We start from the raw sequence: 72,089 nt of genomic DNA on the forward strand, positions 1-72,089 counted from the left end.
TTTTTATTTTATTTTTTTCTCTAGTTTAGCTTCTAATTTGCTTAGTCTTTCTTTCGAGGCTGCTTTGTTATTTTATATGCTTTTTGCCTCTTTATCCAATCGTTGTTCTTGACTCAAGTTGTCAAGGCTAGAAAAATAGTTTTATTGTACGAGAGACAAATCAGTTTAAAAGGAACAAATTCTTAACTCCATTGTTAAGGCTTATTTAATGTTTAGGTAACTTAGAAACAACCTTCTGTATGATTTGGATAGCAGAGAATTAACCAAAAAAAGTGAAAGAAGAAGTTGTGCACGACCAAGATAGTTGGTCAATCGCGATTAGAAATCCCATCGGAATGATAGATAAGTGGGAAATCAACAGCAGGAAGGTGCCACCACCATAGCCCACTGGTTTGCAGACGAAATTTGGATGATTTATGATCGATCGGAAGATGCATGTTTGTCCCATAACAGAGGCCGTCAAGGGAGCACAGCAAAACAAGGGTGTCAAAAAGGGTGGTGGTTAACAAGTCAAGCACAATTGAACGGTAAAGCCGATCACCGTGGCAGTCAATAAAAGAAGAACCATAGCTGGAAAGAAGCGAAAGGCAGTTCACAAATCATGACATAACAAGGAGACTGGAAAGAAGCAACTCAAGTTGAAGGTTAACAAAGTATGGACCATTTGGACCATCTCTTAAGAGTCACTTGCAGATACAACATATGAAGTCATATATGCTTCTACTACTAGACATGCTCCCCTAAGCAGTCAACAAGAATGGAAGGGGTGTTCAACTTAGAAACACACACACACACACACACCCCTTGTGAACTCAAACTCATCTATCATTCACAGAATGATGATATGATCAGAGAACCATCTTGCAGGGTAACAACTAACAAAGCAACTTACTGTACAGGTGACTGTACAAAAAGGTTCTTGGATGCCGACGTCAAACCCGGAACAACTGGGCCTTCGAGACTTCCAAACCCAACTATTCCATGCAGTCCTAGACATACACAATAATAATTCATGGATAATGAGGCTTGACATTAAAACCTATCTACTCATCATCATCATCCAGCTCAACAAGCTGTGCTCGCCTCTCAGCAGCTTTCTTCCTAATAAAGAACCCCCACCTCATTGCTGCCTTGATCTTCAACCATCCCACAACAGCTTTACCTGGACGTGAGCGGTCCTCGTCATAATTTGGCATAGGAGATGCCATGTAAGGTGGGTAAGAAAAGCCATCTTCAGGTACATTGGCATGGCCCCCCATACTGAAGAGTCGGAGCAAGTGTTGCATATCTTCATTCTCAAGCATCTCATGACTTCGTATGCGAATCTCTTCCTCTGAAAAGAATTCGTCAGCGCTCTTGTCTCGGTTGCTGGTCCAGTCATCAAAAGGATTAAGATTAGTTGGCTGCATGGAAGAACCAATTGTTTGAAAACCTGAGGTAGATGACTGTGGAGGACCAAGGGCCAGGCCAACAGCACTGTTATCATTTCTAGTGCTTAGGAGTTGTTGAGGATTGCTGATCAGTTGTTGATGTGGTGCGAATGAGTTACTGCCAAGCTGTGTGCGGGAATCAGGATTTACAAGCTGTGACTGCATTGAGTATCCCGATACCAAATTATCATTGTACCCTGTTGCCAGAAAATCAGAACCCAATGATGAGAAAACAGTAAACAATTGAGTTAACAATTAAAACATGATTTTCTGATTTGACATCTGCAGTTGATAGCACTTACCTCCTGCTTGTAGGGCTGAATGAACAGAAGACTGCTCGGTTGGAATTGAAGCTGGCAAGCGTGGTAATTGCACTTGGTGGCCTGAAGGATTAGAGTAACCTATTTGATTGATCTGATGTTCATTTTGGGATACACTTACCCTCCTATTTTGATTGAAGTTCAGAAGTGACTTGCCATCATACTCAACGACCATATCCCAATTGTCATATGCTTTCTTCACCAATGTATCCACATAGATCTGGAATTAATTTTCAATGAGCGAAATTATTTTAAGTGAGATAATCAAAACAGCAGTAAAGAGCAGCCCTTGCCAGAAAGAACAAAAAATGCGAAGAAGTTTATAGCTGCAAGCTCAAATCAAATTTGAAGCAGGCCCAAGGAAAAATTGCCTTGCCATTACATTAACCTCAAACTTGCCTACAAGAAAAACCAGTTTATGAACACATAGACTTGAGATTGATTAAACAACATAATAGTTGGAAGTAAAAATGGAACATTTAGAGAACTATGTGCTTATATGAAGTGCTTGGGATCAATCATGCAGGAAAAAAAAAAGGAAAAAGAAAATTTGAGAAATTGTTTAAATAATCCTTAACATGGAAAGTCATCTACTATGTTTACACTTTCTAACATAACCAGAAGTGATTTCTTCAAAAGTACAACCAGGTAATGTTTACACAAAACAAGTAATGTCCATTGAATCACACTAATTACTGATTACTCTTCTTCATATCTAATAAATCTGATTTTACACAATATTTTGGAGTCTAATGATAGGCTTGTAGATAGATTGGAGAGAACCTTAAATTTATGACATGCAAAGTACTCGCTTTTCTTTCTTTTCTTTTCTTTTCAACAAAAAACGTACTTAGCATGTACAGAAAATGCTAGCTAATGATTTTGGAAATGTATGTTACTCACAAGAACAGAATCATGAGCTATCAAGGAAACACTACTTCAGGAGGGACAAAAAAAATCAGACAAGGCATTAGCAAATTGTTATCTGGGACAAGAAAGAAGAATATGATAATGAGAGAAGAAGTTTGGGGGCATTTGATATATGAGAATAATTTCATTATACTGCCATTCACAGTGATTCCTACCTGTTTTTGGAAAAGGTTAAGTTGTATAAATCCAAAAAATGTACAAGATGCGAGGAACCGGTTGACTGGTTCTGGGTTTTCCAGAATCCATAAACAAAGTCATAAGGCACACATTTGAACTGAATGTTTAATTTGGAAAACCATGCAAGATAGAAAACATAAGATAGAGGTGTTAAATGATATCAAGTACTATAACAAGATATTCCAAGCTCAAAAATTGAGTCGTTCTCAACTAGCAGTTTTTACATATATTTGCCATGGTAAAGCAAGAGGACAAATAAGTAAATGGAATTTAAAAGGGGGAACTATGATTGAAACTACTGGGTTGATAGTACTATATGAAGGCTGTTAAGCAATGTGTTCATATACTGCTCCTAACAAATATGGAAACATGAAACAATACATTCTATTTTTTTATTTAAAAAAATAAAAAAGGAGAATGCATGATGAGGCCAACCTTTTGCTCATCAGAAAGGGAATTGGCTGCATAATACTGTTCCTCTGAAATAAGGCCATTCAGCTCAAAGATGTTGTTGAAGACAGCACCAACATTTCTTGAATTGTCAGGATAATAAACATATAGTTTTCCGCTAAGAACGCAAGTCTTTGCATGCTCCAAGAGAGCATCCCACATCTTATTTGACATGCCACCTCCCAGAATCTACATCCAACAACTTTCTATATTAGAAGGTAGGTACAAAGTGTAAAATTCATAATTCAATAACCGAGTCTCAGTCTCACTTACATTCCGTAATTTCTGAGAATCTTTGACTGCAAGACGAAGGAAGTCTTCAACTTTAAATATTCCTTGATTATTTAGCCTCTTGTGGAATGAACCATCCTTGCCAATTTTCTCCAATCTCCATACATCATCATCCAGTGCAGGTGGATAGTGTTTCTTGTATACTGTCAATTGGGAAAAAAAAATGCATATTCAAGAAGAGTTAGAACAGGAAAAATAATGAAGAGCAAAGCCATGAACTAACATTCCCCTCTATGGTCTTTAACAGTAAAAGCTTCTGTCTTGGCCTCACGAATGTGTATGCCCTCAGAATACCCAGAAGCAACCTTCAAGCCAAGCCTGAACTTCCTGCTCCTTATCCAACTTGAGTTATCCGTAAATGTGAGATCTCCCAAAGATCCTACCCCTTCTTTAAGTGTTACTTGCAAGTCTCCAGTCAACAATGGTCTCTTTCCTTCACGCTCTTTTACAACATGGCTTTCAAATTCTTCTTGTGTCCAGCCTTCATCAGCTTCATTGTTGAAATCACCTTCAAGAACTACAACATCTAGTTTTACAGAGGCTTCTGTGCCAGAAGTTACAACATGTCCAGTGCTCGCATCAACCAAAACAACATGGATTGCGGCACCCTGCTCCCCCTCTACTTTTCCTCCTGTGAAAAGGGGAAGAGACAACCTAGACCTAAAGTGCAACTGCAAGTTCCTTCCATCTGGGCCTTCAATTCGCTTCGGGGAAGACCTGTCACACATAAGAATAATAAACCACCCCTAAGGATGAAACCATACATTCTTAATTCTTACAGAAAATGAAAAGGACACAGTGGTCGTTGCTTATATATCAGAGTTACTAAAACTATAAAGTTGTATCTACCAAATTTTACAAACAAGATAAATTTGCTGCATTCATGACATCATCAAAATTTTGCAATCAATTCAATAGCAACAATTCTGCTAATATACTAAATAGTGTACACGCTTTGTTAGTCAACAAACAAGACTTGAAAACATAAAACCACCAGAGATTTCAGTGCATCACCTTTTTAACAAGAACTCACATGTAAGTCACATACACAAGACATGATTCCATTTCCAACACCAATACTTGATTTTCCTATTACTAAGTACAAGTTTAGTCAAAAATGAAAAATGAAGAAGAAAATCATAAAATTTTGGCTCGAAATTCAAAAAATATAACTCATATATCACAAAATGAACTACAACCAAAGAATGGTCAAAGATATAGTTTACCTTCCAATCTGTCTAGCAGGACCTATCTTTGCTAAAGCACGCTCCACTTCCTCACTTACCTGTTTGGCATAAATAGCAACACTGCAGTAAGAAGCCAATAATAGCTGAGCAATCAAAGTTGTCCTAGAGGTGCCCATTGACTTGGCTCTATAGCTGGAAGGAAACTCCCTGGCTATTAGGGTCAATGATGGTAACTCTAATTCATTATTCTGTTGCTACAAGACCTTCAAAAGTTCAAAAGGAAAAAAAGAAAAGAAAAACAGTACTCAAGCAGAATGACTAATGCAGAGAATTTAGGAGCTTGACTGATCAAGAATCAAATTTTTGCAGGATGAGGGTTTGCTTTCTTATTTGTAAGAGGTAATGTTCTGATGCTGTTGGGGGGGGGGGGGGGGGGGGGGGGGGGGTTCAATACTTAAGAGCTCCTTTAATGAATGAAACAGCTGGGCCTTGACAGTTCTTCACTCTCAAGCACCTCAGCTGCATCTTATCTCTTTCAGGGAACCAGCCTTGATGCATTGTGAGTGAGACAAGATAGCACATGATCAAAGTGATGCATCTTATCTCCAATGTGATTCCTGTGATCCTGGTAGTGATTTTAGAAACTCTAGTGTAGACTGGGGACTTTATCAAATTCTCCTTATCAAAATCCAAACCCTAAACTCGGATTTGATTTCTCTGCCTCTGCATTTTGAATCATATTTATCTGGGGTAAGTACAAAAAATAAAGGATATAAATCTTACAACTCTACGAAGAATTGGTTCCAACGATGAGCAGAGCTTCTGTAGACTATCCACCTTGAGAGCTTCTACAATTACACTGCAGAAAGCATATAAATTTACGTTAAAATCCAACTCAAAGGGAATGTCATGCAATGAGATACTTTAGATTTATCGTGTTTCCCAGTAATCACATATAGAAACCAATGAAAATAAATAATAGGAAGCTGCTCTCAACAAATGTACTTCAATTTCAAAACAAAAAAGTTCAATTTATTCGGGAAAGATTTTGGTTTGATGAGGTAAAAAGCATTTAGAGATGACGCTCCTTTGTGGCAAGCCTCCATTTAAGTATCATTGGTATTTACCAATGTGCAATTCCAACATCAGTCATCCTAGAAACCACGATGCATGTGCATCCGAAAATCTGTTCATTGTCAAATACACAAGATAATGTACTTAGTGTGTGGTTTTACTCATGATTCTCTTTATTTAATTCTAGTTCTGTTAGTCCGAGGAAATAAAGGTTTTACTAGTTCTGTTACTACCCATGAGATTAGCATGCAACAAGATCTATATATGGTTAAGTATATATGAAAACTAGGGTAGAAATCAGTCTATAAGGTTAGTGTTGACAGCTCATGAATGTCTCAGTAAGCTCCAGGAAAATTCTAAATTTGCTGAAAATGCATGCCCAAAGGAGAAAAGATCAGATACTTTCAGTAACTATTTATTGCAGGGAACAGTGCATAAGAGGATACTGTGTCCGGAATCTTCCAATGAACATAAAAGTGAAGGTAATTGGTTTTGGTTTCCCTTTCAATCCACTCCATGTCAATCAAAGAAAAGGCTAAACAGAAATCATATTTCAAGCTTCGTTGAACTTTAGTAGAAGAGAAAGATTAACCCACTCATACCCTAGATTTTGTTAATCCAGCTTAGAAGATTTACTAACCAATTCTCAGAAAAAATAAATAAATAAATAAATAAAACCAGGTCAATAGGCGTTCGTATCTTTCAATCTTGACCATCATTTCAAGCATCCAAATATACAGCTATGCTGACAACTTTGAGAGATAATCAGGTCAAAAAATGATCCAGCAGAACAGAACCCAAAGTAGCAGGACAGAACCCATGTTTACAGTTTTAATGTAATCAAACGAACAGCTAAAATGAGAGTCAACGCAATTCAACAATTAATACAATTTTCCAATTACACCAACATTAGATTAAAACCACAAATTTCAAAATTTAAACTGAAAAATTACTTAAATTAACATTTAAAATCAACTAATATTCAAAAGAAAAAAAACACACAATTTATAGTCATTTATTTTAAAATTTACCTAGCTAAAGCAGGTCTTTTACGCTCTGGCTGCTGCTGCTGCTGCTGCTCCCCCTCCTCTGCTCCACCACCTTCTAAGCCCCTTTTCCTTCTAGCCATGCTATTAGTTCTCTCCATATACCTAGTGTGCATGTCTCAAAACCCTAACCCCTTCTTCCTTCTTCTACTTAAATCTGCAAAACACCACTTACAATTTCACGCTATCAATCAATCAAAAATCCTAACTAATCAGACAGATCCACACTACCACAGTAATCTAGCTCAATTTCCACCAGAAAAACACACACAAATCCAAATTTAGAAACCAACGATAACGACTGCAAAAGACAAAGTAGAAAAGACAGTGATTTTTCCTCTAATTTTCACGCAAACCAAACAGATTTTGCAACTGAAAAAGTAATTATAGCGGCAAGGAGAACCTGACAGATAATTTTGGACTGCGAAAATAAAATGATGCGTGTTTGGTGAGAGCAAAAAAAAAAAAAGGTTATATCGAGAAAAACGAAATCATAGAGTACTGTTGATTAATTTAAATAAGTAAATACACATAAATAAAGTACTTCAGATTGAAATGGACTTTTTTCTTTCTGTGCATTTTTCTTTTTTTTTTTATATAGTAATTTGAATGGTATTTCTTTTTCACCCCTATAGATTCATTGATTCCACCTATTATCCCTGGAGTTTAAGATTTTCCAATATTATTCTTCCAGTTTGGAAGATTCAATGCTACCTTAGTCTTTGAATATTCTACTTATTCAATTTTTTTTTTATTTTTTCTATATTTATAACATTTTATGGGGATTTGAAAGGAAGAAACGAGATATAATTTAAAAAAAATTAAAAAAAATAAACAAGTGTGAGTTTTTTCAGTAGTTATTAGTAACAAAGAGTGAAATTGAAAAACATTTTAAGGCTACAGGACTAGTGTTGAGAAATTATAAATTAAAAGTTAAAAGTGGTAATTAATGAATCTATAAGGATAGAAATGTAGTTTACCCCAATTCTGGGGGTATTGTTTTGTTAGCATGTTGGTCTTCTTTGGAGACTCGTACTTAAGCCACAGAAGAGAGAATGATCACGTACTCTATGCACTGCTGTAATCCTTATTATTCTAATCCAATTACGTCACTGGGATGACTTTTCGTATGAGTGGTCTATTTTTGTTAAAGTATATGTAGCCCTTATTATTTTATGATTTTCCACTTTTATCTTTTTCTTAGTATTTCCACCTCATTTATTAAAACCTAATGGAAGAAAAAATCCACTTTCTTCGTCTTTTTTTATTTCATTTTATTAATTTCCTCTATTTATTTCATACCAAACCATGCCTGCAATATTTAAGAATACATATTTTTTTTATAAAATAAAGCTCACTTGTACAAAATAAAAAGAATTATTCAAAAATTAAATACAAAAAATATAAAACAACTAAAGTTATATAACAAATTATAATTTAATGACTAAATTGAAAACAACTAAAGTTTTGTAATATAACAAAGGATGGCAATAAAAAATAAAAAACAAAATGGCTGAAGATGACAAATCTAAAGAAAAAAGGACAAAGATGCATTTTCTCTTGAAGAAAGAGAAAAGAAAGAAGAGAAAAAAAAAAGGACCTCCAACAAGAAACCGATTATAAAATGTTGATATGCGCCATCTTATAAGAAAGAGGACATAGTGGCGCATCAAATGACATGGCGGAAGGGCATGTTTGGCCACCTGATGGGTCTGCAAATATCACCTAAACACCGCGAATGGCACCCACTCGCTATTGAGTGAATGTGACGCTTCAACACCTTTTTCAAATAAAATAATTGTTTCCCAACATAAAAATACCAAAATGCCCTTCATGAACCTGAGAATCACAAAAAAAAATCATAGTGAAAGTACAAAGAAGTCTCTAGACGCATGCCTTGATTTTTATCTTTTGTAAGGGTATAATAGTATTTTTATTATATTTCAAAATACCAAAAACCAAAAAAAGCCTCGGTTAACAACTCAATGTAAATAAGTATTTAAATTGTTTCAATGTTTTTGAAAAGACTAAAAAATCCTTAAACAACAACTCAAGAAATTGTTAAATCTAGGGACAAAATCGTATTTTTACGAAGCAAAAATATAAAATACTAACATATCCTTAAACAACCTTTTTAATTACTAATGGACTAATTGTGAAAATCAAAATACCGTTTATATCATTACATTTTTTTTAACTCAAGATAGAAAGATAATTTTATTGTAGTAATTCATAGTAAATCGTGTCTACTGCTATAATTAAAAAAACCCACATGGGTTAAAGTTTTTTTTAATTTAAGTATAGAAGCTAGTTGCATAATCACATGACACTTTTGTATATTTATATTATTTAAAACAACCATGTGACGTATCAATGAGTTAATATAAAATTATTCTAGGTTAAACTTTTAAACTAATATTATATCAATAATTTAATAATTAAAATTCTAAATCACATGACTCTCGCTCTTCCCAAGATAGTGGTGGATTATGCAACTTTCTAAACTAGAGAGTTTTATTAAAGATGTGTGCCGGTGGATTTATGTAAAACCACTGTCGTAGTTTCACCCAATAACTTGATATTTTAGGGTTGACATGGTTATTGATTATATCAGAATTATGGAAAGAAATAATTAATAATATATTAATCATATAATGACGTGGACAGATTTAATTATGTGTATAAATTTTATTAATTTGTTTCGTGAATTAAGTTTATCTAATAATTTTTCATACAATGATGATTGAAAATCCTCTTTTATTAATTTGTTAGAAGTGCTGAATATTTTTGTCTCCTATAACTTAATTTTATTTTTGTTATGTTATTTATCTCATTTTCCTTCTGCTTTTGGAACATTTGAGTAATATTGTTAATCATATCTTTTCCTTTTCTTTTAAAATATTATTCTTATTTTTTTAGGTTTAATTGGATATTATATTTGCAAGATTGTGTGTGTGTGTGTGTGTGTATATATATATATCTTTTAAGAAAAATCATATTTAATTGCATTACCTATATTATATTACCCTCTATATATTACACCTCTCATTATAGTTTTCAGAATGTCACATTTTTCTCAATTGTAAAGTAGTTTGTATTTTTAATCCATTTTCCCTTTATTTTATAAATTTAGATTATTTTCAAATTAATTTATGATTGAAAAAATAGAAAATATAATTCTTTATATTTTTAAATATTGCTTCAAAGAATAAAGAATTTAAATGCATAATAGCTTAACGAGGCGCTCTAAAACTTTTCTAAGAATTATAACAATTAACTACATAATAAAGATTTTTCTAAAAAAAAAGAAGAAAGAAAACAACAAATTTTCAAATGTATTGTTATAATTCTATAGAAAAATTAAAGTTATTTCTCAAACAAAAAACATCACAAAACTAGCTGAAGATATTATCTTTAAATTGAATCTACCAACTTCTTCATGTTTGAATTTCTCAATCATCCTATTTATTTAATAGCCATAAAACTCTAGGATTTTGATGATGCTTTGATTATCTCTTATATAAAGAAAGGAATTCTAGGGATTTCATTTAATTTAAACTGTAATTTTTTAAAGTATAGCAAGCAAGTAAAAAAAAACTAAATTATAGGATGATTAAGGTAATTTTCTTTTTATTTTGTAAGCTACATAAATAATAATTAACAAAATATAGGGATCTAGGTGAAAGATTGAGGAATATACAGGGGCTGAAATATAATTTGCCGGTTGATATTTTTAAGCTTCTAGAGTGTACTGTGTGTATCGTTGGATTGTTGCTTCAGTTTTGTTGTTGTCGTCCGAGAGAGGCATCTATCGTGCGATTTTAAAAGGTTCAAGTGATACCTGCCACGTCACATCAACGTGTATTTTATCGCTCGAGTGACGTCAATTCTACAGACGTCATTTGCTTCTTTTATACTTTTTATATATTGCATGTGTTGCTTCGGAGATAAAATGGGATAAGTTTCCCTGGACAACATTAATCAATAAATAATGTGGGCCCCATTACTTTTTTCATTTTTCTTCATTTTTTATTAATAGAAAATTGGAGACTTTTTTTTTAAGCAAATTAGTGGTGTTTGAAAATTGCAACCATAGTTTTGCTTTCTTTCGATAAAAACAAATTAAAATTAATTTTTTTCATTATACCGACCCAGAAAAAATACAGAATAAATCACAAGTTCAAGAGAGTTTAATCTCAAGATAAAAACAACATATTCCTAACAAAATATATATATATATATATATATATATATATATATATATATATATATATATATATATATAAAGAGCTAAGAACCAAGTTTTATATAGCTCAAAAAAAGGATACTTGTGAATTAAAATAGCTTTTATTCATCACAGATGAGCATCTCAGACCAAAGCATTTCCTACCATGGCTGCTGGAGGAAGCCTGTACAAGGTGATGGCGCTTGTGCTTCCATTGCACCCAAAGTGTCACCATGGTAAGATCCTTTAAGAGCAAGTACCTGAAATAAAACCAAACCCAAGTTACAGCAACTGACTGGTAGAAACCTCATCCCGAAAGTCAAAAGTACGTAAAGAATTATGCTTATAAAAGACGAGTAGGCTATACTATGACAATCCGGCCTATCTCATCAAAGGCTCTTGTAGGATTTCTTCTAATATACAAACAGATACTGCAGAAAGAAAGGGAAGAAAAAGAAGAAGAAATGGCATATAATGCACTAACACATGTTTCATCTACTGAGCCTCAACCATACGCCAAAATCATGTGCGCTAATTGTAGATATAGGATTTCTTCAAGGGTGTATGGGGGTGGGGTAAATGGCACTATATGGATGACGCCACTCACCCATGCTCCTCAAAAAAATGGCACTCCAAGGAGCCCAACAATGATGAGCATTTGGTGCAAGCTCTGAAGTAGGAATGCATCTTTGGTCATTGTTGGCCAATAATAACCAGCCCTTTGCATTCAACAATAAATAAAGACACCTCGGAACATCTGTAGTATAAAGCATCATCAATGAGCAAGTAGTGCTGCAAAGTAGGGATAAGAAGACCAATATCTCAGGATGCCTCTCAGGTCCTAAACTCAGACATAACCCCTTCTCTTTGGGACCCTCAAATTCAAACGCTCTACTTTTTTCTCTCTAACTTTGCTCCATCTCTCTCTAAAATTCCTACTTTTATTTGTGAATGAATGGCGAGGAAAACAAAAATCAACCCTATGTCTCCCTTACATATTGGAGCAAAGTCTAATATGTGTCCTCATCCCACTTGCTTTGCAACTATAACTTGTAAATTTCTTTTCCCCACATGTAAGATGTTTTCCTATTCTTCCTTCCCTAAGAAATGTCTTGTTAAAGATAGAAACTCCTTCTGAACAACTACATTTCCCTAACCTTATTAATTTTATTTTGTGCATGACAAGAAATTTAATCTAAAAAAATTCTCTAGAGTCCCGTTTGTTTGCTGGAAAGTAGTTATTTTTTAAAAGTGAATTCCAGGAAAGTGAATTATTTTCTAATGTTTGGCAGTGTAATGAAAAATAAGTTGGAAAACATTTTCCAGTATTTGGTTATATCATGAAAAATGAGCTGGAAAATAACTTATTAATGTTTTATTTTTCTCAAGTTTATTAAAATAACGAGGAACAAATCTTACAAATTAAAAAGTTGAATGAGAATGAAATTGAAAAAAAATATAATTTCATAAATTATCTCAAATAAAATAAATAATAATTAAAATAATAGAAATCAAATAAAAAAAATAAAAAAAATGAAAGATGAAGAAATTAAAATAATAATAATTAACATTTCATAAATTATTTCAAATAAAATAAGTAACAATCAAAAGAATGAGAACCAAATTTGATACATAAAAAATTTCAATAAAAAAATGATAAGGAAAAAGCAAATAACAATTATAAAAATGAGGATCAAAGTTAATATAAAAATTAAATTTTAAGAGATGAAATTGAAAAATAAATATTCAAAATATATATATATATATATATATATATATATATATATATATATATATATATCAAAAGTTTGAGGACCAAATTTGATATAATCAGCAAATAATATGATATTTTTTAATTTTTTACAACTTCCGGAAAGTGTTTTCCATCTAAATTTTACAAGAAAACACTTTCTTGGAAATCAAGCCAAATTTTTCTTTGACTGGAAAGTGTTTTTCATTGACCAACTTTTCTAATGGCAAACAAATAAATGAAAGTTTAGAAAATAGTTTCCCGGAAAGTGAATTCCGGAAACAAACATAGCCTATGGGATAATATAAATATTTAGGCTTTGTCCATTAACCCTTTAATTCAAGTTTTCTTGCAGATAGAGCTACACAAGTGACCTGCACATTCGTTATTGAATTGTTTAGGGTTGAATAAAATAAATAGCGTTTTACTTTCAAGATTGAGGGTGTCTCTTTTATATTGCTTCAAAATCAAGCGAGTCTCTCTTGGTTTGATCCCTTCAAGATCGAGTGTCTCTCTTGTTGGTGATTTTCATTTCTATTCTCTCGGTTTGATTTAGAAATTTGTTCATCTTGTCCTACATCAATAAGCCTATTCAGTTGCACACTCACTTGGATTAACTGATAGGGCGCTCAGGGTACACAAGGCTAATTAAAGGCAAGGTAGCAGGGACTAGCCATTAGGCCGAATGGGATGGGGATGCTTCGAGATTTGGCTTGGTAGATTTGCAGTAGGGCTCATGAGGGTGGTCCAGGATCACCCTTAACATTTATTAACAAGATCTGATAATATTAAACGCATATCCCTTCTAAACACATGGCACCTATCTGGCCTTTCAATATGCTATGCACTTGTCACAATCATGACAATCAAGTAGCCCATCCATTACCTCATTTGAAAACTTTTTACCATTCATTTCTCTTAGTAGCTTCTCTTTCTAATCTCACACTCTCTCACTTCATCACCTTAGTTTGCTGTGCTCTCCCCACACACACCCTTAAGACATATCCTTTTTGGATAATAGCACATAACCATCACCTTTTCCAAGTATTTCTATGTCATTTTCCTCCGCAACATCCTCGCTTATTAAAATTGTTTTTTATATCTCAGATTCAAGCCCTGTGATTGCTCATAAGATAGTCATTGGAGATTTACATGATCATTAATTTCAGGGCCCGTAGGATTAGTCGAGATGCGCACAAGCTGGCCCGGACACCCACGTTAAACTGATAAAAAAAAATTGTCTTTTATACAACTTGTTAGGATTTGATTTTGCTTTCCAATAATCATGAGTTCGAGTCCTCTCAGGGTTATTGAAGGCTTACATGATCATTAACTTCAGGACCCATGAGATTAATCGAGATGCGCGTAAACTTACCCGAACACCTACATTAATAAAAAAAATTAAAAAAATAAATAAATAAAAATTGTCTACTCTTTCCTATCGAGCCTCTCTAAAGTTCTTGTTTTCTATTTAAGCATTGTTAATACACAACTCTATCTTGGCCCCTTGCACCTTTGAAAGACTCTTGTATCCCACTAATAATTAATAATATCAAGTAGAATACAAAAGCATCTTACATGGAATGATTGTCACACTCGTATTATCTTAGCTATGAAAAGTGTCCTAATGTAAAGCTACATTTAAGCAAATACTCTATTATAGCAAATACATTTGGACAACTAAATTTAAAATTGAAACACACCTAGATGGGACAAGTGGTCAGATTTTAACGTCACTTGCAAAACTACCTTGTAACTATACTGTTTTCATTATACAAAAAATATGCTTGCAGGACTCCTACAACTGCTAGGTCCAAGGCAAATTGTGCTGCAAGTATGATCATTGTCTAAACCACCCCTACTAGCAACTAACCATCTGAAAGAAAAGAAAATCAACATACTTGGGAAAAAAGTCCAGCACATCAGAATTACCATTTTTTTCTGAAACCAAAATTTCTACTATTTGTTAAGGAACGATTTCAATTGCTGTTGATCCATTATCTGAATAGTATGTCCTTGAAGCCCACCCTGCAAAATTACAATCCTAAATAATAAGTTGGGTCTATCTAGCATATATTAAGAAAAGGATAATTATGAAGCAGTTCAAAATGGATAACTTTAATGCGGTTAAGAAGTTATAACATAAGCGATAGATGTAAAAGGACATGCTATCACATCTGAGTCACCAGGCACATATGAGTTTTTATTGTTGATTAAGCATGAGTTAATCAACAGGAAGAAACTAATCATATTATATCACATAAAATGCTTGAAAAATCAACAAACTGCAGAATACAAATACTGACCTTTACCTACACCCTCAAGCAAAAGCTCCGCATGTTCCAACGCTGGCTCGTAACCATTCTCTGGAAACAGTACATGACCATATCTTGCAGCAGTATAACCCATATCTCTTGCAAGATCAGTCTGAAACCACCTAAACAAGTAACCACATTAAAGAACTTCAGAAAAGTGACCAAATGGTGCGGATAAATTGTGCTGTACAGTTATACTATTTAACTCTTTTTTAGATTTTTAGATGTGTTTAGGGACAGGTTCAAAAAACTGATATGCAGCAAACAGTTGTTAAATCTTTTTTCTGGTTATTTTTTGTCATAAATCTAGATTCCCCATTTCGATAGGTGATAGAGTTTGTAAGGAGGACCTTATGAATGGAATAGCTTATTTACTAGTAGGTGAGTCAATAACTAACACAAAATGCAATCTTAACACAAGGCTGTAGCCACCACACATTTTATGAATGCAGTTGTATATTTCTCAGGTACTTGCACTAATTTCTGAAAGAGAGGAGGGTCAGAACCATAAGAAAACTTCCTAATACTCAAAATAAACAATTAAAAGAATCCTGCTTACTGAATGATCTTCAGAAGTCCCCGAAAAGGAACTTCCACTAGTTTTATAAAAATAATTTTTCTGCTCTTTCCAAAAAACCATCTACTTCCAGCAACAGAAAGGAAATGGACAGCACTAATTCAAATGATTGAGATATATTTGATAAAAATGTAAACCTAAGAAACCATTTCCTGAATAGTCACATCTATAGGCACCAATAACTTCACTTGGTGCATTTTAGAAAGCTGACATAATTCCAAATGACAACAAACTCTCTCACTCCATTCTCTATCACTCGCAACAATATCCCTTCAACTAAACAGAGCCAAATTAACAGAATCTCTTTTTACTTCTACATAAAATTGCTTCTTTTTTAATGTTAATTTTTATTTACAAATAGTTAGTTTGTACTATCTTGTTAATTACAGCTAAATTTGCTAATATTTTAATTTCATAGAAGATGCCACTCCACATCAAGCTTACCAATTAGAATACAAAATTATATTCAGACGTCAAGAAGGTGCATGTTCATCAGTAGATCTAACTAAATCATTATGTAAAAATAAAAATAAAATACATCTTTTGAACAGAATTAGTATAACGTAGATGAAACTTGTATTTACAATAGAAAAGACAAGTCAGCAGCAAAGATTCAAAAATAGTTTCTAAATGCAGATTATAGTTGTCCTTGGACCCTATGAAAAAATCTAGTTCACAAGAAAAACAGCACGAATAGATTACTAGAGAATTGCATACCAGTGGATCATAAGAAAAATGTGAGACCCATTGGTGGATTCCATTAATCAACCGGCTCATGATTTTTGACGAGGGGCATTTTCTTCATTATTATTGACATAATAATGTTTATTGTATTATTTGTCAGTTAATATCACAATAGGTTAACCTTTTTTATATGCAAGAGTGGAGGCCATCTAGGTGTTTGGGCGTTGTATTGGCTCAAAAGCATAAACTAGATCATTGGGAACAAAAGTTTGATAGCTTGGATCGAGCCATAATAGATCTAATTTGGCTAATGAAGCACGCAAACAGGAATCGCAAAAGAAGATGAACATGCTTAGAGACATATCTCATGGCTGACCTTACCTAAGACCTATTCTTGAAATTCCACCTAGACAACCACTTGTCTGTGGAGAGGAGTTTGGTGAAAGCAAAATTTTAAAGTTATCTAATTATATTGAAGATAACATAACCAAAGTGGGTGCTGACAAACAATTTCAATCTTTGGACCTTAGGTTGGAAAACATGGTGGCAAATGATGATCTTTTAGTCATGAATAAAGATCTTACAAACAAGGAGACATGGTAATTTCTAATAATTCTCCTAAAGATATTATGAAAGATTATGTTGAAGTTTCTTTGTATATAAAGGTTGAAGTATTGGAAGTCATAATGATGAGAATGTCAAGTTTGAAGTAAATGAACGTGCAAAGAACCTGCAAGTGGACTTCGTAGGAACAAAAAATTATAACATAAAATATGGATTTGTCTTTAGCATGCACACATCATAAATTAAATTTTGAAGTTCGCAAGTCAAAAACAAGCTACTTCATGAATATGGTAGCTACAATGCTATATTCAAAGTATTTAATTCTTTGAGATGGAAGCGTTCAATTTTTTGCAGACAACTTAAGAGCAAGTTTTTTGGAAGTAGAGTGGTAGGGCACTTTCTTCATTATTATTGATATAATAATATTTATTGTATTATTTTCTTAATTGTTTAAGATTTTCTAGGTTTTAAGGGGTTAGAAAAGAAGTTCACAAAGAAACCTGAAAGCATTTCATATGAAGCTTGAAGTTGTTGTTTTTCTATTTTAATTATTTTCTAGTTAATTTTGAATTTTAATTATTTGTTTCTTACATAGATTAGGACTTTTAATTTAATTAGTATTTTGTGATTTTTGATATCTTAATACTAGATGGATTCTATTAGTTAAATAAGTTTTAAATAGAAATCCTTTTTTATAAAGGATTTTTGGTCTATGACTAATATAAATAAAGATGTCAATTTTATTTTGAGAGCATTCCGATTATATTCAGGTTTTTAATAAAATATCAAAGATTTTTTCTATTCCTCCTCTATAGTGTTTAGGGTTGTAAATTTTAGACTTGAGAATCCAAGCTTTTATCCATGCCATGACAATTTTCTTGTAACTTATTCTTGTTTTTTTTTTTTTTTCAAAATAGAATTTCTCACCTTAAAATAATTGATTTTTTTTTCTAAAGAAGCATGCATTGCTGAAAAGATGAGGAAGTATAACATAATAAAATAGGAATCCTTAACGATAGAAAACCAGTCATGTGCCATAAAGATGACCTGTAGAGCAGCATCAGGTCCTTGAGTCCACCAGCTAGCGCATGCATCAAATTGTTGTGTAACGAACCAATTGTCCTGGATCTGAAATTGGGCCCCAAAAAAATAGAGATATAAGCTTTATAAGCTTAGAGAAATAGCTGATTTACATCACAAAATAATTATCACGGAACAAGAAAGGTGAAAACATTTTCTATATAGCAAACAATTGCAGCATTTGTTGGCACACTGCATATTTGATCACTTAATTAAAACCAATTGTGACTATTTCTCTGAGACAAAGAGATAAAATAGAAAGCCCAATCAAATATTATTTTCATGGGGCTGGGGATCGTAAGAAGACAAAAAAGGATTCCATATATATTAAGTTGAAAGTACATTGGTGAGCCACACATTTTTGGCAAAACTAACCTTGTACACAGCAAAGTTCTCGCCACATCTTGAATCAATAACAGTAACAGTCTCTTCCGGTACAAGTTTGTGCTGAGTAAATGGCCTTCACAAAATATCTCCTGCCTTTTTTAGCATGTAATTCAATCCCCGAATTCTTTCTGAAAAAGCTGATAGCATTATTTGCTTTAGAGAATTAAATGTTTCATCAGAATCACCAAACCATTCCACCAAGTCATTTGACAAATCTTGTGGCAAAGGTGGCAGCACAATTACAGGAACCCTAGAAAAATACAAGAGGAAACGGGAACAAAAACAACTTAAATAGACAGAGTGATATCTCAATTATGCATAGCAAGATTGCAGTTAAGAAATAACTGGTTCAAAATTATCTAGTTTAGAAAAAGAAGAATGATTAAAATTACCTATTTCGCAAATATGACAATAATGGCACCTCATTAACAAGGCCATGATCTTCTAAAACAACAGCAACAATATCAAAACCTCGAAGTTTTAAACTCTCGTAAGCTGAAATGGTTCCAGAAACACCACCTAACCTCCCATCTCCCATAAGAACACCAGGTAAGCGAAAATGCCTAGTAACATATATGGAAAAGAAATGAATTGACGAAGGAGAATAGTAATATTTTTTATATATCTTTGTAAACCACTGTCAACATTTTTAGTGCTGTTGAGTGACTGTTGGACTTGGAATATATTTAAGGCTTTCCTTTTGCAAGATAACTGAAATATGCAATTCTGCATCCAGGTTATCACAGTGATACCATAAGTGCTAAATTCATTGCCACAAAATGCACTGATCTTACTAAACCTGGTCCATTTCTTCCATGTAACAAGAAACTCATAAAGAACAGACAGAAAGAAGGGGGAAAAAAAGCTTCCTTTAATCATGTCCTATCTAGTTCACATTATCTGTGGGACAAAAAAGGAGCACAATCAACTCGACTAAGTTTTAGTCCCAAATTAGTTTGGTTGACTTAAAAAATTCAGTTCCTACATGCTGTTCTTCCATGTATCCTGTAAGATTAAAAAGATGCACAATTCAACTGCCAAAATGGAATGGTTAATTATATAAATTCTTTTCATTCCTTCCATCCTATCACGTATTCTCTGTGATACACCAAATGCACATACCACATACCAAAAACTTAAATTCTTGTTACTTTTTTCAGAAGCACGGACCTCAAATGAAAAATTATAACATACATTCAGTTTCCTAGGCAGAGAACAGGCACAATCATCAAGCAAGATATTCATATTCACTGCCAACTTGTTGTTGGGTACTTCTTTTTCTGGTTCTTTGGTCGGTAAGAGCAGGGCTTGAATTCGAGATCTTACTCCCTCTCCCTTAGAAAAGCAGCGTAGCAAGTGCTTAGTTTCATTACTAGGATTGTTTTGCTATTTTCCACCTCTCGTTTAGTTGCATTACTACCAAACCAATTCTCAAGGTTACCTTAGATCTTTATGGAACAAATAGAAAAAAAGCCCACAAGTTTGCTTTACTGGTGAGTAAGATTAACATGTAAAAATAAAATCAAGAAATTGCAGCCTTCAATTACAAGTTTCATTCGAAGTCAACATAGAATCAAGGACATCTTGTAAAACACCGAACAAAATTCTGAATCCCAAATTAATAACCAAATGTGAGGTAATCCTATAACCAGCAATAAACAATTAACATTAATTAACAGGAGAAAAATGACCACATACTGGTACAAGTCGCATTGCAAGGTCCCGGACGGACCCGAACTTGCAACCCCACCAGCAGTCTCAACCACGCAAAAAACATCTATTCCCTCCTTTCTAACCTCTGCTTTTCCCAAGGACTTCTCTAAAGTATCCAACACTAAAGAATCCTCCACTACTCCATTCTCCTTCTCTGCCGCCAAGTGCGGCGAAACAGCCTCCTTCCATGCATACAAGGTTTCACAAACTAACTCCGAAACCACATGAAACCCATCTTTCACAAACCTGCTTTCCTCACTAAAATTCAAATTATAAATCCCTAAATTCTGACCCTTGGTATTAGATTCGTCGCACAAGAGTGAATTAGCAGCAGAAAGGGAGGAATTGAGGACGGAATTTGAGGCAAAGAGAGAGAGGAGAGTAGCGGTGTGCAGCGGGGGAGGAGAGTTTAGAAAAGACGAAATGGGAATGGGAATCGGAATCGGAAGGGAAACCGGTTTGGATTGGTTTGAGTTAAAGGAATTTGCGGGGTTTGTTGCTGGTGAAGGGAGAGAGGAGGAAGGGAGAGGCGAGGCCGGTGGAAATTAACGTTTTGCCGAGGGAAGTGTTGGAGCCCCATATCATGGATGTTGCGAAGGAGAGTAGGAGGTGCAATGGCTGTGAGGAAGTTGTGGAGAGGAATTTGCGGTGGATGAGGAGGAGAGAGTGGCAGCGGAGGCGGCGATGGCGGAGGAAGAGCATGGGGACTGCTGAGGTAGAGAAACCCTAGAGGCTAGAGGTGGAGTGGAGGGAGAGAGTGGTGTAACGGCTACAGGGCGTGCCAAAATTTGAAATGTAGAGGGTAGTGCGTGGGGGCGGGTTGTCATAGGAGGATATGGACTTTTGCGATAAAAGTAGGTGAGCAAACTGATTTGGTAGTAGTCAGTGATTGGTTCGCTGTCTGACCTTATCTAATTAGGTAGTGTTTTATATTTGCTTTTCTAAAAAACAAAATTTCTTATGAAAGTATAAAAATAATATATTTTTTATTTTTTAAAATTTATTTTTATATCATTATGTCAAAATTATTTAAAAAATAAAAATATATATTTTCAAGTAAAAAATAAATTTTAAATTTTTGTAAAACATGGTTTCTACTTTCTATCAAAAAAAACAAATATGTTTTAGGTAGTGTTTAGAAATGTGATAATAGTTATTTTTCAAAGTATTTTAACTCAGAAATTCATCAAAATAAAAAAAAATTATTTTTTAAAAATTATTTTTTACCTCGCAACTTCAATCCAAAAACATAAAAAAAATTAATTTTAAGCAAAAAAACAAATTTCAAAATTTTGTAAAGCATGGTTTCTACCACAAAAACAAATGCGTCTTTAGGTGGTGTTTGAGAGTGTGGTAGCGGTTGTTTTTCAAAGTGTTTTTCACTAGGAAATCTATCAAAATAATATTTATTTTATTTTTAAAAAAGTATATTTATCACCGTATCAAAACAATTCAAGACATAAAAAATAAAATTTTAAGCAAAAAAGAAATCAAATTGTTAGTCAATACAGTTTCAAACAGTTCCCAACAAGCAATTGACAATTGCATTATTGGTTGATTTTGACTTCAGATAAGAATGGTAAATGCTCGTATGAAATTGTAGTAAATATTGTTTTTTAAATTATTTTTTTTTAGAAATATATTTAAAAAAATTAATTTTTTTTGATATAAACACATCAAAACAATTCAAAAACATCTAAAAAAAAGTAATTTAAAACTAAAAATTTATAATTTTTAAAAAACATGATTGACCGCAAGGGTAAATTATTGTGAAAGATTACAAGGTGGTGTCAGCTTGAAGTTGATCAATGTATTTATAATAACTTCATTTATTAAATTATGTGGAGCGATCCACTTGCATCTCTTATCTTTTCAATTTAATTTTAACATTGAAATTAATGTCCATACCATGATCACGTGAATAGTGCGTGTGTTTCCTGTTCATGAACGCTATATTTTTTTTTTCATTGTAGTATTCACATAAACGGTGCAATTTCCTTTGCTTTTCATTTTTTTGTTCATCAAGCTTGATTTCTTAATAATTTCATCTTTCTATGTGATATTAACATAGTTTTATATTTGCAATTTTTTTTCTTTCCACATGTTCGTACATATGCAAAATGTCAAAGGACATCCCATTAAAGCTTGATTTTATAAAATATAATTTTAGGTTATGGTTAAAAATAAAATTAAATGAAGAATGACCAATATAGACAAATAAAAAAAATTGAGAACCAAATTATTTAAAAAAACTGAAAATTTCAATCCATGCTAATTTATGAAAGAGTATATAATTTAAGGTGAACAGTACAATCACCGCATGACTTTGTTTTTTTAAAAAAAAAACTAATGAGAGCATAAATGACAGCCACTATGTGATAAGCTCTCCCGAAAATCAACTTCTCTCGTACCTTTCCTCTGCAATTACGTAAAATTCATCCTGTTTTTCAGCTCTACCTACTCCTAGCTTTGTAAAACCCAGATCCTGCAGATGGCCAGCAAGGTCTCACGCAAGGTAAATACAAACATTTGTTTTTATATTTTAAAAGTATTTTTAAAAAAATTAAATTTTTTTATTTTTTATTTATTTTAAATTAATATTTTTTTATGTTTTAAAATCATTTTGATTTACTAATATAAAAAATAATTTTAAAAAATAAAAAAATATATTATTTTAATATATTTCTAAATAAAAAATATTTCAAAAAGTAACCATAACAAACAATATCGTAGATAAAAAGACATGAAAAGCACAAAGTAATATTGCAAGCAATTGAAATGGTCAAGCTCTGAAAGAAGATGCCAATAGAATCAATTAGGGGTAATTATTTTCGGTTCAGTTTGGTTTTCATCAAAAAATAGTAACCAAAGTGAAATTTATGTAGTGTTATTAAATAATAAAGATTGTGATATCTTTATTATTGGAATTGCGATCAAATTCCACAAATGCTACATCATCATGCGATATCCTTTTAATTTATGTAGTGTTATTAAATAATATTAAATACTAGTTTTTCGAGTACAACACAATTTTTTTAAAAAAATTTACAATTTCATTACAGTACGAGTAAATTTAATTCACCTTAAACTAATTTTTTAAAAAAAACAAAAAAAAAATTGTTCACGATTAACTGCACTGGTGTTCAGAGAAAAAATAACTAAACTTTTCTTATTGATTTTTCAAAAAAAAAAAACTGAACATTGCGACAGTGGAGCATGACTCCACTGTTCATTAAACAGTGCTGAACAAATAACTATGAGATTCTTCAATCCTGTAGCTGGACAGAAAAATCAGTGGGTTCTACCAAGTAAAATCAAGTTTGTTTCCTTTACCAAACATAAAAATATGTGGATGCGGGTGAACCTTACCCGCACCCACAATAACAAACAGCATCTAAAGACAGAAGTCATGATGCTTGATTTGATTTCTGTGTTTCCCCAAAGAAAATTCAAAGAAGACCTTGGAAGAATATTAAACAAGGATTTTCTTTTTCCAAGGAAATTTGAGAACAGGAAACCAACACTCAAGACACCGGAGCAAGATAGGAATCCCCTTTAAAAAAGCAATGCTATCCGTCCTAGCCATTCATGGCTACAAATGTCAGCCGCAAATGAGTGGGGCTTTTGCATGTGCCATGCAAGGCACGGTCAACACCACCATGTTGGTTGTACCTTGGCCTAGCAGCTATACCTATTTTCTCCTCCTCGCCACCACTTTTTCACACATTCTCTTTCCCTGATACATCTTTTGCTCCCCTTTCCTTTTTTAGTTTTGGAGATGGAAACCGTCCATCTCACACAATATTTTTATAATTAATTAACATATTCTCTGATATATTTTCTACAATCACACGTTTTTATATAGGACTGGTGCCAATTTTTTCTAGTCATACAGTCAAATATCTCCTCATTACTTTTAGCTAAAATATCACTAACTTTTACCAAATATTTAATCCGTAATATTCCAAATATTACTAGAAGGTCATACTTATTTTTCCGTTTTAAAAATATTTTAAAAAAAAATTTAAATTTTATTTTATTTTTTTTGCTTTAAATTTATATTTTTTTGGTGTTTTTATATCATTTTGATGTGTTGATATCAAAAATAATTTTAAAAAAATAAAAAAATAATATTATTTTAATATATTTCTAAATAAAAAATATTTTAAAAACAATACAATTACACTTCTAAAACCAAACTGACAAGTACACACACAGTAAGAATTATATACAACGGCGCTGCCTTCATAATATATATGAGTGGTGCCATGATTTACGTTACCTTGTTTGTATTTTTTTCTGTGAAGATTCTTCTTGTTGACATCCTTCAAGTTATATAATATTCTCTCTTAACTCATCATGGTTTTATGACTTTCTTTTGAAGTTAATTAATTGATGAAAATTATTGTAAGCGGAAATATATGTATTCAAACTATCAAGGGTATTAAAATTATAAAATATGATAGAATATTTGAAATTGTTTATAAAATGTATATGCTACGTACATATGAAGTATGCAAAATGATAATTTATTATTTTCTAATTTTAGATACGTTTTGAAAAGTATTTGTTGCATATAAAAAGTATAAAGAAGGCTATTTAGGTTTACATCCAAGTACCAATGATACAAGACTTTATTAAATTTCTCTAAGTATGTTAGATGACAAACCAGTTTGTTTTTATGTTTTTTTTTTTTTTGAATTTTTATTTATTTATTTTAAATTAATATTTTTTGATATTTTTCATATCATTTTGATGTGCTTATATCAAAATAATTTTTAAAAAATAATAATAAAATATTATTTTAATATATTTCCGAGCGAAAAATATTTTGATAAACAACCATTATCATGCTCCCAAATTCTCCCAACATGGAGGATGTGTTTCAAAATCACATGTGAAAAAAAAAATCTTAATTGATGTAAGAATTAAATTAAAAATGTTATTTATTGTTAAAAAAAACATTTGAAGAAGTATATGTGAAGGTTCAATATCAGTATAAAACAAGTAGAAAAAGGGTTTTCAAGTTATTTTTGGATTAAATTAAGAAACAGATGAGCTATTATCAGCAAAAAGTTCAAAATAAGAACAAATGTCAATTTAAACCTTAATATACCACCTCATTATAAATAAAGTTTCATACCTCTTGATTTCATATAGATAAATAGAAATATTGGACCGGTGTGCCTAGTTACCAATCAGTTAATTACATTACTAATTAATCCATTAATTTGCTAAATCTTGTTTAGAGGTTTTTTTTTTTTAATCCATTAATTTGTCAATTTAGAGGTTTTAATTTCATGGGAGGGTGAGGGGATGGAAGTTTGGAGCTAGAGTGGGCTATTTGTTATTGTGCAGTGGAAGAGAAATTTAATCGCAAATTCATAATTGACATTTCTGAAGAAGGATTAAAAAATATTAATTTTTTTTATAATTTTTTTATTCAATGTTGTACTAGCTTGTTATTTGAAGTTGATAATTTATTTTAATTTTTTATGTGTTTATTATAGTTTCAAAAAATATTCTATAAATTTGTGTTCAATTTCATTGAAAAAAACCTTATTTTTATTATTTATATTAAAAAAATGAAAGGATAAAGGTTATAACAAAATAAAAACAATGAATTTTTTTTAAATGAATAATGTGCTTTTTTTATGTGTTTATTATAGTTTCAAAAAATATTCTATAAATTTGTGTTCAATTTCATTGAAAAAAACCTTAGTTTTTATTATTAATTTATTTTATTAAAAACATGTATTATATTTTCAGTTAATAATTAAATTTTTTCGTTGAAGTACACATTAGCAATAGATAAATATTTTTTTATATTTAAAAAAAATTATTTAGAACAGCACTATAATAGATTTAAAAGGTGTTTTGGAATATAATAAAAATTATTTTAAAAAATATATTAAAATAATAAATATTTTATTTTTAAAAAATATTTTTAATATCAACCACCAAAACAATTAAATATTATATATAAAAATAATTGTTTTTTAAAAAATTAAAATTCTTGAAAACACAGTTACGAAGTACGAACTCGTTCCAAATTGCCTCTCAATCGTCTAAGTAGTAAACTCATTACAATTTAACTAAATTAATCAGTCATTTTAAAATTAAAACTGACAAACGGAGGTTTCAAGGAATAAAAAACGTTAAAACAGATAAGAAAGGTAGAAAAGCAGATTTGATTTTGATGAACGCCATAATATGAAAACGAAATCCTTGTAATTGCAACAGATTTGAGATATGTCTGGTTTAAGAAGGCCGTGGTCCGATAATTCTCCTCTATTGTCCTCACGTAAAGAAAAACAACATACCTCCCCTGTCTCCTGCTCCTCCCCCTCCTCTCCTTCCTCAGTCGAAATGTCAACCGCCGCCGCAACCACCACTCCTCGCCGCTCCATCTTCCTTGGCGTCGACGTCGGCACCGGGAGCGCCCGCGCTGGTTATTTTACACCCCTCTTCTCTCTGTATTTTCCATGTATGCATCTTTGAATTGAAGGGTTGGATATATTGAAATGTTGTTGCAGGCCTGTTTGATGAGAGTGGAAAACTTCTGGGGTCTGCTAGTAGTCCTATACAAATATGGAAAGAAGGTGACTGTGTTGAGGTAATTACAAAAAAAGAAAAACCTTGAAATTCTTCTATTGCCGGTTTTCCCTTCTTTTCTTTTTATATAAAATTGATTGGGAATTGTTGCGTGTTCTTTTTTTCCAGCAATCTTCGACAGATATTTGGCATGCCATATGTGCCGCTGTGAAATCTGCGTGCTCCCTTGCAAATGTTTCAGGGAATGAAGTGACAGGGATGGGATTCGCGGCTACTTGTTCTCTTGGTTTGTAGAGTTTTTGAAAAATGTTACTGGAAGATACCTTTTGTTTTATTGTGGATTTTTGTTTTGATTGATGATGCGGGTGTAGAAATGTTACTTCTTATTTGACAAAGTGGTTTGATTTGACAGTTGCGGTCGATGCTGATGGAAGCCCTGTTACAGTTTCCTGGAGTGGTGATTCAAGACGGAATGTTATAGTATGGATGGATCACAGAGCTGTTAAACAAGCTGAAAAGATCAATTCTTCTAACTCACCAGTATTGCAATATTGTGGTGGAGCTCTTTCTCCTGAAATGGAGCCACCAAAGGTAGTTGGGAATGCATTAATTCCCTTGCTCAATCCTAAAATATGCTTTCTGTACATTAATTTGTTTGCACAACATATATATTCATCAATTCTAAGTTCAAATAATTGCCACCTGCATTACTATGTAGTTTTGGGCTTAGGGAGCAAGTGATTACTTTTTTTCGAGAATGATGTGGTAAAATTTGAACAGAATGGATACATGTTTTTAAATATTCTAGTCAGTTATGTTTAATGAAGACTATATTTGCAGCTTTTATGGGTGAAAGAAAATTTGCCAGAATCTTGGTCGATGGTGTTTAGATGGATGGACTTGAGTGATTGGTTGTCATACAGGTGATTTCCTTATCTTGCAGGCTTCTTCATGTCTAGGTATATTCTCATGGTCGAGTCAAATTTGCTCTTGCTGTCAAGAGCTTTTGCTGATTTCACTGTTTTCCTTTCCTCTCCCCCCCCCCCTCTTAAGAGCAACTGGAGATGATACTCGGAGTCTGTGCACAACAGTATGCAAATGGACTTATCTTGGTCATGCACACATGCAGCAGTTGAATGGGAAAGATTCCCGCAACATGGAAACTTGTGGATGGGATGATGATTTTTGGGAAGAGATTGGCTTAGGTGATCTTGTTGATGGGCATCATGCTAAAATTGGTATGCTTCTAGGAGTTCTATGCATCCTTTTCTTCCAGTAATGTAGATTATAAATATGCTTTACGTTCTTGTGATGCTGGACTGGCACCTCATTTTATTTTATGATATCTGGAAATAAAATTTAAGGGATGGACAACAGGACAATTGCTTTTCAGCTGATATGATTTGCCACCCTTTTCAGATTAATATCTAAGCTTCCATTTCTGTTGTTATTAGAGTTTGGGATTTTCAACTTATTGGAAACCTTAGTACATATCTAATTCCTCTAAGTTTACTGAGAATGAAAACGGACTTATGACTAATCTTGGTATTCAAGATTTGCACTGTCTTCTTCTTTTGTGGTGGACTACTGAAGTTTTTGTTATATCTGAAAAAATACCTTTCAACCTGAAAGTGATGAGTAACTCATAGCTTCTTATCATTTTAAAAGTATAGAATTGTATTTACTGGTACTTGGAGCTCTTGTTCAGTGTGAGTGACTTTTGTAATTTACACAGGACGAAGTGTAGCTTTCCCTGGTCATCCTTTGGGTTCTGGTTTAACTCCTACAGCTGCACAGGCAAGAAACTTTTGTGTTGAAGAATTCATATCGATTTCAAATGGTCTTCCCTTGAGGTCTTTTGATGAAGCAAATACAAATACAAGATTTTAAGACCATCTCTTTTATCTGGGCGTTAATACTTCTTTCTTCTGGGCTTCGAAGGCCTGACTTATGTATTCTTGACTCCAAAGTGAAGGCTACTTTTCCGTTCTAAACAGTGACCTACTTTTTCAGGAACTGGGTCTTGTGGCAGGAACACCTGTGGGGACTTCACTGATAGATGCTCATGCTGGTGGTGTGGGGATAATGGAAAGTGTCCCCGAGTTAGGTTCTGAAGCTAAAGGTATTGATGACATTTAAAAATGAATAAAAACTCCTCGTTTTTATCATGTCATATAAGAAGGTAATATGTTTACTTTCTAAAAAAATAACGTGTGCAGAGAATGATAATGAAGCTATATGTCATCGTATGGCATTAATCTGCGGTACTTCTACCTGTCATATGGCCGTGTCCCGAAACAAGCTATTTATTCCTGGGGTCTGGGGACCGTTTTGGTCAGGTAAAAATCCAAAAACATCCTTATCAGTATTTAGTTTTCTGACATTTAGTTTGAGGTCTGTGAATTTAGAGCTGGTTTTGGATTGCTTAGTTCAAACTTGTACACCTAATGCTTTTTCTTGTTTATATTCTCTACATGTGTGCTTGTTCGTATAATGAATTCCTAGTTAGACATCTAAGGATGCTCTAACCCTTCATTAATTTATTACTTAAATTTTTATTTATTGAAATTTTAACTTTAGATATTTTTAAGTGATGTATTTTTGAATCTTCTGTTGTGTTCCAATTATCGAATGCTTTTTGGTGGTATGGTTTGAGGAATGTATTATATCCAGGATCTGGTGGCAGTATCAGGAGTTGTACTTTTACTTTCTGCCACCATGAAGTGTTGCCATGAACTTTAATTTCTGGTCTTTTTATTTTTCTATTTGTGTAGCGATGATACCTGAGTACTGGCTTACAGAAGGTGGACAGAGTGCTACTGGTGCATTATTAGATTATATAATTGAAAATCATGCTGCTTCTCCCAGACTTGCAAATCGTGCTGCTTCTTTAAGTAAGAATATAGTTAACTTAGTCTGAAGCATGTGCATCTTAACTTAGTCATGGCTGATGCTCTCTACATTAGAATCGGCTTGGTTCTCTACTTCTCATTTTCTATATTTCAGAAATATCCATGTTTGAACTACTGAGCAATACAATCAAGACAATGATAGATGAACTGAAGTCTCCATTCCTTGCTGCTTTGACTGAACATATACATGTCCTTCCTGATTTTCATGGAAATAGGTAACTAATGGTGATGTGGCTTTTTCTGGGTTTAGTGCTGAGATGTCTGCTATGAACTTATTACATTTAGTTTGTGATAGAACAGGTCTCCCATTGCAGATCCAAAATCCAAAGGAATTGTTTTTGGCCTGACTCTAGAAACGAGTGAGAGACAGTTGGCTCTTTTATACCTTGCTACCGTACAGGGTATTGCATATGGTACACGTCACATTGTGGAGCACTGCAATGCTCATGGTCATAAAGTAAGAATGTCATGCTTTATGCACTAATTTGTAGTAGTTCAATTTCATAGCTATTTTGTTGTTTATAATCCTTGTTAGACGATCAATGTATCCAAGGGATGGAAGTACACTTCATATTGAATTTTCACTCCATCTGAAAACATTGTGCTCATGTTAGATATAAACTCCATTGAAGATGCACTTAGTAGTTGCTATGAAGTTTTCCACATGTTCAAGCCTAGAGGTGAAGGTGACTGGATGGTTGTCAAATAGGAGTTAAATCACCATTAGAAAAAATGATCACCTGGCTATATAGCAACTCTCATCATGTCCCGAACCACTAGGAGTAGTAAACACGTGCTTATGCTAGAATAAATGGTTTTGAATTACATTGCTATGCGACATTGAAAATTAAGCAATTATTTGTATTTTAATTAATTTTTTCTATGAGATGCAAGTGTGCACTTCTTAACACTTAGCTAACAAACTATGCTACTCTCAAACAAGTATGTGAAGACAGCTGATAAAGTCTGATGTAGAGCAGAAGCAGTAACTTTGACCAATAATGTTCAGATAAGCAATCAGTTAGTAGCTGTTTAAATTAGAAGCTTAATTTGAATATTTCTGACCAATATCTATCAGGAGATTTGTTCTGTTTGGCAAGAACTGCTTGAGTGTTCTTAGTCATTGATGTGGTGACTATTTGCCACATTGTTATTTTCATAACCCTCATTTTGTTTTCTTTCGTGTCTCTCTTTGCAGATCGATACATTACTTGCATGTGGTGGCCTCTCAAAGAACTCCCTCTACATCCAAGAACATGCAGATATCCTTGGTACTTTGTTACTTCTTTTCCACCACAGTTGCCTCTTATATTTTTTGCTTAGTGTATAGCATGTTTCCTTTCCTTTTTCTTTTTTAAAACTTTACTATTTGATTTTATTCCTTTTGGAAGATAGATAACCTTAGCGTAAGAATTTTAAGAAGCACCCAACTGTAGTCTTGCAAATTAACAATTGATTGAGAGTTGGTGTTCTTGTATTGGTTATTGATTTCAACTTATCATACCATACCAGTGTTATCAAAAGGCGCTCGCTTAAGCGCTATAGGCGAGTGAGGCCACAACATCTTTATTAGCCTCAAGCGATGAATTTCAATGAAGTGCTGCCTAGGCGAGTGCCTGGTGGGTGGGTGGGTGTTAGGCGTTAAAGCCAGCACCTGCTTTAAATACATCTTTTTTTTTAACTGATTTATGTTTTGACATGTTTGTCCTTTTTTAATCTACCACAAGAAACAATTTATGGGTATTTTTGTAAAAAAAAAAGATTAGGGTAAAAAAATAATAATAAAATCATTAAAATGGTAGACAAACAAACAAGGAAGGACACCTTAGAAGAGAAACAACAGCTACACTTTCATTTATTTCTTCACTTTTTTGCGCTCCCCCAAACCCCCCCTTCCTTCTCTCTCTTCACATGTTCATTTTAATGGTGTTATGCTGCTGAAATTTTTAACCTTCTGTTTTTATATTTTCTTTTGATTTTCTAATGATCTAATCTTAATTGGAAAGATATATATATATATATATATAGCATATTGTCTTGGTTCATTTAGGCAAGCGCCTAGCGCTTTAGGCATTTTACAGGCTTGGCACCTATTAGCGCATTTGACAACATTGTACCATACTGCACCAATATATTTGCGTTTAACTTTGTATACAGTTTTTGACTGTTTTCTCCATTTAGTAGTGTTATGTGTGGACAGAAAAAAGAAAGTAACGTGTAATGTGTGACAAAGGAAATAGTTTTTAGCGTGAGTGATTGGCTTTGCATGGAAATAGGTCTGCTAGCTTAGAAAACTGGATTGTCTAGTTGAAAATATCCGGGTTGTAGTTTCAGTAGTAAAGCATAGTGCTAACTTCAATATAAATTTTCATGACATCAATCATCAATGTTGAATGGTGGGTAAAAGGAATCAGTTAAACCTCTATTCACACTGTGATACTCTTCCTACTGTGATGTCTTTCTCCATTCACAATACACTCCATGGTCTTTTAAACAATGTCATGTATGCGTTGAAGAAATTAAAACTAGCCCATTCGTTTTTGGCACAGGTTGCCCTATTGTACTTCCACGAGAAAGTGAATCTGTGCTCTTGGGTGCTGCTATTCTTGGTGCCGTTGCTTCAAAGAAATACTCAAGTCTTACTGAGGCCATGAAGGCGCTGAATGCAGCTGGTCAGGTATGCATATGCCAGTTTATGTGATCAGTGTTATCGATTTAATTTATTTTTGATTTAATGTATCAAGTATTTGTAGGTCATTCATCCATCAAAAAACCCAAAGGTGAAGAAGTATCATGATGCCAAATATCGTATTTTCCATGATCTCTATGAGCAGCAGCTCTCTCAGCGTTCTATCATGGCTCAAGCCTTGGAGTAGAATGTGCCACTTTTGAAGACTCGTGAATGCTTGAGCATTCTTTGGTGAAAGTCTTGGCCTGGTAATCACTAGTGGATGCACTTGAATTTTGATAGTCACTTCAAAAATATAGTTGATTTTTTTTTTAAAAAATAATATTCTGGGAGTTTAATTTTACATGGGATGGTCAAGTTTATCATGTATATAAATTAGTTCAAACAGTTTCACCAATGTTGAGTTCTTCTGATGTGTGCCCTAATTGTGAATAGGAGAAAAAATGTAAAAAATTACTCATTGGAAAAGCAAAAGATGATATTGCATGTGCGCTTAGATTTTTATTGAATTAAAAGAAATGATACATTTCTGGAATCGTATCTTTAGAAATATAAAAAGGCTTATAGCGAGGGTCTACTCAAACAACTAGATGAGACGGTGAAGAAGTGGTGTCAATACTCCGGCAAAGGATTAGGACGATGTAGGGTACTCAATAGTCTCATACAAGGGTGCTTTCCTAGTGGTGGGGGATTAGTTGAGCAGCATTTGAACGTCCTTTTCTCTTTTTAAGGGGGTGTTGATGGTGGAGGCTCAGTGGTGTTTTTGGGAGGGTGATGGTGGAGACTGAGTGGTGTTTTTTGGGAGGGTGATGGCGAGGTGGGTGCAGCTGGATTTGGTGGAGATGAGTCTTGGGAGGAGGGAGCTGAGTTTATTAGTGATTTCTCCACATGTTAAGTGTTGCTATACGAAGTTTGTACTGAATTTGTGCAATTGATTGAGGTCTTTTTATAATTGGACATGAATATATGATCGCACAAAAGGTTTTTTTTTCCCGTTTATTTCTCAAGGAGGAACTGGCATAAAGGTGAAAAGAGAGGGGATGAAAATTTCAATTTATGACATGTACCAAAAATGTACATAAATCACCATAAGGATACCTTATTCATAAAAAAAAAAAAAAAGCAAAGAGAAGAAAAAAAAGGAAATTCAAAATTTGAAAATAGAAGAAAAATAAGAGATGTTTCTAGTTTTTATTGTTGCTAGCATATTGTCCCGTGTTTTGTAGGGATCAATAACAAATTTTTTTTAAAAAATATAAAAAAAAATGAAAAGTATAAAAATATATTAAGTGTTTTGGGTCTGATAGCAATGTCAGACCCAATACTATTGAGTCTGGCAATCAAGTGATACCTACTATCCTTGAATCTAGTGGTTAAGAAGTCCAAAAGCTATTGGATTTAACTAGACAGCTAGATCCAATACTAATGGATCCTGCTAGAGGCTAGAGGCAGCTAGATCCAAGTTGTATTTCAAAAGTTGGCGAGTCTGACTGAGCAGTCGGATTCACATCATTGGATCGTGCTTGACAACAAGATCCAAAGCTATTGGGGGGATTGGATTGTCGTTCTTATGCTTCCCCACCATTTGGCCATAATGTTATTTTTAGGTAGGGTTTGAGGTAATTTGTTTTGATGTTTTAAAAATATTTTTGTAGAACATTAATTTTTTTTTTTGCTGTAAATAATGGAGTATCCAAAATATGTAATATTCTTGGGATAAGAAACACAATTATGAGATTAGATCTGGCTATGAAAGTAACCCGTGATCTATTAATCTAAACATATTTTTTTTATTATTAAAATAATATTATCTTAAGATTTTGTTTAAAAAAAAAAAAAATCAAGTTAATGATGATTAACTCTGTATCCATGACACAAGTAGGGTTGATAACTTATGATCAGTAAAAAAACAAAAATGATCGATTTGGGAGCTCATTGCTACCTTGGAAAGGAACACACAATTAATGAAGAAATAAAATAATGAAATCATGGATAAGGTCTCGCATGAATCCGTGACTAATGTACACGTATATACTTACAACATTAATTAGCATTGGATTGCAAGTATCTACTCAATTTGTATACTTATCTGGCAAATCCATATCCCAACTGTCTACAACCTCCATGGTTTCATAGCTAGATTGGTGCTGCTGAATTATTATTTTTTTAACATGAAAAAAATTAATTATGCTAAATTTAAGATTCAGGTTATTAATTTTATTAGATTTAATAATCTTAGTTAATTTAATAATATATATAAAAAATTAACAACAACAACAGAGAAATTGAAGAAAACAATTAGCCTGGGTCAAACTGAATTAACACATAAAACCCGTGACGTGATATATGAGATTGGAATAACCTTATAGAACAATGGAATCAGAAACATTTAATTGTAAAAAAAGATCTGGAAAAAAAACCAAGTCCTCGGGTCAGTCTTTCAAACTTGTGACCCGAATCTTGAGGCCGAAATCATCTCGCAAGAGACAAACCCGAAAAAATTATGAAGTCAAAAATTCCAATCCCATGGATTATTTAGAATAATATAAATAGCAATAAAAAAAGCAAGTACCAAATCTGAAAGAAAAATAAATCAAATGGCTGCTTTGAGAATGTACAGGGGAGGGCGTTGAAATCAAGGAGCAAAGAGGATGGAAGAAAAAAAACGGTTACCAGAGCAAAACCCAATATGTTTTGCAACACGTGTCGTCTAGTAATGGAGGCGATGTCTTGGGGGTTAAAACATTAACATTGGGTCTGGTTGTCAAGCCAGACTCAACAGCTTTTAGCACAACAAATACTTTATGTCTACAGTGTGGTTCACAGTACAATAAGTCTATGTTCACAGTAAATGCACAATGTTTTTCTCATGCCTTTTAAAGTATAGTGTAATTTTTAAGTTACTGTATTTAAGGATTTTTTTTTATAACTCAAAAAAAAAAAAAAAAAAGACAGAGACATTTCACTCATAGAACATGACCGGATAGGTGGCTCCCTTGTGAGCTGACCTCATTTTTTTGTAGTGTAAAAAAATATGTTAAGATGATACGAGAGTTCTTAAGAAAACAAATAAAAAAAGAATTGGATAATTGACTTGATTAAGTTTAATAAACTCAGTTAATTTCATTACATTAATAAAAAAAATTCAACAACAGAAAATAAAGTGAAAAAAATGACAAAAAAAGGTAAAAAAAAATCCAACCCAAGTCCATTTGAGTTAGCATGCAAAATATGAAACTTGATCACAACACTAGGGTAACCCGTCGAAAGTAAATCAAATAAAATCATGAAGCTCAATTATCAAAAAATTTAATGTCAAAGAGAGAAACTGAAAAAAATTCTTTTTTTGAAAAACCAACAAAAAAAACCTAAGTCAAACTAGGTTAATTTACCACCTCGTCATTATGAGCATAAGATTGATATAACCTAATAGAAAGAAAAGTGGTAAAAAAAGCATGAAAACTAATTCTCAATCAATTATCAAATATTGAAGGATAAAATTTAAATAAAAAATATTTTTTTAAAAATTAAATGTTGAAAGATCTCATATGATAAAAAACAGAAATGGAGAAACTAAAGGATGAAAAAAAATCAAATGTAGAAGCTCAATTATAAAAGAAATTGAAAAAACATATTTTTTTTTTGAAAAACCAACAAAAAAACTCAAGTTAAACCAGGTTAATCCACCACCCTGTCATCATGAGTATAAGATTGAGATAATCCAATAGAAAGGAAAATGACAAAAAAAGAGCATGAAGACCAATTCTCAATCAATCATCAAATGTTGAAGGATGCAATTGAAATAAAAAAACAATTTAAAAAAATCAAATGTTGAAGGATATCATCAGATAAAGAAAAAAAATTAAATGAGAACATTATAACCTCATAAATTTAAAACTCAGTTTCTAACAAATAAAATATTGAATGAAAAAAAATTAAAGAATAAAATATAATCCAAAAAAAGTCGAAAAAAACCGACTCGAGTCCACCCAGGTCAGCATGCAAAATCTACGACCTGGTTGTGATATTAGGGTAACCTTATCGAGAATAAAACCATGAGATTATAAAAAAACACCAAGCGAACCCGGATGAATTTTCTAAACATGGGTTAATCTTTCAAATTTGCAACATGTGAAATCCTAAATCTTAAACTAAATCAATAAGCTTAATTCCAAACTAATTTAATGTTGAATGATGAAACTTGAAAAAAAAATTTAAAAACTTGTCTAAGTAAAAAAAAATAACAATAAAAAGAAAAAAAAATCATATCTGATAGAAGAAAAAACCAAATGAAGGATAAATTCACAAAAAATTCAATTTTAAAAATTATCTCAAATAAAATAAATATTAATATAAAAAATAAAAAACAAATCTGACATGTAAAATAACCTTTTATGAGGATAAGGCAGCACTACCAAAAAAAAAAAAAACCCAACTAAATAAAGCGATGATATGAATTTTGTAAATAAAAAAAGATAAAAGCATAATGGTATTATTGTTGCATTAGAAATTGCTTACAATTCTAGCCGACAAATTTTGTTCATATAGGTACACTTTTAAAATGATCATGTTTATAGATAATATCTTGACAACATAAATGAGGTTTGTTATAACCACTTCCACTCTTTATACTCCACTTATAAATACAAATATCATAATTCAATTTAAAATTAGAATGATTTTTTTCTACTAAAATTTCAGCAGAGTTTCATTCTATATTTCAATATTAAGTTATCGACATCAAACACAAAATCACTATCCAATCATCCTGGACACAATCATTTTAAACTTTTATTCTATTCAACAATTTAAGATTTCAAATATATTTTCACATTTCAAAGATCTTATCATTATACTCCATATTTACACAAACATTTAAGTACACACACACACAAATATACAGACTCAATGAGTTAATTAAATACATACATTACAGCTTAAAAGAATAAAATCGGTTAGACCACATAATATACTATATAAGCTTTTTTAAGTTCAATTACAATATCTTAGTTTCTAAGTTTTTAATTACAATAAAAGATAATTTCCTAAAAGTTTACATGTACCAACCAAACTATTTCATAAACAAAAGATGTCCTAAAGTTAACTGACATCCTCCCTACTGCTGAGATGAACCTGAAAATTTATTTAATACAAAACATAATTAAATCACATAGTAAAATATAATCTTATGAAATTTTAGCCCCCCCCCCTCACTTATTTCTTTTGAGAAAGACATTTTCATATACTGGTTCAATCAGACAATAATAATAATAATTACAACAAAAGGTAATTCTCTAAAAGTTTACATGTACCAACCAAACTATTTCATAAACAAAAGATGTCCTAAAGTTAACTGACATCCTCCCTATTGCTGAGATGAACCTGAAAATTTATTTAATACAAAACATAATTAAATCACATAGTAAAATATAATCTCATGAAATTTTACCCCCCCTTTTTTTAACAAACACAACTTCATTGAATTCAAGGTTACACTTTACACCAAGATTTCCAATTCTAACTCCCATATTCACTCTACCGCTTAGAACCAAACATTTATCCCGTAACCGGGACTAAACTCTTAATTAGGGTAATAAATTACATAACCCAAAACTGCATTAATCCTTAACCGAGACTACCAAGTCACAATGCCCAAAAACAAAGCAGTAGTTTCTATACCAGGACAACTAACTCACATTGTCCAAAATCAGGCGCTAGTCGACAGCTAGCTCACACTGTCCAAAACCGGGCGCTAGTCCATACACCAAAACAACTAATTAAGTCACACTGCCTAAAATCGAGCACTGGTCTCTACACACCAGGACAACTAGCTCACATTGTCCAAAACCAGGCACTAGTTTATAAATTAGAACAACTAGCTCACACTTGATATCAAATTAAAAAATTTACTATTCAAAAGAATTAATAATAAATGGGTTCAAATTCTAATAATAAAACAATTCAATTAATGCAGGAGCTCACAATCTATTTGAATTTTGCACTCGATTAGCGATCCCATGATGCTGTTGAAGAGTGTCTGTGGCATCACCTGTACCAACAAATACATCATATTATTATTATTATTATTATTAAATCATACACTTATGATTTATTACTCCAACATTACTTATCACATAATAAAACAATTCAATTAATATAGGGCTCACAACTTATCTGAATTTTACACTCGACTAGCGATTCTCTGCTGTTGAAGAGTGTCTGTGGCCTCACCTGTACCAACAAATACATCATATTATTATTAAATCAAACACTTGTAATTTATTACTCCAACATTACTTATCACATAATACACCATATATTTCTGATGGCATTATTCAAATTGAACTCTGATTGCTTTTTGCAAATAACAAAATGCAACCTCCTGCTTTAGATATGAAAAAAGATCTCTTCTTTTGTGTCCTTTCGCAACATGTAAATTAACACTTTATTGTACACTAAACAACTGCTGTAGTTTTTTGCATGACATTTGCATATAACGGCTATATTGCAACTTTTGCCAACATTCTATATTAATTCTACCTCTTAAATCATCTTATACGGTAATGCTACCACTTGAAATACTTTTATATATATTATCACTTGCCCATTGGCGACCACTAAAATTAATTTATTATACATTACAACTTTCCTTATAATCATCATGCTCTATCTACTCGTACACGAAAACAGAGAAAGAATAAGAGAGAATTAGAGGGGATTATTTTTGGTTTGTTTCGGTTTTTATTAAAAAAATAATCAAATTAAATTTATTTTTTTTTTAAACCGAAACCGGTTCAAACCGACCGGTTTTGGTTCGGTTCGGTTTTTTTGGACAAAACCGGTTCAAACCTGTTTGGCTAGGTTTTTTCCGGTTTGGCTCGGTTTTTTTGGTTTGGCATGGTTTTTTTAATTTGGCTCGGTTTGGCTCGGTTTTTTTCCGGTTTGGCTCGGTTTTTTCGGTTTGGGTTCGATTCGATTCGATTCGGTTTTTTCGGTTTCAAGCTTATAAAACCGAACCGGTCGGTTTTTTCAAAATTTTATTCGGTTTAATCGGTTTTTTTTCATAGTTCGGTTTTTTCAGTTATTTTTTTTTCCGGTTTTCTCGGTTTAATCAGTTTTTCAGTTTTTTTGCTCACCCCTAAAAAAAATCATGCTAGCATAAGCAAAATCAAAACCAAGATGTGTTCTCTGGTCGAGAAGATTTGTTTTCTCTCTTTACTCTGTGTTTAATTTCTCAAAATAGAATTTAGAGAAATTATTCTCAAACTAATCCATATAAAAAAGGTGTTATTAAGATTATTTGAGAAATAAACTTAATTTAAATGAATATATAAGTTGACTCGAAACATTTATATATATAAAAAAAACTATTGCAATGTTTGATGCTTGAGATTGTAGTTGTGGTTGTTTTTTAAAGTGTTTTTCGCTCGGAAATACATTAAAATAATATTTTTTTTTATTTAAAAAAATTATTTTTGATATCAGCACATTAAAACAATTTAAAAAAAAAATTAATTAATTTTAAATAAAAAAAATATTTTTTTATAAAACCGACCCCAAAAGATTGCTCACTCTAGTAAACTCCAAATTAAAGTTTTCATAATTGAATATGAAAATGACCTAATTGAAAGAGATTCCAAGAGCTTTTGTGGAATCTATTCTCTCCAAAACCGCAAAAGACATGAGGACACAAATTGCAGAAAGAGCCAAAAGCTGGAAAAAAAAAATCTCCTTTGAAGATGGCATAAATGAAAATACTTGAGAAGAGGTTTGGATATTTATTTACAACGAGACAGTGGTCACCAACGAACGAAGCTGAAGAATGCAAGTGAAAGGACAAGAAAGCGAGTACACAAAAGTTCGAGTCCTCTAGCTGTATCTCATGACACCATACCATTCCCTTCACAGGTTGGTGACTGACGTGTCATACATTATGCCACCTGGAACTTTATTACTGGTTTCACATGTTCATGGCCCACGTGATTTCTCACGAGAAAGCCAGAGTGAGATTGACTGACAACGCCTGCGCGTGTGGTAGGGTTTGGACCGGAGAATTGACCTTTATACGGAATCGAACATCTGAGGTCGTTTATGCGAAGAATATTCCACGAGCTCATTGGGTCACTCAATGGATGACTGACACGTTATCAAAAGTCAACACCAGATTGCTGTCGGGAGCAGAATTGAAAAAAAAAAAAAAAAACCTGTGAAATCACTATCGTAGTACACAATGCCTTGTGCCTGGGGTTACAACGTTTTTGATACAATAATTTCACTATATTTTTTTAGTTTATTTTAACTAGCCACGTGGCTAGTGTTTTGTCTGTATCTTATAATTGTTTTTCAACATATTTTTTTTACTTCAAAAAAAGGTTCTAATTATAAACTGAAAATGTATTTAATTAAATAAATAAAAAATTATTTGGGATAATAAATGCAAAAAACAAATCATTAATTTTAACTAAAAACTAAATTAAAAAATTAAGAGAAAAATGTTATCAAGATCGTAATATGAATAATAAGTTCAATCATGTTTAATAACTTTGTTTCTTGTCTAGCTTTAATTTTCAATTAAATCATGCAAGAGCTAATTTGATGTGAATTGGTCAATTTTATGGGTTTAAAAATATCTTAGATGATCGAGAAAAAATGTGGCTTAACTTTAAAAAAAATTTCAAGATGACAATTTTTTTAAAAAAATAGTGAGATGACACAAAATTGGATTGACCTCAGTCACTCTACGACTTGGGTCATGGACTCTACTGAATTTAATAACTCTATTGTTTTTTTAAACTATTTTTATTTAATTACATGATAGAAAAATAGATACTTATAAAATCAAGCATTAATTCTAAAATAAATGTTCATTTGAGACCATGATAAAACAAACAAAAATAAATCATGAAGTTTGTTTTTCAACAAATTCAATATTAAAAGATGAAATAAAAAAATTAATTATAAAAATTTAGTAACCAAAAAACTAGAAAAAAATATTGGGTTCGATGTGTCAACCTGCCAAACTAGTGAATTAGGTAGCCCAAGTCAGCGCATCAAAATCATGAACCAAGTCATATGGACTCCACTAGGATTAATAATTTGTTTTGTAATTGTTTTGTAATCAAAACTACTTTTTATTCAACTATACCATAACAAAAATAAACAATTACAAAATTGAGCACCAACTCAATACCAAGATTTTTTTTAAAATCGCAATAGTCTTATAGAATGCAAAATGAAACAAATTATGAAACTCAACTCTTAATAACCCAATGTCGAAGGATGACATTGAAACAAATGAATTTAACAAAAGAAAAAAGATAAGTTAAACTCACCAAATCGACAAACAAGATCATGGACCCTGCTTAAATTAATAACTTATATTTTTGGAATCATTATTTATTTATTTATATGATAACAAAAATAGACGATTGAAAAATCAAGCACTAACCTTATATCAAGATTTTTTTTAGACCATAATAACCTCATAAAAAGTGAAAAGAAAAAAACTATGAAACTCAATTCTCAATCAACCTAATATCAAGATATGAAACAAAATTTTTTTTTTAAAAAAAAGTTAAACCCGTTAAACTCACAAATCTAGTCAACACACTAAACCCGTGAATAGGTTCATGGACTTTTTAAAATTTAATAACATGATTTTTTTTATCTCGCAAACTTGGGTTTTATTTTTTAAATTTTTTTTTATCTCAAGAGTATACTCATCAGTTTACTATGCAATAAAAATCAAAATTACAACAATACCCCTGAACATAAAGCTATTTTCCCCCCTACAAGATTACTTTGGTAAATACACTCTTACAAGTAAAGACCTAAAGACTTTCATGCCCCTAATGAATTGCCTTTTAAATTTACTTGTAACTAGTTACATTACCCACGCGATGTCGCGGGTCAATAGTTTTTGCATAAAAAATATAAAAAAAAGTTAGGATCTAAAAGTATTAGGTTTTTTTGCAAAGCTATACCCAAGAGTCTTAGGTGTGGCTACAACGCCTGACCCAAGAGTAATATTTATAATATTAATAATAATATTAAACTTGCATGACTTAAGTTTAAGTGGGTCTGACTGCAATACCATACCCAATAGTCTTGGATGTGGGTCTGGCTGCAAGGTCATACCATAAAAGTGTGATAATTAAATAGATTAATTAAAAAGAAAAAAAAACTAAAAGGAAGAAAAAAATTAATGAAGAGAAAGAAAAAAAATCTGAATTAACTGGATTAACCCTTCAAACCAGGTTAACCCGTCAAATCTTGGATTCATGTCGTGAAAGTTTGATAACTAAATAGAAAAAACAATTTGACGGGTTAACACAAAATTAACTGGGCTAACCCGTCAAACCCGGGATCCGTGTCATGAAAATTTGATAACTAAATAGAAAAAAAATTAAACATTAACAAACTAAATTAAACGAAAAAAATTAATTAAAAAGGAAAAAAACAAACAAAAAGACATCAGCTTTTTCACTGTGGACTCCAGTGTGCAGTCCACAGTTAAACGCATAAAAACAGCAAAAAGAAAAAAAGAAAAAAAATGAAAAACTAAAGGCATCAGTCAATAACTAAATAGAAAAAAAATTAATATTGATGAACTAAATTAAATAAAAAATATTAAATAAAAAGAAACAATAAAAGAAAAAAAACTTATAAGAAGAAAAAAACTAATGAAGAAAAAAAAATCTAAATTAACTTGGTTAACCCGTCAAACCTGAGATCCGTGTCATGAAAGTCTGATAACTAAATAGAAAAAAATTTAATATTAACAAACTAAATTAAAAAATTAATTAAAAAGAAATAAAAAGCCATCAATCTTTTTACTATAGACTGCACTGTGCAGTCCACAGTGAAAGGCATAAAAAAAAAGCAAAAAAAAAAAAACTAAGGCTTTAGCCTTTTCATTGTGGACTGCATACAATATTAAAAGATGAAATCGGAAAAACAAAACTAATGAGGAAAAAGAAAAAAAATCTGAATCAACCCAGTTAACCCGCCAAACCAGGTTAACCCATCAAACCTGGAATTCATGTCATGAAAGTGTGATAACTAAATAGAAAAATGATTTATTATTAATAAAATAAATTAAAAAAAAGATTAATGTCGAAATTGGGATCCATGTCATGAAAGTCTGATAATTAAATAGAAAAAATTTAATATTAAGAAACTAAATTAAAAAAAATAATTAAAAAAAAGACACAAAAAAAACTAAAGGCATCAGCTTTTTCACTGTGAACTGTATTGTGCAATCCACAGTAAAAGGCTTAAAAAGAAAAAGAGAGGAAAAAAAAACAAAGGCACACGCCACGGGTTAATTTTTTTTCTTGCATAAAAAATATCAAAAAAGGCTAAGATCTAAGAGTGTTGGGTCTTTTTGCAAAGATATACCCAAGAGCCTTTGATTTAGCTGCAACGCTTGACCCAAGAGTAATATTTATAATATTAATAATAATATTAAACTTACATGACTCAAGTTTAAGTGAGTCTGGCTACAACACCGGACCCAAGAGTCTTGAATGTGAGTCTGGCTGCAAGGTCGTGTCATAAAAGTGTGATAATTAAATAAATTAATTAAAAAAACAAAGAAAAAAAACCAATAGGAAGAAAAAAACTAATGAAGAAAAAGAAAAAAAATATGAATTAACTGGGTTAACCCTTCAAACTAGATTAACCTCGTCAAACCTGGGATTTGCGTCATGAAAGTTTGATAACTAAATAGAAAAAAAATTGTCAGGTTAACCTGTCAAGCCCGGGATACGTGGCATGAAAGTCTGATAATTAAATAGAAAGAAATTTAACACTAAAAAACTAAACTAAACGAAAAAAAATTAATTAAAAAGAAAAAAAACAAAAAACAAATTCCGGGTTAACTCGTCAAACTTTAAAAAAAGAAAAAAAAATCCAGGTTAACTCGTCAAACCCGGGATCCGTGTCATGAAAGTCTGATAACTAAAAAAAATATTAACATTAACAAACTAAAATAAACAAAAAATTTCATTAAAATAAAAAAAACACAAAGAAAAAAAGCAAAAAAAAAACCCATAAAGGCATACAAAGCAAAATAAATAAATAAATAAAACAGAAAAAAAATTAAAAACGAAAAAAAAATAGTTTAGCATTTCACTGTGGACTGCACAGTGAAGCACTGAACAGTTTTAGTATATGTTATTAATTAAAAAGAAAAGAAAAAAAATTCGGGTTAACTCGTCAAATCAGGTTAACCCGTCAAACCCGGGATCCGTGTTATGAAAATTTGATAACTAAATAAAAAAATTAACATTAACAAACTAAATTAAACAAAAAAATTCATTAAAAGAAAAATACACAAAGAAAAAAGCAAAAAAAAAAAAAAACCCATAAAGGCATAGAAAACCAAAAACAAATAAAAAAAAAACAAAAAAAAGGGGAAAAAAATAAATACAAAAAAAAAGAAAAAAAAAAGAAAAAGAAGAAGACTGCTCAGCGTTTCACTGGGGACTTGCACAGTGAAACACTGAGCAGTTTTAGTTTTTTGAAAATTTGATAACTAAATAAAAAAATTAACATTAACAAATTAAATTAAACAAAAAAATTCATTAAAAGAAAAATACACAAAGAAAAAAGCAAAAAACAAACTCATAAAGGCATAGAAAACCAAAAACAAAAAAAACAGAAAAAAATGGGAAAAAAATAAAAACAAAAAAAACAAAAAAAAAAGAAAAAAAAAGAAGAAGAAGAAGAGAAAAAAAAATGGGAAAAAAATAAAAACAGAAAAAAATGGGAAAAAGAAAACAAAAAAGAAAAAGAAAAAAAAGAATACTGCTTAGCGTTTCACTGTGGACTTGCACAGTGAAACACTGAGCATTTTTAGTTTTTTTTTAATTATAATAATTAATTAATGAAATATGAAAAAAGTATTAAAATGTGGTAGATTAATATGTTTGTTTTTTTGTTTAAAAAATGTTTTTAAGAATTTTTAATTTTTTTGATTTTTGATTTTTTTGATTTATAATTTTGAATTGTTGAGATGTACTATCAATTTTTTTTTTAAAAAATAAAAAAATTTATGTAAATGTATTTTTAAACAATTTTGTTTTAAAAATAAATATTATCATATTCCTACACACTCTTTAAAAAAGCGAGGTAGATTATTATTATTATGGTCCAACCACCAAACGCTCCGTATAACGTGAAAAGGTAAGGAGTTTTGAACACGCAGCATGCATATCGTGTCCAGTTGTCCACCACCCTCACCCTCACCCTCCAACTCCAAGAATTTGGCCTCTTCCATGTTGAAAAACCTATATGTTCCAAAGAAAAGTAACGAAAACAAAAAGGAAGAGGCTGCCACGTGTGACACTACCTGGCAAGCAGCCGTTGCACTCTCTCTCTCTCTCTCTCTCTCTCATCATCACTGTCACACCACAAGCCAACCCTCATCCTCAGGCCTCTCCCTCCATACCCCCTCCCCAATTTTTTCCTTATTTTTCTTTCATTCTTTTCTCTGAAATCCCACTAAACCAATTCACACAACACACCGACATATTTTTAATCCAATCTTGGAAGAACCCTATTTTTCATTTTTATCTATTTATTCACCAGGTATTTTACTTTCTTTTAGAATCTAGGATTTCTTTCTTTCTTCTTCGTTTTTTTTCTTTTATATTACACGATCGAATCTGGGTTCTTAAAGGAGGGTTCTTTTTGATATTTTGAGTTGTTTAAAACAGTAGTTTCTCTTGGTTTAGTTTGTTTTCTTAACATTTAATTTAGGGTTTCTTTTTCCTCGTTTTTATTTGTGGGGTGGTGGTGGCATTAGTTGGAAACGACTATTGATATGGATGGTTTTGATGATTTTAGGGTTTTTTTATGAGCTGCTTAATGAAGAATCAGTATTGTATGCATTCAAGTCTGATAAAGCTGTTAGTATTGATGTGTTGTGAGGTGATGATTCATGTGTAATAAAAGAATTGAATGCTTGAACAAGACTGTTAATCCTGTTGATAACCAGCAAGCCTTTCACTTTATGGATACACCAATGTCTACCACTAATTCCACCGCTGGTTCCAACCCTGGTTCGAACGATGATACTCCCCGTGTTAAATTATTGTGTAGTTTCTTAGGTAGCATAATGCCTCGACCTCAAGATGGGAAATTGCGTTATGTGGGTGGAGAGACGCGGATTGTGAGTTTGCCTATGGATATTAGTTATGAGGAGTTGATGAGTAAAATGAGAGAGCTTTATGATGGGGCGATGGTGTTGAAGTATCAGCAGCCTGATGAGGATCTTGATGCATTAGTTTCGGTTGTGAATGATGATGATGTGATTAACATGATGGAGGAGTATGAGAAATTGGGTTCTGGGGATGGTTTCACCAGGCTTAGGATTTTTCTGTTTTTGAATACAGACCCAGATGGTTCGGCGCATTATGTTGATGGGGATGGGAGGGAGAGCGAGAGGAGGTATGTGGATGCGCTGAATAATTTGAATGATGGGCCTGATTTTAGAAGGCAGCATGCTGACTCCCCTTTGATTGGTCTAGTTGATGATATTCATTTACAAGAACAGTTTTTTAATGGATTGGGTCTTGAAGGTGGTCTCCTTAGCCAAAGGAGTGGTGAGATGCCAATATCACAGCACAACTTGCATCATGTTACTATTGCTCCAAGGTATAATGAAATGGAGAGTTCATGGAGCCCTGCATATTATTCTCCTGGGCATCATGGACACCATGATCCAAGATCATTATCAGAGTTTCCAAATTCACCCCCTTCTTCGCGTTACCGTATGCAGTTTGGGGATTTACCCGATAAAGGCATGGATAGAATGCTTGAAGAATGTGCTCGGTCGCAGCTAAATCAACATCCCCCTTATGACCACCAGCCACAATATTCCGAAAATGTAGTATGGATGCCTGCTGGAGGCGTATGTGGTCATAAGGGTGGTTTTCCTGGTAACTTGCCGCATGGTCCCGGTAATTTTGAAGGGAACATTGTTTGTGAGCACTGCAGGGGGCCTTTCCCAAGAAATCAACTGCATTTCGAGCAACCCAGCATGGGAAACGGAGTCCCTCAGGTTGCTAATCCAGGTGCTGACTGTCCTCCGAATAGGGAGACTTTCATGCTAAACGCAGATGCAAAGGCGCACCACCCAGTCTATCCCAGAGAGCTGAATGATCCCCGAGCTGTCTACAATGACACTCAAGGCCATGACAGAGGATGGATTGTGCAGCATCAGTTGAGTCCCTGCACTGATGAAGCCAGAACACATATCTCTGGAGCCACAAGATTCAATGATCAGTACATTGTAGATGGTCCAGGCATGAATTATCCCCTTGGACATGGAAATTTGGTGGATGGTCATCATATGTCCTCGCACCACCAGGCTGGGCCTGAATTGGGCAACGATGTTTTTCACGATCAAGGTGCAGTTGCTGTCCACAACCTACACGTTTCACCTCCTGAAGAACGTTCAGTACAGCATGGGAATTTTCCTTGCGCTTATGGGCCAGAGAATCTTCATTCATTGCCACATGGACATGCACATCCACAGACTTTACGGAGAAATGTTCAAAATCCAGTGCATGGAACTCCTTATGAAGCGTCCAGTGCAGGTCTGCAGATAAATGGTGCTGTTAATCCATCATTTCTTAGTGGTAGTCAAAGGAATGGCATTGGCATAGATAGTCAGCAACCTTGGGTTGAGTCCTCTCAGAAAATGCTTGTTTTTGATGGGACAACTTCCTTGGAATATTCTTATGGTCACATGTTGAAATTGAATCCAAATACTTATGGGCTAGAAAATAAGCAGTCTTTTCCTCCGGAACCCATTCGACCAACACTCCCACATGAAATGCTTAACTCATCCGCAAATATAGCTGCTTCTGGTTACAACCCTGAGTTATGTAATAACACTGTTACCAAAGCATCAAAGATGGAGGGAAAGATCGTCCTCGGCATAGAAAATCACGCAAATGGTGTAGGGAAGGTTGAAAACTTGGATGTGCCAAATGTACCTTGCCCGGAGCAGGATATGATTGATGATATTAATGGCCAGGCAGCATTTCCTGAGTTTCTCAATTCCAATTTCTTGAGGTTAGTTGAAGAAAGTGGCGATACAGTGAAAGCGGGAGAAAAAGATCCTTCTGCTGTTCTTGGAGAACCAAATCTGTCAATTAGCTGTATGAGTTTCTTACCTGATTTAATTGCTTCTGTAAAGAAGGCAGCACTGGAAGAGGCTGAAGAGGTGAAAGCTAGAGTTGAAGAAAATGCTGATCCTGCAAAGAATGATTTAGTATCAGGAGAAATAGATGAAAAGGAGCCTGAAGCTGTGGTGAGAATGAACTGAACTTTTATTTGCTCAAAAAGCATTTCACAACATGTTATCTTTTTCTAATGCGTTGCATGTCTAACAGAACACTCATGAAGAAGCAGAGCTGAGCTCTGACAATGAAAATATAAACAACAAAATTGAGCCGACAAAAGCCGAGGCAGAAGCTATAGAAAGGGGATTGCAGGTGCCCGCCTGCTGTCACATTCACATCATTGATGTTTTAATGTTGCATATTCATCTTATTTATTGTTCCTTTCTATCTACACTTGCTTGTTTTGTTTAATGTTGCATATTCATCTTATTTATTGGACCTTGCTATCTACACTTTCTTGTTTTGTGTGTTGTGTTTTTAACAATAGGTTTGATTCTGTGTCCAGACAATAAAAAATGATGACTTGGAGGAGATTCGTGTACTAGGCTGTGGAACATATGGAGCTGTTCATCATGGGAAATGGAAGGGTTCTGATGTGGCTATAAAGAGAATAAAAGCCAGCTGCTTTGCTGGGAGACCTGCTGAAAGAGAGCGCTTGGTAGGACCCATATTCTTCTGATAATTTTTCGTTTATGTTATTAATCATTGCCTTGTTCTGGAAGATTGACTTAGTCTCAAGTGACGCAATGTGTTACATGTGCTCGTGCATGTGCATGTGCATGTGCATGTGAGCTAGTGGTGCTTAAAAGCAGTGTTAAAGGGAGGCTTGTGGTAATTTTGGTGTTGCTGGGTCATGGTGCTTAAGCAGTGTTTGGGAACGGCTGTTTGGGAACGCCGTTGAAACCGTGTTTCTCAAAAATTTGATTTTTTTTTCTTAAAATTAATTTTGTTTTTATGTTTTCAGATCATTTTGATGTGCTGATGTAAAAAATGATTTTTAAAAAATAAAAAAAATATTTTTTTGATGCATTTCCGAGCGAAAAACACTTTGAACTGCAACCGCTACCACACTCTCAAACACCCCCTAAATATGCAAGAGTAGGAAATGATGTGCGAGTTAAGTTTATCTAGAATAACTGTAAAAATGGCATAATTAGTTTGTTTGAAGCAAAAGAAAAGGGAAATTGAATCATGACCTTTATAACGTGAAGTTTGTGTTTTGCTTTGAATATCTGCTTCTTTGTTCTTTGATACTTGTGTATGAATTGAGGAAGGAGCAAACCTTTAGTGTGTGACTATATTATACATATTTGACAACTTGTATAGGAGATTTGATGCATTCATGTCTCTTATTGATGGCAACTTCACCAGATTGTTGAGAGTTTCTTATTCTTCATCTTTCCCATTTTTTTATGCATATATTCAATTATGCCACCACCTTATAGTGTATCTTTTTGGAGAGGAGTTGATATTGTGCATCTCAAACAGTTTTCACTTATGAAATTAATCACCTGCAATAATTCTCTTTGGATTTGATGCCAAATTATAGTAGCTAATATGAACACACTGTATTGTAGTGAATTGTTGATTGATGGTAATTATTGCATTAATGTTGCTTTTGTAGATTGCAGATTTCTGGAAGGAGGCTTTGATATTGAGTTCATTACACCATCCAAATGTTGTTTCTTTCTATGGTATTGTTCGTGATGGCCCTGATGGATCTTTAGCAACTGTTACTGAGTTTATGGTTAATGGATCTCTGAAACAGTTTTTGCAGAAGAAGGACAGGTAACCATGCTGTTGGTGATGTCATGAGTTTGCACTTTTGAATATTCTATCTCACGTTGTTAGAAGAGTTCTTATTCTTTGTCAACTGTCAATGAAGCTTGCTTTACTAAAACTTAATTATTTGGGGAAAAAAGATAGTCTACAAACAAACATTCTGAGTTAGAATCTGTAACACTGTAATATTTTGAACAGAACCATTGATCGTCGCAAGAGACTAATCATAGCTATGGATGCTGCTTTTGGAATGGAGTATTTGCATGGGAAGAACATTGTTCATTTTGATTTGAAATGTGAGAATCTGTTAGTAAATATGAGAGATCCGCAACGGCCAGTTTGCAAGGTATGCTGAAATAGAAATGATTGTAGAACTGAGGTCTAAACTTGGGTTAATCTCTTCTTCTGTTAACCAAGATTCATTTTATTTCTTTGTTGTCACTGCTTTTTTTTTTAAAGTGCTTTTAACGGCCAGCTTCCTGTAATTAAGTGGACAACAGTTGAAGCCTGGTGTTTTTTTCAGCTTTTGATGTTTATTTGGTGTTCAGCTCTATGAATTTCCTGGCTGATTCATTTCAAAGTTGTAGTTTATGTTCTTCTAATAACGGTAATCATTTCTGAAGGGCGTGAATTTGGCATCTAACACATTTTGCATTCTTAGATTGGTGATCTGGGCTTGTCAAAGGTGAAACAACACACGTTAGTTTCAGGTGGTGTTCGCGGAACTTTGCCCTGGATGGCACCTGAGCTTTTGAGTGGCAAAAACCACATGGTAACAGAGAAGGTAATATTATGCTCAGATAAAAATGCCTAAACTAATTTTTCTTTTCTGTCTTGGCTAGTTGAAGTAACATCTTATTATCTTGTGTTGTAGATTGATGTTTATTCATTTGGGATTGTTATGTGGGAATTGCTTACAGGAGAAGAACCTTATGCTAACAAGCATTGCGCCTCCATAATTGGTAAGCATCCATGTTTTTGTATAATGAATAAGGATATCAATTGCAATATAATTTATTTTTCCATATACTCATAGGAAAGTGTTCATTTATCAACACATGGATGGAAGATTAGATTCTTTTAACCTGGGTTTTCAGATGTCTTGCTCGTCGAGTGTAAATTAAAGGACTTTGAACCTGAATTGTTGTTACCATGTATTTTTGGATAACCATGTCTCTGTGCAGCATGAACACTAAAGAAGCATGCAATATCTAGGTGATGAAGAATCAGGAAAGCCAATGGAAATTAGGTTATATCCTAGTACAGGCTTCACTTTACAAATTCAAGACATATTTGGGCATGGGTCAAAATTTTGGATGGCTACAGGGTATGGTGTTTTGAATTGCTCTGGAAACTTAGCTGCTTAATTCTTTTTTAGATAAAGTTAGTAGTATTGATGAGAAGCGAACAGATATTTAAATTTCGAGATAAGAAACCATCGAAATGAACAGAAAAGAACAAGAAACAAAGCTTTGACAACTAAAGAGTGTCTGAATCTCTGAGTATATCAGTCAGGGAAACACCTTAAAAGCCCTTGAACTGCACCACATGGATGCAAGGATGATGTAGGAGCTGCTTAATTCTTCTGCATTGGAGCATCTACGTGCCTTTCTTGAGCACTGTCAAACCAATTAATATGATTCTCCCTTGATTTATTCTCAATGAGTGTCATCACCACCTTCCTACTCATACATTCATTTTATATGATCTTTTTATTCATTTAAATTTTCACCTTAATGCTCATTTTAGCTTTTACTCCATGTATTTCATGGACATATTACTTTGACATCGCCAGCACTACTACATACAGCTTACCTAACTATGCTTTTTAATTTTTATACAGAAATTGTCTTTAAGTTTAACAGGGATTTAGATCCCATAGTTCTCCAATTTTATCTTTCCTTTTTAACCACTTCACTCTAATACTCTGAATAATGTCTCTTTAATACATAATAAAGCACATAGCTCTTGACTTTTGCATTTCCTTAATTGCATGTGGGGACCTGGATGCTCAAGATATTTGACAGCAGGCTTTTCATTGGGTAAACCAATGGGTTTCTGATTTCTAATTTATGTTTATTGGATATTTTAACAATATTGAGCTAACTCTGGTACATTTTTAGTAAGGGCAGTTTTTCATTGGTCCATCCTGCATTCTGTGTTGATGGCTGACTAGTGACTATCAATGGACTCTGTTTTAGTCTCAGCATGAGTGACCAGTTGATGAGAGGAAGAATACTTTATTCTATTCTTTCATTCCCATAGTCCTTTTTAGAACTGCTAGTAGCTCACACTGTGAGAAAGAGAAATTAAGATCATAGGTACCTACTGACAATCTTCCTTGAGATCAGAAGAAAGATGTGGGCTGTAAATAGATGGAGCACCATGACCTCTAAGATTTATATGTACCATGTCAATGATCTGTTCTTATGTCATGTGAATCAACTCTAGAGTTGGACCTGAATTGATGTTATATATTTGTGTGTGTGTGTGGGTATAAATCAGACTTGGACTAATTTATTTGTATGGGAAACAGTAAGCCTTGTTGTGAACAAAGAAACCACACAACCTAAACTGGAAAGCAGACGAGTTGTCAAGAAATATTGAAAGCTTATGTTTATCCTGCATTTTAAGTTTTTCTAAATTTAATGGTGCTCTTTAATTTATTTTTCCTCTAGCTTGCCCAAATGTTTATGGCATAGGTTTTTGAAGTTTGTTCCAAACTCTTAAAAGGAAGCATGTATCTATAGATTTTCCATGCTAGTTTTTGAGTTAGTAGCTGAGTCAATGCATCAGGAGATTCCATGTCATATCTGCAGAAGTGTTTAGAATACCTGTTTATGCATATGGCTGCTCTGAATTTTGCACTTGTTATTTTTTTTTACATTGATAAGCGAGAGATATTTATACTTTAATTATGTCAAATTATGCCATGATTTATTTGTGTATTTGATTGTTCTTTGTTTGCTTGTTTCTTCCTTCTGATTCTTAGGAGGAATTGTTAACAACACATTACGTCCTCAAATTCCCACATGGTGTGATCCGGAGTGGAAATCTTTGATGGAAAGTTGTTGGTCCTCAGATCCATCAGAGAGACCTTCATTCTCAGAGATTTCTCGGAGACTGCGGAACATGGCTGCTCCAATCAACGTGAAATAATTCCAGTTCTGAGGCGGTGAATTTTCTTTTCTTGATCGTCATATTGGCAGAAAAAAGGGGAAATAAAAGTGAATAAAAAAAAAAAGACTTCTCCGTCTAATGCCACCTTACTAGTTCTGGAATATTTCCAGGCTAATATTATTATTATGCAATCATGAATCTTTTATTTAATGTTGCTATGAAGGAGGATTGTTCTTTTCAGAGTGCAGTTATAAGCACACCAGATTTTACCTGGAAACATACATTATACAAAGAGGGCTGTGGATGTACAAGCGGAATGTAAGTTATCCTTTCAGAACTTGTGAATCAATTGTTCATTTATCAAATAATTCTGGATCACTCCTTTCACATGAATTGGTCTCTATGGAAACGAAGTGATTTTAACTTTCTCATGCAGGTTTTTACTTGTTCGAATCGATTGAAGTCATTTACCTTGGGCAATTTCTACTATTATATGATGTTGGACCAAGTTTTTTATGAGGAGGACGTGTATATATAAGTGAAATCATAATCAAAGAGTTCCAAGCTATATCTTGAGTGAGAGAACGTTGTATTATGCTTTGATTTTGGATGAAACTTGGAACAATTTGTTATGAACCTTTTGCATTACCTTAATTCTGTTCTTTCAAAATTACACCCAGACATGTCTTATACATGTTCAATTTATGATCTGGAGATGTAAGATGTACATGATTAACGTATGAGAAAGTACTTGCATTATCACCATGATATGTGCAATCCAGCTCGTGCAAACAAAGTACGAGTTGATGAAGCTAGAAAAGATGTTCCTCATTTTTTAGTTCATTTTGTTATTGTATTTATATTGTTTAATTTTATCTATGTAGTTCATGGATTTTGTTTAAGTCATAATCAAAAGAAATTGGAAAATGAAAAACTGTGTTGTTTCATGAGTGTGAAATGCATGGCTACTTTGTGCCTTTCCATATTCCGCATTTTTTTCCACACACCTGACAGTTGCATGCAAGTGAATGTGCTTCCACCTTGAGTTTATTCCCATTCCCTGCATAAAGGATTCAAGACATGGAAAATTGTTATGCTTGATGTCTTTCCGTAGGTTTATTCTGGAGTTAAGATTAGAATAGCACCGATTGGAAAATAATTCGATAAAAGTGTTCCTACTAGTTTGATTCCCAAAATCATTTGGCAGAAAAATTGGAAAAGAAAATGTTGGATGAAAGGTTTCAAGCCCCATTGAGTGTTATTTAATGGGACAAATTATCTGGGGACATTAGGTCCCGATAAATTCACTTTGTTCCTCTTTCAGTTTTTCCTATCTGAAGGTTTTTATTTTTTAAATGCAGATATCCAATTAGTCTGGATCATTTGTTAATGCTATGCTATGTTGTGCGTTCAATAATTATTTTTTGATCAAATCGGGTAAATCCAAGTTAATATGTTAAATTTATGTTTTTGATTATGAGACTTTAACAATCCCATAAAAAATAAATAGAAACACAAAAGAGGATAAAAACAAACTCAAATCAACTTGTTAATCCCATGATCCAAGTCATGAGACTGAAATAACAAATTATAAATCATAATTCTCAAACAACTCAATATTAAAATATAAATTAAAAAATTCAATTAAAAAAACACAAAAAAACTTGAGTCAACCACGATTAACTCGTTAAATCTATGACTTGGGACATAAAACTAAGATAACCTCATAGAAAACAAATTGAAATAAATTATGAAATCTAATTCTCAATAAATCTAATATTAAAGGATGAAACTGAAAATAAAAAAAAGCCAAAGCACCGTGAACAATGTTTTGTGAGGAGGTGAATAATGAATTCACTTTCTCTTTTAGTTTTTGTTAACTAGATAATTGACCCGTGTTACGTCACGGGCCAGACCAATTTTTTCTTAACACAAAAAAAAAAAAATGTTCATGTGTTTTTTAGCACCAACAAAAATTTTAATCATTAACTCAAAATCTGATAAATATATATAATAAAATAAATTGAGAATTACTTGTAATAATATATGCTAAAAAGGGATCCTAATGATTATAGCTATAGACTAAGTCGTGTAGTTGAGAATATATGATTATAGCTGAATTGAAAAAAGAAAAAGAAATAAAGGATCAAAAAATAAAAATATTTTATTTTTTTAATAAATGGCTGCCATTTCACCTCACTTTCAATTTTAGTCCCCTCATATTTTAATTATTTGCAAACATTCAAACCAAATTCTTCTTAGCGGAATCAAGATCCAAATCAATGCCAGGATTTTTTTTTAGATAGTGAAAACCCAAAAAAAAAAAGGGAGAACCAAATAAATCATCAAGCTCAATCATCAATCAACATAATGTGGAAGGATGAAATTGAAATTTTTTCTTGATAACTAAAGTTAAAAAAATGAAGGACAAACAAACAAATATATGAAGAAATAGACCCCACTATCTTATGGATGGGATGTGAGACTAGCTCGTCTTTTTGTTATGGACTTATAGGATGATTTTGACGATGGATGAAATAGGAGACGAGATGGATGATGGATGTTCACCGGTCTATGACAGGTTGACACATGTCATAACAACTTTTAAATTTCAAAGTCTTCAATTAAATTTAATCCAAATCTTTTCAAATTTGAATTCAAGTCTGTTTCACAATTTAAATTCATAGTTATTAGTATAAATTGAATAATGTAGGAGTGTTTTAGCATGGAGAAAAATATTTGATTAAATTGGTTTAGTTCTTAGAGTCCTGGGCTACCTCGAATCTGTCCAATTTTTATTTTCAACTAGATCCTTATTATTCTAGTAATTCAATCTTTTTCTATTCAATAAAATTTTTCAATTTCATGCTTTGATTTTTGGGTTTGTTATAAATTGGTATCAAAGCCAAGCGAGTCATGACAGATGGAATCTGAATGTCGTAATTACTGAAAAAATTTGCTAGTATGAAAAAAAAAGTAGATTTCAAAAGAACTAGCTCAACAATTACAACACATGTCAACTAAGGTAAAACAACATATTAAAACTCAAAGAAAAAAGCCCGTAGAATCTCATCGTAATACCCTTTTAACTTCGGTCAATAGACATCATCGATATGAAGCTGAAACACTTGTGGTCAACCAAATTCAATTAACACTAATAAAGTTAGATTTTTAAAGGTCTAAGGGGGAGGTCCATTGCATATTAGATTTGGGGCATCCACCTATGATGACCTTATGAAAAAATTCATCAATATAAAATAGATTTCTTCAATTGAAAAGGAGAACTTAAAAGATCAGACAACATTGTCACAAAATATCAAAGCAAACTTCTGCAAAACATACAATAGAAAGAAAACACTAGCAGACCAACAAAGAAAGGAAATGGAATTAAAAAAGAAGATTGGGTGCACCTTAAGCTCCAACCATATTGTTAATTAAGTGTGCACTAGAAAAAACTTCAGAAGTTAGTTTACAAATACCATAAACCATTTAAAATACAAGGATAAGGAATGTGGCTTATTTCTTAGAGCTTCTTACTAGGTTTTGAGTACATCTAACATTTCTCAATTCTCTTTTCAAGGAAATAATTAGAGAGGAGGCGATGTAGACAGAAGTTAAGTAGAAAAACAATATCACAGAAATACTAGAATTGAATAGGTGAAAAGCACTGCAGATATGAACTTTAAATTCACAAGTTTATTACCTCAAATTTAAATATATGATGTTTTTCTCTTTTAGAGGTTTACAAGACCTTTAAATTGGTCTGGAAAACCTACCTCCACTAGAAAAAAACCTAAAGCTCGAAAAAATTAAGGAAAAATAAAACGGAACCATAATAATAAAAAATCTAAAACAACATAGGAAAAATAACAAAATTAGCTTAAACAGTGGCATCCGGGCTTTAAACCTGACTTTGAAAGATCTAACAGTCCTACAAGACGATGTTGTGAGACTGATATGCACAACTAAAGTTCAATTAAGTTCCCATCTTACCTCACAAACTCTTATAGAAGTTGCTTATAAACTTCACATATCTATCCAGTATGATGGACCTAGGGATTTCATGTAAACAAACCACCTTGTTAATGTAGAGGTGGGCTATACAAGATACATCCACGGTCTTTTAGCAGGCTATGAGATGGGCCATCTTTGAAAACTTATAAAAAACAACAAAAATAAAATTCATAGCTTGTTAGGTACAAGGTAAACCCGACACAAAATCCATACTAACATTTAGCCACAAAGCTTTAAGAAACGATAATGAAGTGTAGAGCCTAACATTTGACAAGACACCCTTGGACCTCTAACAAATAACACATCTCTTCACAAAGCTAGATATTTGACCTAGTAGCTTAGGCTAATAATAATTTGCGGATACCAAGGCTAATTTATTATCTCGCCCCAAGTGTTCCTCATAATGCAATTCATGGATGATATGCTCCCATAAAAAGCAATTTAGGATACAAAACTACAAACCACATAATAGATAACCATTTACAAATATAAAGTTATCTCGCTTCCCTCCATCCATCAACTCAACATAAATTTGCTCGAATGATGAATCGTTCAAATACAGCTTTTTAAAGGCATTACACCCTATCACCTGGGTACATATAGTAATAAGTAGAGCAACCTAACTATTAAGAGCATCAACCACTTTGTTTAAGCTGCCCGAATAATGCCTTAGTGAAAAGGTAAAATCTTATAGAAATAATACCCATTTTGTATGTTTAAGACTTAACTTATACTTTCCAATTATATATTTCAGAGCTATATAGTTTGTGATTAAGATAAACTCCTTCTACACTAAGTAATGTTGCCAATGCTTGAGACTTTGAATAATAGAATAAAACTCTAAATCATACGTGAAGTAATTTCTTTTTGAGTTAGACAACTTCTCGCTAAAAAATCAATTGACTGCCTATCTTAGTTAAGAAATCCCCCAATGTTTAACGCGGATGCATCCTAGCTTACCTTAAAAAGTTTCTTGAAATCTGGAAGTGCCAATAAATAAGCATAAATCATTTTTGACTTCACTAACTGAAATTTAGATTCAGCCTCATCTATCCACTAAAAGGTGCGTCTCTTTAGACATTCTTTATAAGAGAACTCTTTGGAGTCGGCCAGTACTCCATAATTGCATAAATCTTTGATGGATCATCTCGAACATCTTCAATAGAAACAATAAAGCCTAAAAGAATAACAATACTAGTGAAGAACTTACATTTTTTACGATTCACATACAATTGCTCCTTTCTCAAAGTGTAAAAAACAACACGAAGATGTTCTAAATAAAACTATAGAATGGGGCTATAAATCATAATGTCATCGAAGTAAACCATATCAAATTTGGCCATAAGCCTCAATACCTGATGCATGAACCTCATGAAAGTGTTGACAGTTAATGACTTCCTTTTGGGTCTAAACCTGTCCCATTGATTCATGAAAGCATCTGTTAGCCCATCCACATTATCTGCTTGGGCCAGATCCTCACCCAAATAATCAGAACATTTCTTTTCTACAAGCCGCATTAGAAGGAACAAATAGTTTCAAAGCTACCATTTTTTCAATGGGAAGGACAATCCCGTCCAAAACTAAAAGTGTATTAGACCATCAAGAATGAGTCACCAAATGAAGAAAAAAAATGCGAATTATTGGTTTGATGGCATGAACAAAACGACAAAGTTGCAATCTGGTTAGAAGAAGACTAGCTAAAGAGAGATTCTGCTACCCTCACCTTGTGGACAAATTTTTCTGTAAGGTAAAAGAGTGGGATGGTTTTGAACATGAATAAAAGAGGGGGCGATATGGACATTGGATGTTCATTAGTTCATGATAACTCAACACATGGCATAACAACTTTTAAAGTTTAAAGCTATAACTAAGTCGTAAATCAAATTTAATCCAAATCTTTTCTAGTTTGAATTCATTTTAAATTTGAATTCAAATATATTTTAAAATTTAAATTCCTAGTTATCAATATAAATTGAATGGTGTAGGAGTGTTTTAGCATGGAGAAAAATCCTTCATTAAATTGGTTTAGTCCAAGCTACCTTGAATTTACCTAGAAATTTGTTTTTTTTTCCAACTAGATCCTTATTATTCTTGTAATTTAGTCTTTTCCCATTCAATAAAATTTTCCAATTTAATACTTTAATTTTTCAAGTTAGTTATAGTTTTCACTCAGAAGATATATTATTTCAATCTCCAATTGGATTTGAGATTTTTCTCGGAAAACTGCCTTTCATAGGCTATATCTTTTATCTTCCTCAAAATCTGTTTTGGTGGCTGACATTGATAGATGGATCAACGACATCTGGACATGGTCTCTGCAATGACTTCGCTCTCTGTTTCAATTTGAACAAGAGCAACTATCTCTCCTAACATCCTTATTTAATCCAAGACTATGCTATGCTTCAGGTTGGACATGAAGATTTGGATGCCCAATACAGATGACCTCTTCACAGTAAAATCTTGTTCCAATATGATGGATTGACTGCTCTATGATGGTGCCCAACCATTCCAGTCTTTAGTTTGGAGAAAATATGCCCCACCAAAAGTGCAATTATTTCTCTGGCTTATTGTCCAAGACAAAGTGTCCATTGGAGATCTGCATGACTTCCTCACACTTTACGATTCAAGATGTGTATATGTAATAAAAGCCTGGAATCTTCAATTCATCTCTTTATCCATTACCATTTTGCTTGTACTCTATGAATGAAATTCCTTTCATGATGAGGTATTAGCAGTGTTTTTTCAAAATCTGTTGATGATATGTTCTATCAATGGTTTTCTATGGTGAAAGGCAAACAACAGAATCTCTCATGACAACTTCTCTTCTCTTGTGTTGTGTGAAATCTGACTTTATCGGAATGATGTCATCTTTAATGGCGTTACTCCAAACCTTTAAAGCTGTTTTTTCTTGGTCCTTCGAAGTTTCTTATTATGGCTGAGACTTAATAACAATTCTTCAGACTCTGCTGGCAAGGATGTTCATAACAACTATGATGCCATGAGTTTTGAAGAAAAGAGGAGCTGAAATCAATTGTATTATTTTTTTGCCATCCTGTTTTTCTTTTCATGTTTTGAAACCTCTAAAGCTTGTTTTTATTTTTTCTTTTCAGCTAGAACTTCTATATGCTAGGTTATTATTTTTTTAGTCATTTTTTTTAATAATACTCTCGACTATTATAAAAAAAAGATACATTATTTCAACAGTTAAACACATTTTTTAGGTTTTGTTAATAAATTGATGTTTAAATACAACCATAGCTATTATATGAAAAAAAAATAAAAAAAAGTAGTTTTAACTATTTTTTCATCCTTTTTGGAATAGTCCGTCTCATTTTAGATTGGAGAATTAATGATCAAAATAAAATTTTTTAATGCGCAAAATAACACTCTTCTAACTTTTAACAAATCTTTGGCTAAAGTATGTAACGTCTTGCTACAAAAATCTGAAATTCTTGCTGTTTCATTCTTAATCCTTCTCTTGCTTGTAACATCGTGGAACCCTTGGTTCACTTGCTGGGGGTGTCTAACGCAAGAATATTTCAGGCAGCAAGACTCTTGTTTCTGAACTAGGAGAGTTTTGTGGGTCCAATCGTACTAACTCATGTTTGATTAGACAATAAACAACCTTGTTTTGATTTAATTTATTTTTGACTCTCCATAAATACATATGATATATTACTTGTGAGAGATCTATTAGTAGTTTGCTTGCTAATGATTAAAACAACCGAGTCAAGTAGCATAACAGTGACATCCAAACCACCAGCTGCTCTCTCTAGAGGAAGATCCATAGGGTCAAATTATGTGACACCATCGTCCCCCACCTGGCTCTGATCCCTGTACAAAACTATTCCTTACCTTATACCTAACACACGGCTATGTCGTAGACTTTCTTGTGAAGTCAAACTTTGTACTTGCCCGTTAGATACCAACAACACTATTTCCCATCTCAAGGAAATTGCATTTGGTAGAGACCATATACAGAGGTTCCTAGGCCACAGTAAAGAAGGACCAATCAGAATATTGTAGGTTACAAAACTTGTTGTTCTGATCGTTTTAGGGCATGTTAACAAAAGGGGAAAAAAAGTTGGTCTTTTCTTCTGCTTTGACGAGAAAGAACTTGCCATGATCCATCTCTCTATTTTCATAGATCTCTATGATATGGGGTGAAATGTTCCATTAATTGAATACTGTAATTTCTGTTGTGATAAATATGATCCCACAATTCATCACTTGATTTGTCTTTTTTTTTTTAATTGAAAAGTTACATCATTAAATTTTTGGATTAATATGTGTATGAACTCTTCAATATGGGATATGGAAGGCGGCAGGTTGATTTTTTCTCTTCTTTTTCCTGAATACGATCGAGAGCGCTTGGTTTCAACTCATTTTCTGATTTCTAAAACGAAGTTTCCACTAAATTTCTTAACCTAATTTCTCTTCACATCCCCGTGTGAAATGGATCAATTTCGACTAAAATCATGCCGCCTAGGCCCCATTAATTGCCACTTGTGCATGCAAAACGAAAGTTTTTTCTTCAAAAGAAATGTTTATGATACGATTGGCATTGCCAGGTGCTAAGAGCCGAGTCAGTTTCTTGGACGCCAATAGCCATGGTTTGTTACTAGAAGAAGAAGAAAAAAAGAAAAAAGAAATTAACGAGGGTTGACAATGTTCACGAGCAATTTAACTTGTAGACAGGGGCAGAGACCCACTTTGAGCTCAGCAACTGCGTCTGTTTGTAGCGTTTCTGCATTATTATACAGAAAGTGCATGGAGATAATGACATGCAGATTGACGCATGGCTAATTACGATTATTATAGGTTGATCAAGTCATTACTGTCTCATTCAAAGAATGCTGTGAACATACATTAGCTTGCTAGGGTTGTAGTATTAGTCCACCAATAGAATATCATTGTCAACATGGGTGACGCTATATGCTTGATCTTTCTTGGGTTTTCACTGTTCTCCTATTTCAAGGAAACATCTCAATTAATCTTATCTTTAACTGTAACGGAATGAGGTTAACTTAGGTGGTACGTATTAAATAAATAAAGGAAGGCACCAAGCACATGACTTGGAAAAGTAACATGAACACCGTTATTTCTTCTTCCTTTACAATAATTGAAATGGCAATCACCTTTTAAGTTAAAGATATTATGTTGGTATTTGCCACAACTAGTGTTCGGCTTTAATCGCGGTTATATTAGCACAAAAGTCAATTGCCTAGTCTCTATAACATCATTCTTTATTCGTATTAGCAAAATGATTCAATAATCTTTTGTTTTGTTGTCCTTTTCTTCTTTTCTTTTTTTTTCCTTTAGGGAAGGGGGAGGAGGAGGGGCCGGGACGTATAGGAGGAGAACATTAATGTCAATTGAACTACAACTTATTCCCTATGTGTGGTACTTTGTTTAGTCAATAGATGGTAGCTTTTGAGCACGGGTATTAATGGCATAGAAATAACGATTACTCATCGACATTTTAATGTAAAAAAAGGACTCGAACACAGAATTTTCGCAAGATTGAAAATTTCTATTCAGTGTGGCAATGCTATATATATATATATATATATTCAACAATTTCAATACATCACCCATCAATAAAAAGCATTCACCCTAGAAACATTAATCAAGATGAGGCTCTGAGGAACCTATTCTTAATTAGAAAAAATATATGGACGTTATTGATGACTGAACATAAACTATCAAGAATGAAGAGAACTGCGACCCAACAAAAAGATTAATAATTATATCTATGAATATTTATTCACTATGGCTCTATATGAGTAGGATCAATAATGGATATAGACATGTATACTTGCATGTGTACTGTACTGTTCAAGTTCAAACGTGAGGCCTAAATAGTGCTGTAGAATTATAAATCTTCCTTCGCGTAATGGACTTGGAGCACCAATCAATGATTGAATCTTATATTGTATTTAGGCACTGGTGATCCAAGTTTATCCTCTTGTCACCAGGACCACCCCCTTACCAGCTCTCACTAAAGAGGGTCTTAAGGTTGGGTTATTGATGATGAAATATACATAATGCAGTGTCAATGAAGAGATTCTAGGGTTGAGAGAAGGACAAACAGAAGCATGTTTTCTTCCTCCCAAGGATCTGAGTCCATTTGGTGTTAATATATTAATAAATGGGAGTGAGTGCTTTTTGAATTTGATAGTTTTCTTCTTGTTATTTCTGCCTGGTGCTGGTTCCTGGCCTCCTTTTTCTTCTTGTCCTGCTAGACAATCCTTGGAAAAATATTAAATTAGGAAACCGAGGTCAATGAGTGGTACTTCTTCAAAAAGTCTTGAATTTTCTATTGCGTTTCTTTTGGTTTTTCTTTCCTTTGGTTTAAAAATAAAGCAATCTCCCTCTATTTTTTATAGTTAAAAGCTAGCCAACTTGTAACGTAATAGGGTTCAGTATTAAATCAATTGTATGATGAATTCTAAGATAATGAGGACCTGCTGGAGTTGTGATCAAGAAAATCTTTCGTTGATCAACCTAAACTTGATATTTTTCCGACACTTGATTAAATGGAACACCACTATACTTGACGCCATCTACGGTACTGTTGCATATATACCATATTACCGTTAATGGCGTATCTCCATAGTAAATACCACTAAAATTATTAAAAATCCTTTCCATGGAAACAACCAAGAAATTGTTTGAAATGATATTATAAATTCCATTTGCGATAATAGTTTTAACTAGAAGCTTTAAATGTAACAAAATAAATTAATAGAAACTAAACTCGTGGTCAAAGTTCTGTGCAATAGGCATAAATCATTGTGAATTATAATACCAGGTTTATGTATTTATCCTTTAAAAAAACCATTGAACTGGCCAATAGGGATAAATTTATATTTTCACAGGGTTCATTTGCCATTTTAGAATTGGTAATGGACATCTCGATTATTTCCTAAATTTTATGTAAAGTTGATTTACTTTAATATTCTTAAGAGAAAACTATCACTAGGAGTCTTCTTCATTTTTTATTTTTTTAAGTACAATGTAATGACTTTGTCGCTTTTAAAATCAAAATTCTCAAAGCATGTTTGCAAGGTTTAATTCATCAATTCATAAATGGTTTTTTTCGCAATAACTATTTGGTCTTAGGGGTGATGTTGTTTTTTGATACATACATATAATTAAAAAAAAAAACAAAAAGATGTTGATGGCACGTGTCAGCTGCTCCACCGTCTTCAGATGGCACGTGCGACTAACTCTGGTGGTGGAAAGATTTGTTTTGCTGTCTCATTTGATGTGTCTCGGTGTTCTCTTTTTACTTGGGTGATTCGTGTATGGTGATTTTATCCGATTGGATTTTCATTTCCTCCCTTCATTTCCCTCTCCTCTACCTCGGTTTACATGCTACCCAAGAAAAAAATCACAGTAGCCCTTTAATTTTTTTTCTTTTTAGATTTAATCCATATTCTTTGAATTGCAATTGTTTTATTTGAAAAAATAACTTTAAATTGGAAAATTTCTTCAATTTTATCCTCCTTCAGTTTCTCATCTCTCAAATTTGATCCTTATTCTTTTGATTTTATTTTTTTATTTGATATGGTTTATAAATTTTATTTATTTCTTGAGATTTCATTCTCATTCCTTTTTTTTTCATGTCTGGTCCTCATTTCTTTGATTGCCTTTTTTTCTTTTCAATTTTATCCTTTAAAATTAAATTTGTAGGGATTTGGGTTTATTGCTTGAGCCAAAGTTTGAAATTTCACGAGTTATGATTTTGCAAGAATAACCATGGTTTAGAGGATTTGCTCGAGTTTGCTTAGTTTTTCATGTTATTAAATTGGACACACACACATATATTATTATTAGATTAACTAAACTTATTAAACCCAATAAACTAAATGATCTAAGATTCAAATTTCTTTTACTTATTTAAAAATCTCAACGTTGCCTTAAAGTTTTTGTTCTTATATCTATAAAAGTTTATCCCGCCTCAAGGCATTACGCGACCACTAATATAGGTTCACTTAAGTGATTTTTTATGTTTTTTTTAATTAATTTTTTTTCTCACTTTCAGCCTTTAATATTTGGTTCATTATAATTGAGTTTCTTATTTTTGCTATGGTTTCCATGGTTTTATCACAATTTCATACCCATGTTGTGAGCTTCGCAGGGTAATTATAGTTGGTCCGAGTCAATCTAGTGTGCTGCCATCTCAATATTTTTTTAAAAAAAATCTATCATTCAATGTGTCACCATTTAAGTATTTAAAAAATATTTCAGCTAATATGAATCAAATTTTTGACTTTCTAGCATCTTTACATTTTTTTAGATTGAAAAAAAACAAAATTGACCTGTGGTATAGCACGGGCCAAAAAAATATTTTATTTTCTATAAAGAGCCAGTTATTGCTGCTATTTTCAATCATTTCCTTGAAGGGGTATAATTATTCCCGGACTTCATTTCCTATTCTGACACTTGTGGTTAAGGTATAAAAACCCACAATCTTATTCCTAAGAGTAACAATTTTGATGCATATAGAAACAACATAAAAATATAGTACATGCTAAAAAAGATAGAATTCTATTGAAAAGAGTCCCAATTATAAGAATTTTAATTTAAACTTTTACTACTCAATATTTTCTTTAATCAAAATTGAATATTACAAGTCTGTAGTTTGCTTATATACTAGTAAAAGTATCATATACAAAGCTAAAAAAATAAAAAAAAACTCTAAACTAAATAGAAAAAAATAGTAAATTAACTAAGAAAATATGTTAAATTCTGAAAGGTAACTTATAGGCCTAATTTGCGATCTTTACATAACCTCTAAGGAATATGAAACTTTAAGTAGTTATGAAACAAGACTTCTAGAATCTCTTATAAAATTTTTAACTATGTGCAATGGTCGGATTCAAAGTTATGCTTATTATTATAAGCCAACATGTTTGATAAAATCTCATGCATCATTCTTCTCATTTGGGAAGAACTCATCCTTGAGTTTTGACCCTTTATCAAACATGAAGACAAATGCTTCAAACTAAAAACATCAGAAGTACTATTTAAATCATAGTGAATTACATGTTGTTGTTGATAATAATTAGAGTTATGAGATTGAAATATGTCTATTTATGATCTTTAGATAAAAAGCTATTTAAATATATTTCCCCAGCTATGCCCTATAATCCTAGAGATTGAAGAGTACCACCATTAATTAAAAGCTATGTTAGTGCGTTTGTACTTCATTAACCTCTAACATGCTGGTACTATACGGTAGCTAACTTAGATAAAATAGGTTAAGAATTAGTCCCCTTAACACTCTTAATATTAACATAACCATTATTAGCCATCATTGGCTTGTTCTGTTATTGTCTTTTTCTCACATACTCTCATTCTGCAAACTCTCTTCCTTTATAATATGGGATAAAAATAATAAATTTTTACACTTATTTGGTTCATCTTCAAAACGGCCCTTTCTTCTAGGTGCAAACACTACATGATTCCCCTTTATATTGAGGGTATACGTGGTACATAAAATATCATGTACTACATTTATGTTTATTTTTCAAGGTCTGTCTAACAATAGATGACACATATCTATATATACAATATCATAACAAACACTATTATAATATTTCTTACTTATAAAAAATGAAACAAAACTACTGTTTATACACAATTACCTTGCTATATCGATTCAACTAGTTTGATTTATAGTGCTTAGGGTGGATGTTCATTTTAATGTGGAAGATTTTTAATATCTCTACTAATACTATGTTATCGGAGCTCACATTGTCTATGATTAGGTTGCACACCTTGTCTTTGATGGTGAATATTGAATGAAACATGTTAGTGCGTAGGCAATCCTCATTCAATTCATTATTAAGAGTCAATAGACTTTTACAAACCACTAAAGTAGCATTGCCATCTTCATACAAAACCTCTCCAACTATTTGAATTATCTTGAACAAGTTCTTTTCTAGGTTTTTCTATCATAACATTCTTTCTCGGATGGTTATTTAGTTTACAACATTTAGTAAAGTTATACCCTTGCTTACTACACTTATAAAACCAGAATCTAAAACCATAATTAGAGCTTGAACCCTGATTTGTGGCTTGTTTAACTGTTGATTCAGGTTGAGTAGACGATTTCTATTCATTTATGCGCTCCTTTTGTTATTCTAGTTAGACCAAAAGTTGTCTTTGTTAGTTATCCTAGGAACTTCCTGTTTCTTCATAATCAAAGCCCTTTAATAGGCTTCTGAAATTTTCCACAAAGACTACAAACAAGCATTTCTTGAATGGACAACTGTAATATACTTAGTTACCTGACAACCACCTGCTCTTCTATTTTTGACATATCATTCCTAGCCACTAGTTGATGAAAATCATTAATGTATTCATTAACAATCCTCTCACCTTGTCTTAATATATGGATTCATTAGTAAAAAGCCTAGGTGTTTGCAAAAAAAAGTGCTCCTTCGTGTTTTCCCAATCACTAATTTTCTATTTGTCTTGTTTTTCTCGAGACCTCTTCAATTGCTCCCACTTAGCAAAAGCTCGACCTTTCAATCTGATGAAAATTAACTAGCTTTGTCCTTATCCACTTTATGACTTAATTGCACTTAAAATTCCTCTCCACTTCATTAAACTAATTGATAAACCCTTTATCTATAAGGTTTCTATGAACTCAGAAAGTTTTATCTAAAACCCTAAATCTTCATGATACTTATTTAGATTAAAAGGTTGTCTCCTCTACTTGTGCCTTTAAAATAGGTTTTCAAAACTTGCTATGGATCCATGATCACTTTTCTTGCAATCTTTTAAGCTCCTCACCGTCACCAACTAGCAAGTTAATTCTATAATCTATCTTAGCATATCTTCTATCATTATTTCTTGAACATCTTTTTTTTTTCTAAGGGGAATCTCATCACCCTTTACTATACGAGCACGATTTATTCCGCGATATCTTTCAACCATGGTTACTCAATAACATACAAAAACTAACCACCAATAATCATTGAGTTCCAATGCTAAATAATATAGATGAAAACAACATAAGAAAGACAACAAGCATGAAAATATAAAATTATGCCAAAAAGGGTTTCAACCATAAGCACCCTAATTTAAACTTTTATCACTCAATATTCTTTCTAATAAAAACTGAGCATTATAGTTGTCAGAAGCTACTTATATACTATCAAATTGTCCTAAATAAAGCTGAAAGAATAATGAAAGATTTCTAAACTAAATTGGAAAAAATATCCTAAATTAACTTAAAAAATATGAAAAATCCTAAATAGTAACTTTTGGGCCTAACTTGGGGGGGTTTTATTTACCTTCTATGGCTACAAAACTTTAACCACATGTGAAATAGGGTTTCTAAAATCTTGTAAAATTTTAGCCCAATTCAACAATCAAATTAAAATATACTCATTATCATAAGACTACATATTTAAGCAACATCTCTAGCATCAAGTTTGATTCCAATCCTAGTCAAAGGCGAAATGGTGATTAGCAGTATCCTTCTTTAGTTTGGCCAAAAAGCTACTCTCAACCTAATAACTGAAACTGTTAGGTAAGGTCTCCCAAGATATGATTTATATTATTCTCTAACACACCCCCTCAAATGAAAGCTCTTTGGGCTTGAAACTTGTACAGACTCACATTACTTTGTGCTTGATTTTTATCAAATAAATAAGGGTGGTGAGATTCAAACTCGTGACAACTTGGTTATTAAGGCTCTGATATCATGTCAAAGAATCATCTCAACCTAATAGCTTAAACTGTTAGGTAAGGTCACAAGATATGATTTATATTATTCTCTAACATATATATATATATATATATATATATATATATATATATATATATATATATATATATATATATATAAAACATAACGTTATTTGTCCCAAGACATGCTCTTATTACACCAGTTGATTGCAGTTCTCCAAGAAGGTAATGTCATCCCATGAAACTTCTAAGATAAACATGTTTAAGTCAATCGCGACACTCGAAACAGGTTCAATTCATAAAATGATGGCCTGTAATATAATTTAGTACACAGAATTCTACTGCCTTATTAGCAAGAACATTAATATTTTAAGGTGGATAATAATGGAACCTTTCCAGGATATTTCTTATGATACTTACCTGTAGCACAATGTGTTCAAATAATAAACTAATCAACCTGGAAAAAAAGCAGTGTAATATAAAATTATAAAGTAGAAGAAATTTGTGTTGCATTTTGTCCAGTTGCATGTATAGTTAAATATGGATGAGCGAACTAATCCAAAAAGGAAGAGAGAGTTAGAGACCTAGCAAGCAGAAAAATAAACCCTAAAGAAAAACGAAATGGGGGTTGAATTTTTAAGAGGAGGAGAGGGGAGGGTGAGTTGTAAGACTTTTTGTCGTAATAAGCATAACATCACCCACTATTCCTACCTATAAATCTTGGTTCATCCTTTCCCAATCTTCCCCAACAATCTTAGACAGCTTTCAAAGAGTTCTTGCTTAGAGAAAGAGAATAAGAAGAAAGCGTAACTAGAGAGATGGGTCGAGCTCCTTGTTGTGATAAAAACAATGTGAAGAAGGGACCATGGTCACCAGAAGAGGATGCTAAGCTTAAGGCTTATATTGACCAGTTTGGTACTGGAGGAAACTGGATTGCACTTCCTCAAAAAGTTGGTATATATCTATCTCTATCTCTCTCTCTCTCTATATATATTTTTTTTTTCTGAAAGGAAATATGTTCTTTCAAGACTAGCTCTCTTTGATTTTTGTTTAGGAGGTGGACTAGAATTATTTGTTTGACCTGTTGATGGAATTGATATGATTATAGGGCTTAAGAGATGCGGAAAAAGTTGCAGACTGAGATGGTTGAATTACTTGAGGCCTAATATCAAGCATGGTGGATTCTCTGAAGAAGAAGACAATATCATCTGCAGCCTCTACATTAGTATTGGCAGCAGGTACCCTCTCTCTCTCTCTCAGTTTTTTCCATAGAACTGAACATGCACTGCTTTGTCCTTTTTTTCTTTGTCAATGATGCTTGTGCTTAAGATAGTGAATTCCGTCTTGCAGATTCGTATCTTAGTTGTAGGGTTTATTCTTTTGTTTGGATTCCTCTTCGTTTTTTTTTTTTATTTCTTGGGAGTGACAAATGATATAATTCAAATTCCTTGTGCAATTAAAATAGGTGGTCCATAATTGCTGCACAATTACCGGGAAGAACAGATAACGATATCAAGAACTATTGGAACACAAGACTGAAGAAGAAGCTACTTGGAAGGCGCAAACAATCTAGCAACAATCGGCTATCATCCACGAATCCAGATGCCAATGGCGTAGAAGATAGCTCATCTTCACAGGCCTTAAGCAACTCAGCACTTGAAAGGCTCCAGCTGCATATGCAGCTTCAAAGCCTTCAAAACCCTATCTCTTTCTACAACAATCCTGCACTGTGGCCCAAGTTGCATCCTTTCCAAGAGAAGATTCTCCTTCAATCTTTGAGTGAAATCTCTAACCCTCTTATGCAATATGCCTTCCCTAGTACTCAACAAGGGGATGCGCAAAAGGTTGATATCTATGGGCAGCTAGTGGATCCCGACACACTTCAACAAGGTCATCCAAAATTCAGCAATTCAAACGTAGTCAGCTTGGAGAATTCTATGAATGTTATAACATCCTCGGACAGTCCTCTTCCCTTCACCAATGGTAAAAATGTAATGGACTTGACTATTGTGCCAAGAGCAGGCATGGCAGACCAATCTGATGCAGCGGTCCAGCCTGTCTCAAATTTCCAATCTGAGCTCGAAAACTTTCTCAACAACAAAACATCAGGTTTTACTGCACAGGGGGATCAGATTGGTGAATTTGATTGTTTCAAAGAAATGAATGGTTCTAGGGACAACATGAATTGGTGGTCTAATGACTTTGAGACAAAATCAGCGTCCTCAAATTCTTGGGATTCCACTTCTGTTCTTCAGTCTGAAGGGATGTTTCAAGATTATGAATTAGGTTATAATATGTAATCTCCAAAAAAAAAAAAACACAGAAGGAAATATTCGGGAGTGGTATGAGCTTATTTCATAAGATGTACTGGAAGAAAGACAGAAGTCTACTGGCTGCAGGTTTTGTAAATTGTGTGAATAATAATATCAATGTCCTGTTCAGAATATTTTCATATCAAAGTTTCTGTTGCTTTATTTCCTGCTGTATATGCAGCTCAGTTTTATATATGTGCTATGAATTAATTTACAGATGAGAAATCCCCAGAAGAAAGTAAAAGGGATTTGAACTTTTTCTTGGTTCCTTAACATCTATAAGCAGTTCTCTTACATACAACTTAATTATAAATGATATCACTCCATTAATTCTGCTTAAGTTTCTGTAGTTTTTCCCTTCCTCATCCCATTAGGAGGTAAGTTCTTGGGCGTGGGAGTGCAACTACCACTTGTTCTATCTTCTTCCCTCTGGTTTCTGTGTTTTGAAGTCTCTTGGTTTCCAGTTATTGAGCTGCATGTCACAGAAAGTTTTTGTCTATTTAAGAATGAAGGATTTTATTTATGATTTGTCAACATCTATCAAGGGATTAAAGGCAGGGATTTGAGGGTGTTATACAATTGACAACAAGATAACAGCAA

At 32.8% G+C, this 72,089-nt stretch overlaps 4 protein-coding genes and 1 pseudogene across 10 annotated transcripts; 3 read left to right on the forward strand and 2 right to left on the reverse strand.

Moving 5' to 3' along the window:
- Window positions 1-619: 619 nt before the first annotated feature.
- LOC7461593 (calmodulin-binding protein 60 C) lies at window positions 620-7,469 on the reverse strand. Its single transcript, XM_002325034.4, has 9 exons — window positions 7,309-7,469; window positions 6,891-7,062; window positions 5,569-5,644; window positions 4,825-4,883; window positions 3,822-4,315; window positions 3,581-3,741; window positions 3,293-3,496; window positions 1,733-1,970; window positions 620-1,627 (listed from the first exon to the last, which is right to left on the reverse strand). The coding sequence occupies exons 2-9, from the start codon at window positions 7,019-7,021 to the stop codon at window positions 1,044-1,046; spliced, it is 1,947 nt and encodes a 648-aa protein (XP_002325070.1). The 5' UTR covers window positions 7,022-7,062; window positions 7,309-7,469; the 3' UTR covers window positions 620-1,043.
- A 6,932-nt stretch (window positions 7,470-14,401) lies between these two features.
- LOC7488989 (bifunctional dethiobiotin synthetase/7,8-diamino-pelargonic acid aminotransferase, mitochondrial-like) lies at window positions 14,402-21,013 on the reverse strand (annotated as a pseudogene).
- Window positions 21,014-26,357: 5,344 nt separating this feature from the next.
- Window positions 26,358-32,753, forward strand: LOC7488990 (uncharacterized). The gene is made up of 15 exons (XM_024589702.2): window positions 26,358-26,651; window positions 26,737-26,816; window positions 26,924-27,041; window positions 27,168-27,346; window positions 27,596-27,678; window positions 27,809-27,993; window positions 28,491-28,552; window positions 28,769-28,877; window positions 28,975-29,094; window positions 29,530-29,649; window positions 29,762-29,882; window positions 29,968-30,124; window positions 30,866-30,938; window positions 32,217-32,344; window positions 32,421-32,753. Exons 1-15 carry the CDS (start codon window positions 26,453-26,455, stop codon window positions 32,541-32,543), a joined length of 1,857 nt encoding a protein of 618 aa, XP_024445470.1. The 5' UTR covers window positions 26,358-26,452; the 3' UTR covers window positions 32,544-32,753.
- A 12,925-nt stretch (window positions 32,754-45,678) lies between these two features.
- Window positions 45,679-54,292, forward strand: LOC7461595 (uncharacterized). Of its 7 annotated transcripts, XM_024589718.2 has the most exons (10): window positions 45,681-45,949; window positions 46,208-48,680; window positions 48,763-48,864; window positions 49,058-49,210; window positions 50,177-50,340; window positions 50,533-50,680; window positions 50,996-51,118; window positions 51,209-51,296; window positions 53,327-53,772; window positions 53,891-54,292. In XM_024589718.2, exons 2-9 carry the CDS (start codon window positions 46,302-46,304, stop codon window positions 53,491-53,493), a joined length of 3,324 nt encoding a protein of 1,107 aa, XP_024445486.1. In that variant the 5' UTR covers window positions 45,681-45,949; window positions 46,208-46,301; the 3' UTR covers window positions 53,494-53,772; window positions 53,891-54,292. The 7 variants fall into 7 exon arrangements, with proteins under 7 accessions (XP_024445487.1, XP_024445490.1, XP_002324484.3 ...); XM_024589719.2 differs by lacking the exon at window positions 53,891-54,292 and adding an exon at window positions 51,550-51,661 and having other exon boundaries at window positions 45,679-48,680; window positions 53,327-53,485; XM_024589722.2 differs by lacking the exon at window positions 53,891-54,292 and adding an exon at window positions 51,550-51,661 and having other exon boundaries at window positions 45,679-48,680; window positions 51,255-51,296; window positions 53,327-53,350.
- A 15,454-nt stretch (window positions 54,293-69,746) lies between these two features.
- Window positions 69,747-71,636, forward strand: LOC7461597 (transcription factor MYB36). Its single transcript, XM_002324450.4, has 3 exons — window positions 69,747-70,131; window positions 70,286-70,415; window positions 70,643-71,636. Exons 1-3 carry the CDS (start codon window positions 69,996-69,998, stop codon window positions 71,475-71,477), a joined length of 1,101 nt encoding a protein of 366 aa, XP_002324486.1. The 5' UTR covers window positions 69,747-69,995; the 3' UTR covers window positions 71,478-71,636.
- The last annotated feature ends 453 nt before the right edge of the window (window positions 71,637-72,089 follow it).

Source organism: Populus trichocarpa, chromosome 18 (genome assembly GCF_000002775.5).
Source record: "Populus trichocarpa isolate Nisqually-1 chromosome 18, P.trichocarpa_v4.1, whole genome shotgun sequence".
NCBI lineage: Eukaryota > Viridiplantae > Streptophyta > Magnoliopsida > Malpighiales > Salicaceae > Populus > Populus trichocarpa.

What these genes read in the sequence shown, in the direction of transcription:
- LOC7461593 (XM_002325034.4), bottom strand. Translation starts at nt 7,021, where the DNA reads ATGCACACTAGGTATATGGAGAGAACTAATAGCATGGCTAGAAGGAAA. An exon ending in TAAAGACCATAGAGGGGAAT is followed by an intron (nt 3,742 to 3,821) that starts GTTAGTTCATGG and finishes CCCAATTGACAG; the next exon opens with TATACAAGAAACACTATCCA. An exon ending in ATTCTCAGAAATTACGGAAT is followed by an intron (nt 3,497 to 3,580) that starts GTAAGTGAGACT and finishes TGTTGGATGTAG; the next exon opens with ATTCTGGGAGGTGGCATGTC.
- LOC7488990 (XM_024589702.2), top strand. Translation starts at nt 26,453, where the DNA reads ATGTCTGGTTTAAGAAGGCCGTGGTCCGATAATTCTCCTCTATTGTCC. An exon ending in AAGAAGGTGACTGTGTTGAG is followed by an intron (nt 26,817 to 26,923) that starts GTAATTACAAAA and finishes CTTTTTTTCCAG; the next exon opens with CAATCTTCGACAGATATTTG. An exon ending in CCTGATTTTCATGGAAATAG is followed by an intron (nt 29,883 to 29,967) that starts GTAACTAATGGT and finishes GTGATAGAACAG; the next exon opens with GTCTCCCATTGCAGATCCAA.
- LOC7461595 (XM_024589717.2), top strand. Translation starts at nt 46,302, where the DNA reads ATGTGTAATAAAAGAATTGAATGCTTGAACAAGACTGTTAATCCTGTT. An exon ending in CTGCTGAAAGAGAGCGCTTG is followed by an intron (nt 49,211 to 50,176) that starts GTAGGACCCATA and finishes TTGCTTTTGTAG; the next exon opens with ATTGCAGATTTCTGGAAGGA. An exon ending in ACCACATGGTAACAGAGAAG is followed by an intron (nt 51,119 to 51,208) that starts GTAATATTATGC and finishes CTTGTGTTGTAG; the next exon opens with ATTGATGTTTATTCATTTGG.
- LOC7461597 (XM_002324450.4), top strand. Translation starts at nt 69,996, where the DNA reads ATGGGTCGAGCTCCTTGTTGTGATAAAAACAATGTGAAGAAGGGACCA. An exon ending in TGCACTTCCTCAAAAAGTTG is followed by an intron (nt 70,132 to 70,285) that starts GTATATATCTAT and finishes ATATGATTATAG; the next exon opens with GGCTTAAGAGATGCGGAAAA. An exon ending in TACATTAGTATTGGCAGCAG is followed by an intron (nt 70,416 to 70,642) that starts GTACCCTCTCTC and finishes CAATTAAAATAG; the next exon opens with GTGGTCCATAATTGCTGCAC.